Below are 72,089 nucleotides of genomic sequence, written 5' to 3' on the forward strand. Positions count from 1 at the left end.
TCTGATCTTTGCTCAATACTAAATTGTTCTGAGTTTAATACTTTTTAAAACATATGCCTTAATTTTAAAAATACACAATATGCTTTACAGTAGATATTTGCTTAGATATTTGCTACTCTTTTGCCCTCTGTTCTGTTCTTACACTAGTGATAACGACATCTCATATAGCAAATTTGAATGTGTAAACTGCTTTCATCCATAGTAACTCATTGGTTCTTCACAACCATATAAGCTACGTAGTATCATTCACCCAAACGGAAGCTTAATAAATTGAGTTCAGGCAAGTTTAGTGACTTGTCCTAGTTCACAGCCTTAGAAACGCAGAGTTAAAGGTTGTAACTTTAACTGGAGATCCCAGATCTTCCTACTCTCTGCCATCAGCAATTAAATGAAAAGTCTTTTAGACCTGGATGTGTGAGAAACCAGTAATATTTCAAGCCACTATTTTTATAAATCTGACTCACAAGGTGCTCATTCACAGCAATGGAGAGGAGAGAGAAGGAAATAAGAAAGAGTGTAAACTTAAGAGCCCGAATTGCTTTCTCATTCAACCAACCACCTAGAGAGAGTTGTCCTTATGTGTCTGAGTCAGGGTAGCCTAGAATAGAGACTGCACTGTAGTTACTAACAACACCAAAGTCTCAGTGGCTTAAAACAACCAAATTTAATTCTTATGTGACAGGGCATATAATCAGTGTAACCACACCACAGAAGCTGGAGAAAGGGGCCTTGGTGAACCATGACCTCTCTCCTCACCCCATTGGGCATGTCTCCGAGGACATGTGTCTGTCAATGCAATGGCACCATCTCATTTCCAGCATCACAGCTCCAAATCTAGGGTTCCTTTTTTTTTTAATGTTTATTTGAGAGAGAGAGAGAGAGAGAGAGAGCGTGCACTTGCATGTGTGTGTGCACATAGGGGAGGGGCAAAGAGAGGGAGAGAGAGAGAATCCCAAGCAGGCTCCACACTGTCAGCACAGAGTACCACATGGGGCTCGAGATCACAAACCATGCGATCATGACCTGAACCAAAATCAAGAGGGAGACGCTTAATCGACCGAGCCCCTCAAGCACCCCTGGGGCTCCTTTTCAACTCCATCGTTCCTTCATCCTCTCTAGCACCTTGCTAACCAGTTACCAAATCCTGTAGATTTTTCTTGTCTTATATCTCTGATTTCAATGTCTTCATTTGAAGAATGATCTCTGAAGGTCAATGTATATAACACATGAGCGCCTCTACAAACACCATTTGAGAAAACAGTTCTTGACTTCATATATGTTTTTCTTCAGAAGGAGCGCAAACTTTGGCATTAGAAGGCTTTATGTTTTTGTACCATGGTGTTTCCTGTAATATTTTCAGGTTACTTGATTTCCATAAGCATGACTCTCTATATCTGTGAAATGGGGATAAGAGAATTCTTATGCCAGCACACTGTAGTGAGGATTAAATGTTGTCATAGGTATTTAAGTACTTTGTAAGTTATAAAATCCTATACACATGGTAGGAATTACCATTATTAATATTAATGTGAGCCAGGCAGTAATAACCTTAAAGCAATTAGCAGCTGTTAATATACTGAACTGGATTTACTTGTCCTAATGAACTATGGAATGGCTTTATTTAAAGGGCAAAGGCAATCGTTAATTTATTCAAGCACCCATTAAGCACATATTATATGGTGGTTGCTATACTAGGTGCAAGAGACTATGCAAGCCAAAAAAAGATAGTCTCTATCCTCATAGATATTAGCAGTAATAATCTAAGACAAGACTGTGTCAATATGGCAGAACCAGAGAAAATCAAAGTACTATGAGATATTGTAACAAGAAAAGGCTACAAGCAACAGGGGCCAGCAGGAAAGATTTGATTGAGGTGTGAAATTGGAGTTGGACAAAGAAGGGCTAAGGTTTCAACAAGTAAAAGGTGTAACCGTATGTGGAAACACGACCAAATCTGAGTAAAGAAGACTTCACCTCTTATTAGTTTTGTGACCCTGCACATGGACTTAACTTCCCTGAACTTGCAGGGGTGTGGTGAGGAATTAGGAACAAAATGTGAAAGCAGCTTCTCAGACTGTAATGCATGTAATACGTGCATGTACATAAAAGAGCTTGTCACATGCAGATTCTGATGCTGAGGGTCTGGGGGGGGGCCCAGAGATTCAGCCTTTCTAATGATGCTGATGCACTCGGTCCATGGACCACACTTGAGAAGCAGGGTGCACATTCCTTTGTACGGTGCCTATTCCTATCCTACTGCCTATTCCATCCATGTTCCTATTCATGTAAGCATTTCCAAATCACTGAATGGCAAAGGTAAAATTCGAGGTATAAAAGTTTGGGGTCCGTTCACCAAAATTTGCCCCAAATTCCTACATATTTCTCATGTCAAATATATCTCTTAAACATGAACAAACCATAATTTTTCTTTCTCCTTGGCTATTTTTATTTCATTTATTTTTTTTTTCATTTTCATTCAAGTTAGTTATCATATAGTGCGACAAAATTTTAATAACTGACAAAGGTAAAAGAAATCAGTCTTTCATAAGGAGTGCATATTTTTTTATATAGCAATCAACATTCTTGCTTAAAATATCTACTTAAACAAATGCTTTGATCTTTAATTAATAGCCATAATAATCATTTGAAACTCTGGCTCATCAGGGTTTTTAAACAATTTGAGAACAAAAGTGTCAACAACAGCAAAACACATTACTTTGTCAGCCTCTAATTAATATCAGTTTTAATTAGGCCATAAAAATATTTTCATTCTCATATATAACATCTCTCATTATGACAACTCTCATGTAACAAATATACTCAAACATTGAGATGATCTTCTCTGAGCTATTTCTGAGCTTTCTAAGTATGCCCATTGCTGTTGTTGTATGACATTGATCTACACATAGCACTTTAGGTAGCTGGCACATAGGAAGAGTCACCTAACTGATGAGATGTCACCATCCTATCCAGGTGGCATCCCAGATAAACTTGGACAATTAGGCTGGCTTTATTTGCACACTCCGAGCTGAGATGTAATCACTTGCTTAAAAAGATCGAGGTACGTTTGGTATGTTTAATATTTTAAGAAAGAGAAAGTGATTTAGAAAAATCGAAGTTGTGTAAGAAATGAAATTCTATGTCCACAGTTTGAGCAGCAGAACGACTCCCCAAATCCTTGACACAATACCGTTTGGTCACATCAGTCAGCATGGCAGAGCCATCTACCACGATCCAGAAATAGCAGCCATGGCCGTGGCAATGCTTGCACACAGACTTTGCTGGTCCGCTTGATCCAATGCAACAGCCAGAGTAGAGCCATGTTGTGCAAACTCAGGCCGACATCACACACAATTCACTAGGCTGAACAACTCGTTACCGTTCTCAAGTCTTACCTTCCAAACACACACAGCACCTTTCCTAAGGCAGGCCCTAAATTAATTTTTTAAACACTGAAAATTACTTACAGAGGACCTACTGTGTGCAAATGATAATGATGATATAGATGATGATGATGATGATGATAAGAATAATTTGCCATGTGCCCGGAAGATAGAAAGGTCTATCATTTTTCCCTACCAGGAGTTTACAAACTTGATGACCAAGAAAGTCAACCCATAAATATACCCGGCACGAATGCCTATGACATTCATGATAGCACTAATAACAAAGAATCTGTTTGGGGTTTGAGAATATTTATATTGCAGTGTCTATATCTTTCCTTGTTTTAGGAAGTAAGCCTTCTAGAAATAAGGGCAATTTTAAAAGATAAAGATCCCTGCTCTTTGGTGCATGCTTTAGTAGTTTTCTTTATTTTCTTTCTGAAAAGCACAGTACAAGGATTCTTCTGGAATACAAATCACCATAAATTCTGGCCTACAAGTGCATGACTAATCTAATTGCAGGCAGAGAGGATCATTTGCTAATGCTCTCACTAGAGCTCTGTACTAAATGATTTGCTCAGAGAGCAATTGATGCCCCTAGAAAACTTTGAAAAATGTTCTAGTTAGAAACAACTTTGTCCGTGTCATATATTTTCTGTTTTTATCTCCATCATTTTTATTCTTTAGGACATTTGGATGAAAATTTCATCTCTTTTGCTTGAGGGTTCATGTGCTCCTGCTTTTCCTCACCTGAAATCATGAGCTCACTGTGACAGTATAAGATGCCAAATTGGGTGTCACGGAAATCACTGTGCAGAACCCCAACCCCCAGCCACTACTTATACAAGAAAAAAGAAAGAAAGAAAAGAAAGGCCAGTAATTTGTCTTCAGAACATGAAACCCATTACTTATAAATTACTGTTAATTATATATTGAGATAAATATAGAATCATCATTTCTACATGCCTTGGAAATAGACAAGCTCTTAAAAATTTATTGGTGTCCTTAAGATTCTGATGATATAAAACAATAAATCATTGTGCATGTATGCAGCCTTTTGAGGTCCTCAAAAAAAATTACTGTAGATACTGAACTGCTAGCCATGGATATAGCAGCAGCTCTATTCTACTCTCTCTTATATAGTCCGATGGCGGGGGCGGAAGGGGAACATTACTGCTAATGATATGGAAGAGCCAATAATTCGTCACAGTGCATTCCCCAAAGTGTATTGCTTTGCTTCACCCACCACTCACCAGAGAACTCAGCCTGCCCAGAAACTCCAAAGTTCAGTCCCTAACACTAGTAGATCTCAGAACATTATTACCCAACTCCAGTCTAGAAGGGCCAAAAATAACAAGTGGGGTTGAGGTGGAGGAGAAATTTCTATAAAGGGTGAACCAGAGGGAATCTACAGATCAGAAAGGCAACACAATGTGACTTGATTTAATGAGTATATTTGGAATACCTTATCATGAATGCCATGAAGATTATCATTGCCCGCTATATAAACATCTTAAAATACTTCCCAAAGGACTAAATAATAGTGGTTTAATACATATTGCCTCTTCACTATATAGTTTTATTTCATGTTGACTGGATTTTCTTGGGATCTCAATATATTATGAGATTTAAGCTACTTCAATTGTCAGTCAACATCAGTTTCTAGGCCTTTTATTTTAAATTGGAAATAGCAAAATACCTATAGCCTGGGTAAATATAATTGAGGCAAAACAGGATATTCGAAGGCTAAAGAGAATCTTTGTTGCAATTCAGCTTTAAAGACTTCCATCAAACATTCTATAAGTGCGTGTCAAAGGCTCTCTATCTGAAGAGCAATACACATGTATACACACACAAAGCACAGGGCAGTCCTGCCCACAAAAGTTGACAATCTGCTTGGATAGATGGCAGCAGGGTACTTTAAACAGTTGGAAAATAATTCACGATGATGTGAAACACCATAAGAATTATACTTAGGGCTGATGGATGGATGAGAATTGCTCTTACAAATAAATATCTAATATATGCAAAGTACATTGGAAAAACCAGGAGCCTTGGAGATTGACAGGACTAAGCTGGAATACCAACTCAATTACTTACTGGCTGTGTGATGTTGGATACTTTACCAAAACTCTCTGAGCCTTGGTTTCCTCATCTCTAAAATGGAGTTAATACATAATTCATAGGGTTGTGAGAATTAAACCAGCCAACATATATGAAGAATCTGTCATAGAGCCTGGCACAGATCATTTATGCAATAAATACTATCTTCCTTCCCCTTTACAGTGGTGGATTCCAGAATATCAAAACTATAGATTCTAAAGTCAATCTTACAGTCTAATTAGGAAGATGAGGCATTGCTTCTAGAGATGAAAATTATATAAGATGATAATGAAAAGTGGCAACTAAGTATGCAGTGGGGTTCAAGGGGCTAAGAAGGAGAAAGGATGTTTAACAGATATGATCAAAGGGGATTTTCCAAGAAGGAGATAGAATTGAGTGGTTATGGATGAGTAGGACAGAGAGTAAGCAAGAGGGCAGGGAAGCCCATAGTGAGTTTGGCATTTGGTGACTAGATGGGTTGACAGGAGCAGTCATGAGTGACAGAGTCGAGGACAATGAGGTGGGGGGCAACAAAACTAGATCCAGGGGTTCAGAGCTACAGGCAGTGGGAGACATTGGAATTTCATGAACAGGAGAATGACGTATCAAAGAAGCGATTTAGAAAATAATCCAACAATACAGAGTTCATGCAGGTTTGCTTCCTTCCAAGTCAACTGTAAGTTCAAATCAAAGGAACTATGCCTTTCTCCATCTGGGCTAGCACAAGTGATAACCTATTAAGCTGCAGCAATAGTTTATTATTATTATTATTATTATTATTATTATTATTATTCCTGTTTCACTGAATGGCAGAACGTGTTGCACTTATTTGTCTTTGGTTATTACAAAGTATTTTTCATTGATCACATAAACATTGATGTAGTTCAGTTAATATTTGGATATGAAAGACCTGGCCTGCCGATGAATGTTGTCAGAAGCTGTATCCTATGCATGAGTTTCAGTGATCTTCAACTCTTGCTGGATATCCTACTATTTCTAATCTTTGAAATTCTACTCTGAATTGTGGGAGCAAGAAGATTTCTAGTATATTCAAAACACCCCAGAACAATGCACTTGACTTTTCTGAATGCTCTTAAAATGCATGATCACTGTTCAAAGGTTTACTATGCACCTAGTACTCTCCACAGATATCAGAGGAACTTTATAAATATCTAGGGAAAACAAAAACTTTGTCTTAAAATAATTTTGCATGGAAGTTTCCAGGTTTCATATTATCCTATATATATTCATAAGACATGTAGTTTGGGAGTCAAGAAAGACCTTAGGAAATTCTCAAATAGTCTGTTACCTATGGAGCAAAATCAATCGTACCTTCCTCAATAGCTCCTGCAGGAAGCTACTTTTCTCACAGCTATTCTTTGTTCATAACCATGCACCAACTTAAGCTAATAAAGTAATGCAATACTCTAAAATGGAACAATGTTATCAACTTTGAAAAGTCACTGCACGAATTAAACAAGATGAAGCACATAAAATTTAGCACAGTGCCTAGCACATAACAATCACTCATTAAATGTAAATAATCGTCATTAGTATCAAAACAGGTCAGTCTTTATGATCATAGCTCTTGCAAGATGGGAAAGAGCTACCCATTCTTGTTGAGTCAGTGCCACAGCAGAAAATAAGGCCGGATTTTTCGTTGATAGTGAATTATATGATAGTTAAAAATATTCAACAAAGCTTTTTTGAGAACTTTCTTTGTTGCCATGCACCAAAATAGGCACAGCGTGCCCAGAGATAAAGAAGACTGGTTTCATCCTTTGGAGTCTCAGATCAGTTGGGAGGCACATACATACAGAGATGTAATTGAAATTCAAAGGAATAAACACTATAAGAGAATTATCTTCAAAGTGCCATGAGAGTACAAAGGACAAAGTAATTCACTCAGTATGGGAGATTGGAAAAAAGTGAAAAGAATTATTTAACTGGGCCTTGTTAAGGGAATGAAATCGTGTTGAATAGGAAATGGAAGAAAAGAGTATTATAGGCTGGGTAAATATATGCTGAGAACCAAAAGTGTGAAACATGTATTCTGTTATGGGGAAAGTGTACGTCTGGGGTGTTTTGCTTGTTGTTTGCTGCTTTTGGTCTTGTTCTATTGTTGTATTTATTCTTGCTTTGTTTGTTTCTAGTTTTTACAGCCTCGGTTGACATTAGAAATGTAGGTGAAAGACGGTTGGGGAATGGATGGCTGATGGCATGCTTTAAATGCTAAAGAAAGTGGTATTAATCTTGAATTTTAAAATTTTGGGTGCAAGAGCTATAGGATCAAATCTGTGTTTTTGAATGAAAAGTGGTGGCCAGCATGGAGGATAGATTAAAGGTAGGCAGGGGCCATTCGGGATGCTATGCTAACAGACCCAACGAGAAAGGCTAACAATGTGAATTAAAACAGTGAGAATAGGAACAAAAAGCAGGGCGTGTTGGCTGATAAGAAACAAGAAATGAGGGAAAATATTTGGAGGGAACTCACACCATTCTAACTAACAGATCAGGGATGCCACAGGAGACAGGATTTAAGGGAAAGCGTGTATCAGGTTTAGCCAACAGCTGTAACAAACAACCTTGAAACTTCAATAGCTTAACAAATAGAACTATGTCTCTTACTTGTATAAGCCCCATTAGAAGAGATAGTACGTCTCTGCGGCACACAGTCACTGAGGGATTGAGGCTCCTTCCATCCACGGTCTAGTCATGCCCTAGGGCCACACAGATCTCTGCTGGATCCTCAACAGCCAGCAGGCAGACAGGGAGGTGGAGAATAGCAAACGTCATGATTCAGGCCCAGAAACGTGCCCATAACTTTCATCCACACTCTATGAACCAACTTTATCACGTGGCTACACCTAATTGCAAAAGAGTCTAAGAAATGTGGTCTGGAGACATAACCATGAGAAAGAAGAAAATGAAATGATTTGGCGAAAAAGTAACCAGTCTGTACCACAGGACATCCAAATGAAAGTGTCCAGAAAGCAGGTAGATCTCTGGAATTCAAGAGAAGTCCCAATGGGAGATACAGATTCAGAAATCATAGCTATGCAGAGGAATAGATAGTGTGGTCAGGGGACAATGTGTAATAGAAAAGAAGGGGAAATTAGGTACACTTATTATATGGCATTTCTCTATCCTTGCTCTTTTGGAGAGGAGAGCAGCATGACCACATAAGAACATAGGTGTGTGAATGTGTGTGTCCCTGATTCATCATCATCATCATCTCTCTCTCTCTCTCTCTCTCTCTCTCTCTTTCTTTCATCTATCATCTATCTCTACACTTGCTTATCGAACACTTGCTGAGGACAGGACACTGTACTAGAGACTTGGGATCTGGCTGTGAAGCAGAAGCCCTTGTGGAACTCACATTCTTTCAAGGAAGCCGGCATTAAAAACAAATTATCCTATTATTTATATAATTTTAATTGTGTTAAAAGGACCAAATCAGAAGCACAGGACAGGATGAGAATACAGAGGAACCCTGGTCTAGAAAGTGTAAGACCCTCCTACAGACAAGGGTACAACAAACCAGAAAGCTAACAGCGCCCCTAAGAAAGATACACATGAAGTGCTTCTGAGTGTCTAGGAGGCAGAGATGCCTCTTCAGGGGAAGAAAGATGCTCAAGTGGAAAACACTGGTCTTTGCAATGTGCCTCCAACAACACAATGTGGAAATGTGGTGGGGCCAACCTTCCAGCGGGGAGATAGGGGCTGGGGTGATTACAACTGTGGGAGGTGTGACGACATGGAAAATATTCAGGAAATAATTTCACTGGAACCTACAGAGAGCGAGCGAGGTAGGCACCCTTCTGGAAAGATCATTTGGGAACAGATACTGGATTGGACTGGGGAGACTAAAGACTGAGAAAAGGCAATCCGGAGCCTATTTGAATCACCCTCAAAGAGGTAATGCATGAATTGCGTTATTGGCAGTGGCCATGAAGGAAAGGAGTGGGATGGATTTGAGTACACGAAGTTAGAAGCTTTTCAACAAATATTTATTGAGCACCTACTATGAACCAAATATCATTAGAACCTGGGGCCAGAGCTTTTTTTCATTTCCTCATTGATACTTCAGGCCACAAAAAGATGTCCAGTTAGACACCATGCAGTTCTTTCCTCCCTGCATAGCCTTCTGGAGAGTCATTATTATTGTCACTTTATTCCTTTGACCCCACATGTCTTATAGCTCTTGTCCTTTTACCAATCTGTCTGCAAATAGCAGGCTGCTCTAGTGAGAAGTGAAATAATGTCAAGCACTAGATACACTGTGGTCCACACGTACACAGCCAGGCACTGCCATGTCACCCTATATACATGTTATTTTGGCCTAACAGACTTTATATTTGCACAAACTGTGAACTGGCAGTTGGTATTTATAGACAGCCTGTCCCCCAGGGATGACCCATGGGCATGCAAGTCTTCCCGAGCTGGCAGCCCTCTATGAATGCTGATTGTGTAATGTGTTTTTATAGTAACATATCCTAATGTGTGTTTCAAACTTGGAGCTATCTGTCTATGTGCGCCTTCATTTACAATAAAACACAACAATGTTTAGCTGTGCAAATAGGAAAGGTGCTTCCAAATAGGTTTCAATTTGGGCTACTCTCCATAAATCTCTTCCGATATCTTTTCTTTCTGTGTTCAAAAGGGAAAAAAAGCCATTGGCGTGCTAGCATATTAGAGTTTTTGTTGGTTATTCACAGTGTGAAATGAGCATCACTAAATAAAGCAACTGCCAAATAAATACATTCTGGTTACAAAGAGAAACCACCGTAGGACTAAAATCTTAAATCTAATTAAGGAATTTCCAAATGCCATATCTTTGAAACCTTCCAACAACAACAAAAAATACATTTCAGCTGGGACCTGTGAATTGCTAGCTTTGTACATAAAAGAAACAGCTTGTTCTAAAGCTGAACTTCAGTAAATTACCGAGGCGGTGCCTTTCATATCCCCATTATGAAGGAGCATTTCTCTGCTAAAACCTTTGGGTAGTAGTGTCTGGGAGCATTTCTCACTGCCAATGGGTTCTTCGGTAAGGGGTTAAATAAATATCACGCATGTTCTGAAGTCATTGTGTTGCTTTCGGTAATCAACATCAGGAATTAAAATGGTTGCTGAAAGTGGTTTGTACATGTATAACTGGAGAATATAGGTTGAAAGAGTGTATTTTAACAATAGGTACTCTCCTATGGCCATGCAAATAGCTGCTTGCTGGATGTACACAGTCTCCAAATTTAAGATGGAAATCGAGCTGAAGCCAGAACAACAAAGAAAGCTTCTCTGTGCTATTGTAGAAAAGAAGAATCTTAATGTTTCTGCATATCCAAAGAACAGTTGTATCTTTTCTGATTCTTCTCTTTATTTATTTAAAAAGATATTTTTAAAAACATTTAAACACTTAAAATGAGAAAAGTGTGGAACATTTCCGAATAGTACAAAACATTCATGACTTTTCAAAAAATGAAGAAAATAAATCTATTTCCTGCCACACTCCTGAGGCTAATGTATCTCTAAATGCCTGGATGACAAACACTGAAATAACTACGTGCAAAAAAACATTCATCCAATTACTCGATATTTGATCTACAAAATGATATGACTATTTGACGTTCAGGAAGCAAACTATGCAAATACCGCTATTTCTCTTTTCAAGTGTATATGTTACCACAAAAGTATAATGTTTTTTAAATATAATAACCTAGGACTCGCTGCCCTACGATCAAGTTTTGCGACAACACTTTCCATGTTTTGTGGGGAAAATAGGTTTAGGTGGGCTTCTGTGAGGCAGATGGTAACTGAGGTCTGCATTTTATTTTGTGTAGCTGTGCATAAAATAAGGCTCAATGCTATTCAAGTTCATGATGAACTGTGCTCTGGAGGCTTAACATATTTTAGAATGATGTTTCTTGTCATATACATAACTTACAACTTATTTAAAGAAACATCACAACAAATTAGTTTATATTCACACATATTGTTATTAATACAGTGATTGTTATATTTTGCATATAGAGAAACATTTGTATGTGTACATTTTATATGTGTTTAGGTGCATGTGCTCATACACACATGTATGGGCATAATCTATATGCCCATACACACCCCTACAAATACACATAGGCTTACAGAAAAACTCACATTCATATGGGTGCCTGGTTGAGTTCATGTGATCAGCAACCAATATGTTGCTTGGCCTTTTTTCTCTTTTTAAACAAAGAGCCAGATTTGCCTCCGGCCACACTGTGCATTCTGTAGAACATACACCCAACTTCAAAAGGACCGTGTAAGCGATGAGCTTTTGAAGCCAGGCAGAAGGCATATGTCTCCATGCCTTCAGGCACAAGAAGGTCAACCAATGCCCTTATGGTCACACAGAAGGTGTATCTCTGTGATCAAACTAGCCTGGAAGAGTCTCAAACTACTCAGTCCTGTGTTACTTCTAGCCATACTCATGAAGGCTAATTTTTCTAAAAAGCATCATGATAGCCCTGTAAGTCATTACCTCCTTCAGGATCAGTTCATGGACCAAACAAATGGCTTATGGGGTTCATCCCTAATAATAGTTCATAGTCTTTATCCCTTAGCGGGTATTTACAATATGCCAGGCCGCTCATATATTGTATATCTATTTAACCCTTACAATCCTATCGTTATGGGATGTCGTTATGGGCATTATTATGCCCACTTATCGATTTTATATCTACTTAACCCTTGTCATATCTCTGTGAGACATGGACTAATATTATTCTCATGTTTTAGATTCTGAAACCAATGCTTAGAGAAGTAACTTGCCCCACTCTCACAACCGGTGAGTGGCAGGGCTGCGGTTGGAGCAGAGGTTTCTCTCTCCGGAACATATGCCTTCAATTTTAAAAATATTAAGTAGCTATCATTTATTGAACACTGAAAACGCACCAGGCATAATCTCTCTGATACTCCTAACACATTTTGAAGTGGAGATTTTTATTGTCCTCATCTCACAGATGAAGAAACCGACCCATGGAGAGCTTTTAAATCCCACGGAGTCTGCCTCTCCCGTGGAATTTGCATACGTCTCTGTCACCCGAGACAAGCAGAAAGCACATTACAGGGCAGAACCGGAACCCAATCCATAAATTCCTGTTGAATCACTTTTCCTCCTGGTCACTTTATTTTCCATGAGAGCCATTGGCAATCCACACCTAAATGATCTTAAACGAGAGACAAGCCCCTCAACAAGAATTGATGGTGGGATCCCAGCTGCAGGCCGTCTTTCATAATCAGCACAGGAGTGCACTCTGCAGTATAAATCTGTGTGGGTCACAGCACTGCTCACGTCAAGCCCACGCTTCGTGCCGGGTGTGAAAACTGAGGCTAGCCTTAGCCACGGCTGCTGCAGCTAGAGCCTGGGTAGACTGGTAGGCCCTCCCCCCCATGCTGGCCCTTAGAGCCTCTACTCTGGTGGGAAGGTGTACTTAGCCCAGCGCATTGGACAACTCTTTGCGTCTTTCTATTGTCTTCAAACACAGAGCTTCCGCCCTGAATATAAGCCCTCCCGTAAGAGAAAATATTGAGTGCTGTGGTGCTAACGAAGGAGGCAGTTTCCATGTCTGTGTGATTATGCTGTCAGCCCTCCAAACCCCACTCACCAGAGGTCCCCCCCATGCCAAGGCTGCTCAGCCCATCCTTCATGCAGCGTGTGGTGCCCACGGCTCACGCGACAACGGCTGCTCAGTGGTGTTCCAGTCACCTGCCGGCTTTGCAACAGACAGAGGAGAGGCACGGCCAGGTTGTTGGAGGCTGGCGCCCAGATGGCAGCAGGCTGAGTTCACACCCTTGGCCGTGGCTGAGGCCGGAGGCTGTCCCAGAGCCGAGTCCCACAGTCAAGTGCCACCGGCACGTCTCCCCGGGGCTCTGTAGCTGCAGCTGGAGCCTAGCGCGGCACATCGCGTGGCTCCAGACTGAGGAAGCCTTACTCTTAGCAAGAGGGGTGTCCCTGCCAGTACAGTCTGGCTCGGCTTCACCCATTCATCCACGAAATCAGGGTATATCAATTAGCCACATGATGTATCAAAGATGAAGTCCAGAAAAATGGCCACGTTCAGTGACTTCATTTATGCAGACGAATCAACTTGTTCTGATGCTTAAATTATGCATTGTCTTGTTGACTAGCATCCCAGATCTGGTCAGTTACTGCCTCCGAAGTACATGCCCCCCCCCCCACCTCTTGTTTCACACAGACATTCCCACCACACGAAATACAACTGATAATATGTGACTTTTCCCTCGATACGATGGTGACATGTTGACAATTCCTGAGATCATTTGTCTCACCTCAAAAAAGTGAGAAGGGAGCTGTCCGTGCACATGCATACACATGTGCAGGCATGCGTGGGCACGTGTATATCTTGCTTTCCCTGCATATCCATATATACACAGCCTCAGTGTCTGAAGTGACGTGCTACGGTAGACTCCTGTATCCCCCAGCCCAGCTTCACCTCTCTGAGATTGCCAGAAGATGATACAGAAGGGGAGGATTTTCTCCCGTTGCATCTACTTCCAAAAATCCTAAAAGATGAAGCCTCCACACAGCCCATTCTTTTCCTTGTTATGTATTTATACGTTTAACACAAAACAAGGCAAGCCCTAAAGCCCCATTCTGACACACACATCGTGTTGTTTAGGAGCTCGCAGTCTGTGAAAACTAACATGCCTTCCTTCTCATTCTGTGATTCAGCAGAAAGCAACAATAGTCCAAAATACACATTATGAGTATCTGCTTGCTCTTGCTCTAAAAACTCCCAAACAAACAAACAAACAGAAAAAAGCCACCATAGAATAAGCATCAAAAGCTCGGCATCTCGTGTATTCTTACCAATGACCTCTTGGTTGCCACTCTTCTGAGTAACTAACTCCATCTCTTGAATAAACACGTATTGGGAACCAGTTCTGTCCCTGACTTGCTAGACTCATGGGGACCAAAAACAAAGGCATACCATACATGGTCCCTGTGTTTGAGGAACTCAAAATCTATGAAGGAGATAGGCGACATAGAAAAATAATGGCCCCCATTTACTGACTGCTCACAGTGTAACAGATATTGAAACTAATATAGATTATCTGGTTTAACTTTCACAAATATCTGCAAAACAGATATTTTTGAAATACCCTCATTGAGACATAAATAAGGAAACCGAGGTTCAGAAAACTTATAGAACTCTTGCCCAAAAGTTGCAGTACTTAGGTTCATCCCCAGGTCTGTCCATCTCCAAGCTTGCACCTGTTCTGCTGTACCGGAAGGGCAATGATGGAGGTGAATGCGTATTTTGTGGGGGATAGGGCCTGGTGGTTAAGATGGTCTCTTCTTAGAACTGTTCTGCTCACCTCACGTCTTATGACTCCAGAGACCCTGAGTGGACCAAGTCTTCCCTCCAGCCCTTCCGGAGGGAAAATTCAAGTGAAAGTCCTTTGATGAATAGACTCAAGTGAATGATCAACAGCTCCACCAGACTTCTTATCTCAGCGAAAGAAAAACAGATTAAGCAAGCTGACCACAAAGAAGTTAAGAGAGTGTCCATTTAGCACCGTCTACCTGGCACGTAGGAAGTAAATAAACATTTGTTGTTACTGAAAAACAACATGATGGGGTGGGGTGGGGCATGCTGGGGAGGGCGTGGTGAAGGCATATGGAGAATTAGAAGTGCCCTTTCATTTCTGTGATAGGCTACCCAGGACGTCAAATAGCTCTGGACCCCAGAGCATCACCCCAGTAGTTGCATTTCAAAGATAAATAGTGGAAAAAGATCAACAGGTGACGACACAGATGTCCTAACATCCTAGCTCATGCACACATACAAGGCCAACCTGGCTATTCCAGAGAGTCAGCTCTCTTATCTGGGCTCTGCCAACTGTCAGGAAACTGTGGTTCCTTCTTCTGTTCTGTATATTCATAGAAAATATCTAGATTCTTTCAGCCTGACTGGCTACCCTTACTTTCTATGTAAATCTTTCCTATTTTTAGGACCCACAAATTAAGTTAATAAAGCGCAGAAGTCAACAATTTTGTTTTGTCCTTAAAAAGGCAAGTTTGTGACCCTAATCATCATTAGGACAACCAGAATATTTCCTTTGTATAGGGCCAAACCATGTTTATTTACTTATGAACTAGCGTCCAAAGATTGATTGTTTTAGCACTCTTTTTAACACCTGAATGACAAGGGGGTACAGGATCTCTGTCAACTTGGTCTCAGGTTTTCTATCTGTGAAAAGCAAAAAAGCGATTTCAGAAAAATACTAATATGGTCATATTTTTTAAAATGTATCTAGATAGCTACTTAAAAAGCAAAGGTAACAGATGGGCCATGGCATCCCACAATTGTGTTTAATTTAAATAAAATGAAGAATAACACGAAAGGAGGCTGGGTTTAATTTGTGGCCTGGAAGAAAAAAATGGACCGTGATCAAATTATCAATAGGCACCATTCTGTCTTCCTGTTCAGGTCATTTGAAATGGTCTTAAGTCATGAAATAAACTACTGGGGTTTTTTTTAAAGATGGAGCTTTTTTCTGGCTTAGAAAAGTATTAAGGAATCCAATGCAATTTCTATTTCATATACCGTCTTTTCAGGAATGATCATTTGGGAAGCAGAGTCACTCCAGTGAAAAAGCTTTTGTATCATCATTTAATCTAATTAAATAATTACCAATAGATGATAGTAAAACACATTGTAGACCCCCAACAACTGCACAATCTTAATAAATCTTAATGAAATGAAATTCCAGTGCTCCACAAAATGCCTTCCTGAAAACCAGCATGTTCTATCCCCTACAGAAATGGAGCACGTGGAAAAAGCAGACAATGAAAGGGAATGTTCTACTTAGTTTTATTCAAGTCTGAATGCCACTTTCCCTAAAATATAAAGTCCAAATACCAGTCTCACCCAGTATTGGGCAAACTAAGCCAAGGCATTTCTCTGTCTCTTAGTCACAGATGATATTTATAATGCACGCCAGTGAAACATCATGATTTTGTGTGCAGATGAACTAAAAACATTGAAGGTTTGAACTCAGGTTCCTTTGGGGGGGAGGAGGGAAAAGTGTTATCTAGGGGCTACGCCTGCTGAGGCTAATATGGACCTACAGGAACCAGAGGTCATTACTTGTAAAGAGACAACATTCTATTTTTATCAAGAATCCGTACCTAAGTTACTTCCACCTACTGTTAAAAAGAAGAGGCGGGGTGTTGTCTTTTCTTGGTTTGTATTTTGGCCAGCCAGGGCTAAAGTCAAATGCAAGAGCAGCGCAGTTAAGACTGTTCAGCTTCACTCCGGCGAGTACCAACTCAAGGGCATGTGGTTTTTACCAGGAATATGTGTGATTTGTATGGATTTATTTTTCAACAGCGCAGAAGAATAATGAAGGCTTCCTAGCGTCACATGGACGTCTCTGTTTCTATTTGTTTTACGTAGGCCTCAAATGTTCCACTATGTCTGGCAACATGTGTTGATGAGTTGATTTATCCACCTTGTTTTCCAATTTGTAATGACAGCTTGAAATTAAAAGACAGTTTTAAAAGGTGTAAATAAATGGGTAAGGAGGCCCCAGTGGACAGAAATGATGTGACTCAAGTTCCTCACGTGAAAAAGCCCTCCCTGAGCTCTGCAAAACCAATACGGATAAACTTTAAAGTACCCCCACATCCTATTTCACCCGGGCTGAATCTTACTTTACCCCATAAATGGGATGATCTGAATATCCCCATCTGGCATCCATGAAAAGTGGAAATCTCCATAGAGGTTCAACTAAAATGTCATTAGGTAATTAGATTGAATACTCAGTGGCTGCAAATCCACTCACTTACTAGAAGAAATTTAGTTCTGCCTAATTTTTTCCCCTATATTTTATTTTATAATGAAATCTTAGGAATTCATTTTTAGGGAAATACAAAAAAATAGTAAAAAATCTTAATTAGTGGATAAAGCAAAAAGTACTTCTACAAAATCTAGGCAGAAACCCCTGGCTACATTTTTGCGTCGTTTGGCGGGGTCCTGGTTTAGGCATTCAACGGGGATAAAGGCACTGCGATGCTTCTCCTTGTCCTTGCTTCTTTGCATCCCCCACTCACCTCCGTATTTCTAAAGCCTCTTTTGTGGCTGACGCAGATGGGTTTTTAACATTTGAACATTTTGGTTTAACAAATCTTTTTAACATTTTGGTTCAGCAGTCCAGCACCTTTCCCCTTTCTCTGTATCTATTGTCTTTGTAATACAGACCTGCTCAGTTGTTCATGTTTTGCATTAGGGGTTACCCCAATTTAGCAATATCTGCGGGATGCTCCCTGCCCCCACCCTTTTTCTGTTTTTGTTTTCGCCGTGTCTATTTCTTGGAGAGCTTTCTTTCCTACCCCAGAGCATAATCTACCACTTGTACTTCTTCTGACATATGAGGATTTTAAATCTTTCCTTATTATTTGTCTTCTTTTTACTTGTAGTTGGTCCCCATAGCCCTCGACCCATCTCTTGTGTTTTCAGTTATGCAGATGTCTGTAATGAAAGGGAACACTTGGGAGCATCACAGAGAAAACACAGCTATTCTACCATAACCAGAGGTACAGTGTTAAATGATTTTGAGGAAAAAAATAATAATAAAAATGCTAGAAAGCAAATTGAAAGAAGTCAAAGCCTGGTGTAGTAATTCAAAAGAATTAAGCCGATGAGACATTCACAAAGCCATATGTACACAAACATAAATACCGCAGGTCGTACCCAGAGCACTGTCTGGAGAGATTTGCACGTTGTTGCTCTTCGTGAATATACGTCAGCATATAATCTCTTAATACAAAGGGAATGAGGGCCCTAACAACCTTTTTATCTTGACATATTGGTGAGTGGGGCATTAACCAAGAAAAGTGTCCGTTTTTAGAGGAATGGATGAGGATACTACTATGGTGAAAAGTTATACAGAATCTCTGCAGTATTCCAGAGCCCAGCTGAAAGGGACTGATTCAGGGAATTATTTTCACAAATGCTTTCAAACTCATTGACTTCTCTTCTTTTGTAGATCAGACAAAAATGGCATTGATGTACAGACTCATTTTTAAGACAGCGATCTGGTGCTTTCACTGTGCAATGGCTCCAGTAAACTGGCCACCATCATCCTATATCTAAAAATTTCTCATCTTGGGCCCCTGGGTGTCTCAGGTGGTTAAGCGTCTGGCTCTTGGTTTTGGCTCAGGTCACGATCTCATGGTTTCATGAGTTTGAGCCCTGAGTCAGGCTCTGCACTGACAATGCAGGGCCTGCTTGGGATTCTCTCTCTCCCTCTCTCTCTGCCTCTCTGCTGCTCTTCTCATGCTGTCTCTGTCTCTCTCAAAATAAATAAATAAACTTAAGAAAATAAAAAAACTTCTCATCTAATATATTATTTCCTTTTTTATAGAGATCTTCAAATGTGAAATATACACAATTCTGTTATTTCAAGTCTAGACATTTGGACAATTTAGGTAAAGTTACTCTTGTATATACATACCTCTGAAAGTATTCATTAAGGGGATCTTGGCTCCCAAGAATTAGTTTTCTTAAGATTTCAGCGTTACAAACATTTTCACTGTTTCCTTTTGAGCTCCCTTTGTTCATTATCATGATAGCAATGCAAATTCTTTGAGAATCAAACAAGCAGTTAGCTAGAATGAATGTGGGCAGGTTAAACCAGTCACCGCCACTCAGTAGATGTACTGATCTATCAAGTAACAATCATCACATCACATTAAGTGATGACAATGCTTAGAACTTTAATAAGGAGTGAACTGTTTTCAGATATTTTGAAACCCACAAATAACCATGTAGAACGAAAGCTGGGGCAAATTGGAATTTAAAAGGCATGCTTAAAGATCTAAAAATACAAAATGAAAAACAGCACTTGAAAATATACACTCGGCAATGGCAATTGAAGTTATTTTAACTAATTAGTATCACTCATTTTATGCTCAGAAAAATTTGGGGACGGGGTATTATTCTAAGTGGTGATTTTGCTAATAATACATTAACATTATTGTTATGTATGTTTATCAAAAATCAAAAAAACCAACACCCATGTTGAATTTGAGGGATAAGAATATACTTCTAGGCATACTAATATAGCCTGAGGAAAAACTTTCCTATTCAGTTAAAAATTAGTTAAGGTCCTAAACCATGAAGCAAGTGTATAAATCTTGCCTACAGAAGGAAGAATCTTTACCATGCTGACAAGCAAAGAAATCCGTTTCCTGTTTGAGCTACATGGATGTGAGCCATTGACAATGATGCAATGAAATAAATGACTTTCTCCATTAGTAGTGGTTTATTTTGTGAGGAGGCAAAAATAACGGGTTAGTTAAAAGGATACCTAAGTGAAATGTGTGGACCTGATGTCATGCTCAAGGAGCCTGGTTTAACTTTAAGGAACTTTGTGAGTAAATGCACGTTTCCATTTGCCAGTGGTGATTCTTCCAAGATTTAGGAATAAGTGATTTTCTCTTACCAACAGATTAGAAACAAGCGAAACATACAGAAAATATTTGTCTCCACTGAAAAAACAACTTTCTATCTAGGTTTTTTTTTTTTATCTCATCCAAATGAATAGAACTTCACTTTGGTAAAGAGTATTATTCTTTCCTCCCTGCCCCCATCTTTACTGAGGTATTATTGACCAAGTTGTATATACTTAAAGTAATATAACTTGATATTTTGATGTGCTTATACATTGTGAGATAATTGCCATGAGCAAGTTACTCAACACATCCATCACTTCACATGGTTACCTTGTGTGTGTGTGTGTGTGTGTGTGTGTGTGTATGTGTGATGAGCAAACCCCAGCAAATTTCAAGTATACAATCCAGTATTGTTAACTAGAGTCACCACGCTGTACGTTAGGTCCCTAGAACTTATGCATCTTGCATAACTGAAACTTTGTATTCTCTGAATCGCATCTCCCCACTTCTCTCTCCACCAGTCCCTGGCAATTACCATTCTATGCTCTGCTTCCATGAATTTGACTATCGGAAAGAACTCCCAACTCTACACATCCCAATTTTGTAAGAGATATATAAGGTATTTTTATGTGTTTGATACATAGTAGCTGCTGAATTAATGCTGCTAAATTAGATAAAGGAATTACATGGTCAACCTGGTCATATGGAGTAGAATTTGGTTCATGTTCTTGAATGATAAATGAAAGAAAGTAAAAAATGGATAATATAGCAAGCTTTCTAGGTTAAGGAAATTCATTTAATCTTGAGCAATGAATAGAAACTTGTAAAATACGGATAAAAATGTGTGCAGCAGGTACACATGTAAGAAATTACAAAATGTGAACGCTTAGATTTGCAAAGCCATTTATTTATATTATGAAACAAGTCATGTGATTGAATCTGTTCCACTTCAAGTTATGCATATTTTTCCAGAAGCCAGCAGGATCTATGAGAAAGAGCACATTACCTGAGGTTTGTAATTGTGGCAATAATTATGGCAGCAGTTCTGCCAACCTCTCAGGCTAGTGTCTGGCATCCAGCCGACTTGTAAATCAGACCCTTTGTTTGCTGGCTGTTGGATGCAGGACAAGTCAATTAACAAAGCTCCCTACTCTGTAGGTGCAGCGGTAGAGACTTGACCTACATTAGCTCCGTTTTCATAACTCTGAGAATTTCACAAATTAAAAACCTGAGCCTCAGAGAGGTCCGACAGCCATATATAAAGTGCATAGCTCAATCCTTGGCATACAGAAAGCTCGTTTTAAAATACTGTCACCCCGTGATCAAATGCTAACAGGGAGGCACTGCAGACTAATGGTCAAGGGGGCCTGCTCTGGTCTGAAACTCATTGGGCTGGGGTCACATCCCAGCTCTGCCACTTATTTGTGAACTTGAGCAAGATACAGCGTCTCCATGCCTTGGTTTCCTCATTCATAAGGGCTTATAACTTGATCTCTTTCATTAAGCCGTCTGCAGCGTCAATGAAATGACACATGGAAAGCACTTCTCATATTACCAAAATAAGATTTTGTGAAAGCAATCATTTTGTAATGACGTATAATTCAATATAATAATAGCTCTTTTTCAAAAAGAATAACGCCACAACTCAAAATAAGGAAACTACAGAAGTGAGATGACACTATTTTGTAGTGAGTACAGGAAGGGCTTGCATTTTAATTCAAAAGTGTCTTAGCATTTTTCTTTTTTTCCATATTAAAAAAAAGTGTTTCGGAGGCCATGTAGGAAAGTCAATTTTTAAATGTGTGTTCCAGTAAATAACCAGACAAGCTAAAAATTTTATGATTGATTGAAATAATTGATTGCAGCCTGCCAATTTTTCCTTTCTTAATTATAAAATACAATTTCCGTTTTGTGCTTTCCAACCCAAGGTTTACAAAAGCTGAGAGAACTCTTCTGCTCAGCCTCTGATTATATCAGCAGTGCCACTTTTTCAGGTCCTATCAGATTGGGCTTGGATGATAATTACTTGGGAAGTGTTTGATCTCAATGATGAATACATGATTAGTTTTTCATGAAATCAGTCAACCACACCACACAGCACTACTCATGTGAAACCTTGTTGATTTAGCTGTTAGAAAGCACACATCTCCCTCAGTTCAGATATGGGACATCAGTCTTTGGGGAAAAGAGGGTGGAAAAAGGGCAAGTTTATGGGTAATGATATTGCAGAGGCAGATATTTAAGGTTTGCTAATTTTCTTCTCAATTATACTCCTCTCTTGCCTACCGCATGACCACAGATTCCATCTCAGCTGTGGAATATATTTTTCTTTAAAAAAAAACAAGGTTTCATGACACCTTTGCTATCTCTCAACCCCTTAGAGGGTTTTACCCTGATGAATAATATTTTATATGTGAAATGTTTATGTGATTTTTCACGGAGTGATAACCTCGCTACCGCTTAACTTTGATGCATTGCGAGCACTGGTGTTCTTCACTAAAGTGCTTTTACACACCCCTCCCATAAATATATGGCTACTTTTCCTAAAAGGCCTGGGTTGAGGGTATTTTGTTTCTTTGTTGATTTGTATCTCTGTGTGTGTGCGCTTTTCTATGATATAGGCTGTTTTTCTAAGAGTCAATGTTACTTGCATTTTCTTAAATTTCAAGTGATCTACTACTCAGAGATCAGATAAAAGGATTCAATTGTCAGTCTTTACACAGCATGCATTTGTTTAAAGAAGTAGAAGCATTGCACTTTGAAAGAAAAAGGAAATAGATTTTGTTTATTTTCTGTCTTTGCCTGACCTATTGACTTCAAAAAAAAAAGCCCTAAAATAAAGAATTCTCTAGATTATTTTTAAGGAAACGATGCTATATAAAAATAAGGTTTCAAATCTTTAGCTTCATTCTCATAATTAAAAACTCAGTTACAGGAAGAACATACAACATTTCTATTTCATTTGTGTCATCCTCTTTAAAACAAAATCTTCAACATGTCAATAATATTTCAGCAAGGTACCTGACTGGAAAAAGTATGTCTAGTTCTTTTTGGGTAAATGAAGGTGGAGATTTAGTAAGGTTGGCTAAATATTTCAAAATCCAAACCCTAGCTTTAAAGCAATAACTGAGACACTGGAGTATTTTAGACCAGGGTTTCTCAGCTTCAGCACTGTTGACATTTTGGACCAGATCACAATAATTCTTTGTTGTGGAGGCCATCCTGTGCATCGTGGGATTCTTGACCACTTTCCTGGGGTCTACCCACTAGATGCCAGTAATCGCCCCCCCCCCGGACCCCAGACTTGACAGTCACTAATGTCTCCAGACATTGCCAAATGACCTATGGGAACAAAATTGCCCCCAACTGAGAACTACTACTTTAGACAAGAAAATTTGAGGATGGGCATACGTTATCTGAATAATTGTCTTTACTTCCTCTTACAGATAAGTTTATTTTTCTTATGGAAGATGAAAAATGCTACAGACCTGTATCATTTCTTTAACAGAAAAGAAATCAAACATTAATGCATGCTAATGAGACATATTTTTCCAGTAGATAAAGAATAGACTGAATAATATGCAAATGCCAATGACTAGTTACTAGCCTCTCTTCATGTTTATAATCAGGTAGTTCTACAGCTGAAACTTAGTGTTTGGGATTTGAAAACAAAGTAGAAAGAATCCATTCAAAAAGTATAAAAGAGCAGAGAGTTCATTGTGGTGATAGGTTTTGAATAAATTTGATAAATTCAAACATCACAGTTAGGTCATTTTATGGATAGAAAGTGTCTAAACGTATCCCTATTATGCTAGGAAAAGGTATGCTGTCTTCACAACATCGTGAATATGAGCGAAATTGCAAATGAGCGAAAACCGTGGTGTGGTTACCGAAAGACCACCCCAGTGCTGTAAAATCTTCATGGGCTCCTCACATAGCCATGATCTCATTATTCTGTTCCAAAGGAAGAACAGGCAGGCTGACAATAAAAAATTTTTTTAAAAAATTTAAAGATTAAACTGTAGTATAATGCAATTTCTGTCATTTGGAGCTAATGAATGCATTTCAGTGTTGAGTAGCAACCACGGTAGTAACGACCCAAACACCACTGATTTGGAGTAATAAATTTTAGGACATGGCAGACTCATATTAGTATAATAAGCTCAAACATTCATTTCGCATTAAGAAAACATATAGCCACCACTAGACCATCAAGATACCTATTTTTTTTCTTCCAGCAGAGCCACTTGGCTTTAAAAAGGAATCCATAGCACTCATTGTATTTAAGTCTAAACTAACCCTGAAACGCAACTATGGCAAACTGGCTGTCGTCACCATGGCCAAAGGTGCGGCTTGATTATCAAAGCAATTGTTTATTACTATTGAATATGACGTCGTTATCATCGGTTTAATTTTTTCCCTGTAATTTACTCAAACAATTCATCAAGATCTCCAAATCCGTGTGTTGGCTGCTTCAAAGAACGCTCGCTTTGGCAGCACATGGGCTAAAATTGGAACAATCTGTAGAGGATTAGCATGGCCCCGAGCAAAGTCATGAAGCATCTCATATTTTTTTAAATGCCTTCATAACAGCTAAAATATCTAACATTCACTGAAGTTTTAAAATGAGAGTTTACAACGTGCCAAGAGGTATGATAAACTCTTTACATATGTCGGTTCTTGTACTTTTTAAAAAAAACCCTATGAGGCGGGTGCCATCATTACCCTGACCTGCAGATGAGGAACCTCTGAGGGAATGCAGCTGGGATTTGAACAAAACAGACTGTCTCTGGAATTTGCTATCTTAACCGTTAACCTATATATCTCTAAATGTGTTTTATTTTAATTTTTTGAATGTTTATTCATTTTGAGAGAGAGAGAGAGAGAGAGAGACTGAACACGAGTGGGGGAGGGTTAGAGAGAGAGGGAGACAGAATCCGAAGCAGGCTCCAGGCTCTGAGCTGTCAGCACAGAGCCTGACGTGGGACTTGAACTCACGAACTTCCAGACCATGACCGAGCCAAAGCTGGACATTTAACCAACTGAGCCACCCAGGCGCCCCTCCTAATGTGTTATATAACAGTAAACATGCATCACCTTATGCTTTTGTTCAATAAGTCTGTAAAATAAAGGGTTACAATGGTTACTTAAGTCATGCCTTTGGTGAACTGAGGCCCAGAAGGATTGAGGAATCAGCTTAAAATCACGTAACTAGAAAAAATTCAGTCATTTTGCATACAACTCACATTCCTTAATTCAGAGCCAGCCTGCCCTTCCCCACCATTTGCACCAGCATACGTGTGTGTGATTCTTCCGAATAGCTGTGATGATTTTGCCCCGATCCACACCTGGCCACTCTTTCTCCCTGGATCCTGTCTGTGACTGAGAGCACACATTTGTGAGCTACACGCATAAACTGGACCCTTGGCCTTGTCAGCCCCCTGAACCAACAGTCTGCAGAGAAAGTATTCCAAAACAGGAGACTAAAAAGAATCGTGTAGAAGCATAGTATGCCTTCTTTTTCTGATATTTCTATCTTGGCCGCTAATCACAAATTATAATACAACTCTAATTTCAACTAGATTCCTAGGAAACGACTCCAAGCCTTAATACATTGCCATTATTCCACTGCTATCACAGACAGACAAAAAGCCCACAAAGTCTTACAACACTGGTAGTGGTCCAGGAATGAATACTAGCAAAGCTGGCCGCATGGGCTCGGCCCACCCCTGTGTGACAAGGAGTCACCACTAAGCTAACGCTTCTTTGCATCACACGTGTTGAAAAAACTTATAGGCAAAATTGTATCTCTTTACTGCGGCTCACATTTACCATCAGGCGCACCGATGGATGGATTCATCGCTGAGGGTAAGGAGGCAGCAGCTTGGAGCACCGTGACTGGAGGGCTGGGGCTACAGCTACTTTTGCCACAAGACGCTTCTCCTTGGGCGTTGTAGATCATTTCCGCACGAGGAGCTGCCTTGGGTGGTAGGCTAATAGGACTAACGCCAGGGTGGCCGTGACCGTGTGCATGTAAGTAAGTGACTAGAGATGGATTTAGTAATAGAAACAATAAGGAGGGCCAATTCAGCCACAAAGGCCAGTTAGAAGAAGAAAAATTATGTTCACCATAATTTGGGGTCTCCAGATAGGCCCGGGTAAAGGAAGCCTTGTCCTTTGAATGCATGAAAACCAAGCCTTCTGTATCTAGGAGGCCATCCAGAGTAAAGTCACCTTTCTACAGAAATTGAAAATGTTTGTAGCCCTAGGGAATGAACACAGACCTCTGAATCGAGGAGAGGCAAGAGATTGGAAGAATTGCTTAAATAAGTGAAAAAATGATAAGGAATGTACATCAAGCCTCCTTCTGAGCAGGGGATGATTGCACTAAACGCTATTTCTGGCTGTTAAGAAAATAGAGCCTAAAATTACAGTCTATAAATAATAAATTTTCACAAAATAAAGAAAGGATAGGGAGGACTCTGTACAAGTTGTCTGAGGATGGTACAGATGGAATCCGCTGATCAAAAGGAAATCAGAATCAGAGAATCAGCTATTCTAGAACTATGAAGGATAGTCAGTGACTGAGATCAATGTTTCTCATTTCAAGTAAAATCTCCCTAATTTGAAACCCAAGGGACCACAACAACAGCTTTTGAATTAACGAAGTTTCAGTTTATCCTTTTTGTTTGAATTAAAGAACAGCAGAGAAATAGCCTTGAATTACATCTTGTTTTAAATAAGCCAATATTGAAGTAATGAAGTCTTTACATCTTATTTTAACAAGTAATTCAGATTCTCCAAAAGAACTTATGCAACTCCATTTATTCATCCATTTCCTACCTGCTGCCTAGTATGTGCCCAGGTCTTTGGCTGAGGTCACCTCACATGGTTAGCGGTTTTCATGGGACCAATTCACTTTCTGATAGAATGGGTGGACGTTTAAAGGATGGTGACTCAGTATAGCACTTGAAGCTGAAAAACATTTCTTTCTTTTTTGGACCTGAACAGCCATTGACCACAGCCATGGGAAAAGAGTTTATTCACAGGAATTAGGAACAGATTTGTGAAAAGAGTTCTGTGTTTCAGAAAGAAACGAGGTCCATTTCAGGGAACCGGTTATTTTCATTTCCTCACCATAGACTCAGTGTGGTCTGCTAACTGATAGAAGAGTCTTACCCAAAGTCCGGCTCTTAGACAGAGACGTGAACAGTGATTTTGGCAGATAAACTAAGGTAACTGTAGAGCTTCCTAAGAGAACCACCACTAAAAATTGCCAAGGCTGGTTCAGACTGCTTACACAGGGTTTAAAGACAGGATCATACTGCCTACAGAATGTCATTTGCAACGTATGTGCATACTTTAATTTTTTTTATTGTTTTTTTATTATTATTTATTTTTGGGACAGAGGGAGACAGAGCATGAGCAGGGGAGGGGCAGAGAGAGAGAGGGAGACACAGAATCTGAAGCAGGATCCAGGCTCTGAGCTGTCAGCACAGAGCCTGACGTGGGACTTGAACTCACGAACTTCCAGACCATGACCGAGCCAAAGCTGGACATTTAACCAACTGAGCCACCCAGGCGCCCCTCCTAATGTGTTATATAACAGTAAACATGCATCACCTTATGCTTTTGTTCAATAAGTCTGTAAAATAAAGGGTTACAATGGTTACTTAAGTCATGCCTTTGGTGAACTGAGGCCCAGAAGGATTGAGGAATCAGCTTAAAATCACGTAACTAGAAAAAATTCAGTCATTTTGCATACAACTCACATTCCTTAATTCAGAGCCAGCCTGCCCTTCCCCACCATTTGCACCAGCATACGTGTGTGTGATTCTTCCGAATAGCTGTGATGATTTTGCCCCGATCCACACCTGGCCACTCTTTCTCCCTGGATCCTGTCTGTGACTGAGAGCACACATTTGTGAGCTACACGCATAAACTGGACCCTTGGCCTTGTCAGCCCCCTGAACCAACAGTCTGCAGAGAAAGTATTCCAAAACAGGAGACTAAAAAGAATCGTGTAGAAGCATAGTATGCCTTCTTTTTCTGATATTTCTATCTTGGCCGCTAATCACAAATTATAATACAACTCTAATTTCAACTAGATTCCTAGGAAACGACTCCAAGCCTTAATACATTGCCATTATTCCACTGCTATCACAGACAGACAAAAAGCCCACAAAGTCTTACAACACTGGTAGTGGTCCAGGAATGAATACTAGCAAAGCTGGCCGCATGGGCTCGGCCCACCCCTGTGTGACAAGGAGTCACCACTAAGCTAACGCTTCTTTGCATCACACGTGTTGAAAAAACTTATAGGCAAAATTGTATCTCTTTACTGCGGCTCACATTTACCATCAGGCGCACCGATGGATGGATTCATCGCTGAGGGTAAGGAGGCAGCAGCTTGGAGCACCGTGACTGGAGGGCTGGGGCTACAGCTACTTTTGCCACAAGACGCTTCTCCTTGGGCGTTGTAGATCATTTCCGCACGAGGAGCTGCCTTGGGTGGTAGGCTAATAGGACTAACGCCAGGGTGGCCGTGACCGTGTGCATGTAAGTAAGTGACTAGAGATGGATTTAGTAATAGAAACAATAAGGAGGGCCAATTCAGCCACAAAGGCCAGTTAGAAGAAGAAAAATTATGTTCACCATAATTTGGGGTCTCCAGATAGGCCCGGGTAAAGGAAGCCTTGTCCTTTGAATGCATGAAAACCAAGCCTTCTGTATCTAGGAGGCCATCCAGAGTAAAGTCACCTTTCTACAGAAATTGAAAATGTTTGTAGCCCTAGGGAATGAACACAGACCTCTGAATCGAGGAGAGGCAAGAGATTGGAAGAATTGCTTAAATAAGTGAAAAAATGATAAGGAATGTACATCAAGCCTCCTTCTGAGCAGGGGATGATTGCACTAAACGCTATTTCTGGCTGTTAAGAAAATAGAGCCTAAAATTACAGTCTATAAATAATAAATTTTCACAAAATAAAGAAAGGATAGGGAGGACTCTGTACAAGTTGTCTGAGGATGGTACAGATGGAATCCGCTGATCAAAAGGAAATCAGAATCAGAGAATCAGCTATTCTAGAACTATGAAGGATAGTCAGTGACTGAGATCAATGTTTCTCATTTCAAGTAAAATCTCCCTAATTTGAAACCCAAGGGACCACAACAACAGCTTTTGAATTAACGAAGTTTCAGTTTATCCTTTTTGTTTGAATTAAAGAACAGCAGAGAAATAGCCTTGAATTACATCTTGTTTTAAATAAGCCAATATTGAAGTAATGAAGTCTTTACATCTTATTTTAACAAGTAATTCAGATTCTCCAAAAGAACTTATGCAACTCCATTTATTCATCCATTTCCTACCTGCTGCCTAGTATGTGCCCAGGTCTTTGGCTGAGGTCACCTCACATGGTTAGCGGTTTTCATGGGACCAATTCACTTTCTGATAGAATGGGTGGACGTTTAAAGGATGGTGACTCAGTATAGCACTTGAAGCTGAAAAACATTTCTTTCTTTTTTGGACCTGAACAGCCATTGACCACAGCCATGGGAAAAGAGTTTATTCACAGGAATTAGGAACAGATTTGTGAAAAGAGTTCTGTGTTTCAGAAAGAAACGAGGTCCATTTCAGGGAACCGGTTATTTTCATTTCCTCACCATAGACTCAGTGTGGTCTGCTAACTGATAGAAGAGTCTTACCCAAAGTCCGGCTCTTAGACAGAGACGTGAACAGTGATTTTGGCAGATAAACTAAGGTAACTGTAGAGCTTCCTAAGAGAACCACCACTAAAAATTGCCAAGGCTGGTTCAGACTGCTTACACAGGGTTTAAAGACAGGATCATACTGCCTACAGAATGTCATTTGCAACGTATGTGCATACTTTAATTTTTTTTATTGTTTTTTTATTATTATTTATTTTTGGGACAGAGGGAGACAGAGCATGAGCAGGGGAGGGGCAGAGAGAGAGAGGGAGACACAGAATCTGAAGCAGGATCCAGGCTCTGAGCTGTCAGCACAGAGCCCAACACGGGGTTCGAACTCACAGGCCGTGAGATCATGACCTGAGCTGAAGTCGAACGCTTAACTGACTGAGCCACCCAGGTGCCCCATACGTGCATACTTTAATCATCATTCTGGCTTAGGAGTAAAGCATTTGGAGAGTCCTAAGTGGGTTAATTAGAAGATAAACAATAAAAACCTAGGTATCTCCAAGCCCTTTGCAGTCCAATGTGATAGCCACTAGCCCCATGTGGCATTGATCACTTGAAATGTGGCTACTCTAAAATGATAAAATACACATCAATTTCAAAGACTTAGCATAAAAAAAGAATCTATACTATCTCAATAATTTTTATATTGTTTACAGATTGAAGTGATAACATTTTGGATATGTTAGGTTAAATAAACTATTTTATTAAAATTAATTTTACTTGGTACCTTTTACATATTGCTAATGTGGCTACTAAAAAATTTTAAATTACATGTGGTTCACATACACAGCATTCTATGGGACATGTTACCCTGGAAAATCCATGAAATATATATAGGGCACTGTTTTTTTTCTACTCGAAAGGATTCATTTTCTTGTTGCATCCACATTACAACCCAAGGACTTGGCCATTATCATTCTTCTTTTTATAGATGTGAAAACTTAAGGGTTATGAAGTATGCCCTAAGTCATACAAGTAGTAGTTGGTGGAACTAGTTCTGCCTCACACCCGAATCTATGCTTTGTGTCAACGCTGTTCAAGCATCTGTCTTTAATATTCTTCTGGAGTGATCTTTTAATGAGACATGTGTGAGATGTGCCTAGGACCACTGAACAGAACTGAAACACACAATTTGTTAAACATACTTGAAACAAGTACAAACAGCACACTGGGTAGCCAGAGTGGTATGCCAGTGTTTTCTGCAAATTGTTCCTCATAGGTATTAAGGATGGACAGGAGTGGATGGAAACGTGACAAAGTAAGACAGTAAGACAGAAAGTAAGACAACTCTGTGTCCAGGCATTCCAGGCATTCCCCCTGGTTACTTCATTTATTCCTCAAAGCAACTCTTAGAGATAGGATAGCCTCGGAGTGGTTAAGGGATTTGCTTAGTATCTCAAGGCTAGCTGGTCAGTAACAAAGCCAAGACAGAACTCATTTCTGATTTCTTTCCCTAGACCACAATGCTTTGGGTCCTCCTTTTGATCCATGCCCAACTTTCGGGCAGCTTGTCTACACACTGTGTTACCAGCTACTCTGTTTCCATAACACATTGTAGTCCGTGACCCAAATTGACCGAGGGTAGGGTCTGCCTGAGAGAGAGAGAGAGGACACAGCCACAGCTTTCCTCAGAATGGGGCAAGATACAAGCATTAAATTTCCCTTGCCAACACCTGTGGTGTTTAGAGTTGGAAGAAAATAATAAATCTTGATGGAACACGAAGATGTGAAACAAGGTAAATAGCTCACAATGGAATTTAAGTTTCAGGGACGAGCTTGAAAATAAGAGCTGGGGCGCCTGGGTGGCGCAGTCGGTTAAGCGTCCGACTTCAGCCAGGTCACGATCTCACTGTCCGTGAGTTCGAGCCCCGCGTCGGGCTCTGGGCTGATGGCTCAGAGCCTGGAGCCTGTTTCCAATTCTGTGTTTCCCTCTCTCTCTGCCCCTCCCCCGTTCATGCTCTGTCTCTCTCTGTCCCAAAAATAAATAAAAAACGTTGAAAAAAAATTAAAAAAAAAAAGAAAATAAGAGCTAAGATGTAAGGTCAAAATAGAAGAAATCAGAGGAGACAATGATATCTAGAAGTGGAGGCCTGAGAAATTCTTCAGGCAGTGGGCAGAAATCTGGTACCATATTTAATGAGGTTCCCCGGCTGACCTGAATGGACGTTCAGGATACACCTAATGAAAGGTGGGTCTAAAATGAAATGGACATTGGTTCATGCTGATCCATACCATCTGTGATGGGCCAATCAGTTCTTGTAGCTGAAGTAAAACACCAGAAAGAAAGAATTTTCTATCTATGTATATAATTGTGTAACTCTGTGTTGACTATTCAGTTTTGCTATTTCATAGAGTTCCTTAACTCTGGTCACTCCAGTTCCCATTAGCAGCTTCACAGATTTCAGAAGTTCTAGAAAGTTCATTGTGCCTTCATTGCTGCCCACGTTCCAAGTGCCAGTGGCTAGGCCCCACGGTTCGTGTGACTTGGAGAGTCTTCCTTCCAGCCTTCTGAATCTCTGCTTGACTTCCAAGGCCACGCTGTTGATCACTCTGCTGTCACATGGGGTTTGTATATAGGAGAAGGAAATAAAGCTTTGAAGATCAGTTGAGATCAAGGTGAAGAACAATGTATTTTCCAAGATAAGGAGTTTGCCATTTATCCTCAAGGCAATGGGGGGACATCAAAATTGTGTGAACAGTGAAGTGGCATCTCAAAGTGTGTTTTACAATGATTCATTTCTGTTTTAGTGGATTTAGAGTTAAATGTGCCCAAACTGGAGTGCTATTAGCTATAGTGTGTTCCTTTATTAAAATTTAATCCACACTGCAGTTATCATTCATGTATAACCAAACACATGGCAATTTCATTGAAAGAACAAGTTTTACTCCTCTTTTGGAGGAATTTCTAAACACATGAAAGCTTTTTCTAAACACGTGATAGCTTTTAAAGCTACCCTGTTATTGCAGGGTATTAAACTAAAACTATGTGTCCTGTATTTTATTTAAAAAAAAGGACTCTATTTTAGAGTTGTTTTGGGGTCACATGAAAACTGAGAGGAAAGTACCGAGTGTTCCCGTGCTTCTCCTACCCCCACACGTGCACAGCCTTCTCCTTGATCAACATCTCCCACCACAATGGTACATTTGTTACAATTCCTGAACCTACATTGATATGTCCTATATTTTCTATCAGTTGATCAAAGCACACGCTATTTGCTTCCCAAGTCGAAAAGATAATTGAAATGAGCCAATTCTAGTTTTTAAAACTTTAGCATATTCTATGTATGTAACTTTGTCTTAGACTGTGTTATTCTATACCATGTTCAAACAGTAATAAATAGGGTGGTAAGTGAAATAGAAAGTTCTAAGATTTTATGGCAGACTTTTCCCTATAAAATTTTAAAGAAATGTCAAGCACATTAAACCAGATAACCACTGAAATGTGTACATGCAAGTCTTCCAGACTTCAAAAATATAATGCTTTTAGACAGGCTTTGTTGTGTGGTTGTTCTGAATCTTCCTGGCATTTATAACAAATACCAGGCTCAAAAAAATGTCAGTTTCATTATAATAAGAGCCAACATTGACTGAGACTCTATTATGATCTAGGCATTGTTTATTCACTCATTCACTCATTCATTCATTTCACAAATATTTGCTGAGGACCTAATAGATGTTAGACCACTCTTAGGAATTTAGCACTCTAAATGCCGGTTAGGTAGCACTGAATAAGACAGACAAATATCTTGACATAATGAAACTTTCACCTAGCAGAGATGGTATATTTGTGTTTGGGACTTTTTAACATATGAGGTAGTATTATATATTTTCTGCTGATGAGAATGATAGAACTAACGATGAGGAAGGAGAGAGGATAATTGTAGATGTGGGCACAATGAGTCAGTGAGAAGGGAAGGAAACAGAGCAGATATACATTTTTCTGGCCCTAAAATTTATGCTCTTTCCATTCCACCATATTGTTTGCAAAAAATTATAGATGTATTTAGATATATATGTGTAACATGTATATGTAATATATATAATTTATATACGTAATACACACACACACACACACACACACAAACACACGTCTGTGTGTCTTCATCCTCCTTGGCATTTTACACGTATATTCATATACATGTTCTCATATATGTATATGAGTAAAGTGCTATGCAGGATAAAAACGGAATTGTTTAGCATCTTTTTCACGAGAGATGCTTAGTAAATTAAGCATAAATGTTTTAATGGATAAATTTAAGGGATTTATGGATTTATTAATGGATAAATATATACTACGCATTACAGACATTTATACATAACACATGCATTGTATATAACATATACACATTTGAGTTTATACATAACTATACGAATATATTTGCTCTTTGAAAGTCATCAAAATTTTATAGTTGTTTATGCTACCTAGAGGTGAAGATTTAGGAAAATTTCTCATTTTCTGAGTAATAAATGGCAGTACTGATCTGGATCCCTCGATACCCAGAAAGCTTTTTTGCAAGACTAAATGGGATTACCATCAATAGGCCCACAGGGTGTCCGGTTTTGAATTAAAATATAGAAACCTTATTTCCAAGATTTACATTACTGCCTTAACCGTAATCTAATTTTGCTGATATCATGGCCTCTAACAGACAGAAGTACTATAGAATGGCACATGCCGTGTACCCTATCTTTGTCATCCCAATCAGAAACCCCTGATCACTCCGGAGGAAAAATTGACGCATGAATTCTAAACTGCTCATCACATTCACATTTTTTCAAATGTATCACAAATCAATATTTTATTCATGAAAACATTAAACATTACATTTTTACCAAAACATTTTGTAGAACCTTGAAATTTATTCTCAAGCGGGGAGTTTCCTCTTGCTCTTTGCCTAAATACTGCTCTGCAACTGATGTATTTCCCGAGACCGGTGAGAGCAGCTTCGTTCTCCAACAGAAACAATTTACCTGGGCCGTCTGCAGACAAGGCCTGAACCCCAAGGAACTGCATTAATTGGGAACAGGCTTTGTGAGCAGACAGAGGGGCCTTGGTTTTTCACCTTCTCCCACAGGGAATGACTTTCACTGTCATTTACAGGAGCCTGGACAGAAAGGGTGGGGCTTCAAAGTGAAATACAGAGATAAATTATTTTGATACATTCTCAATATTCCCTTCTTAAATAGTCCCTGAAAACTCTTCACTCATATATAAATGATCAAACAAATGAAACAACTGAAGCCAGAGAGGAAGGCCATGTTACTGAGTCCAACTTGCTTACCCACATGTGTTTAAATACTGCAAGAACAGTGTGTTGACGGTTATGGCCTCAAAGCGAAGGACAATATATTCAGTTTGCAAGCAAATCACATTGCTATAGATTCTGATTCAGAAAATGTTCTCATAAAGAATATTCGTTCAGCTTCACAAATTTACCCACCTGAAATTTTCTCTAGTAGTACACTAACTTAGCTTTTAGATCCAGGAAAAAATACGATGGAAGACAGTATCCTCGGCTTATTTATTCTCTAGGAAAGAGGATAGTTTTATATACTTTACTCTCAATTTATGGAAGACAGACAATTCAACATGTTTATTTTTTTTTCAAGTATGAAACACTGGAGGTGTATTTTACTTAGTGTGTGCACTAAGAAAGAAGCGACTCTTCCTAAAACGTGAGTACCACGTGACCAGATCCTTGGAGGTAATATATCATGCCTGGATCTGAGTGGAAAATTTGGAAGATAATTATTAAGGTTAAAAGATCTAAAAATTGAGAGGTGAAGGATTCTGCCAACTTCGGGGCTGTCACAAATAGACTTTCCCTGTCGCTGACACAGAGAGAGAGTATTAGGTTACAGAAAAATTTGCTCTGAAAAGCTGTTAAGGCAACTTTAGCTTATTGTGGCATTACAGTATAATGCTGTGCAAGAGAAATACAATGCAAATCATAAATGTGAGTCACACATATAATTGTAAGTGTTCAAGAAACCGTTTCTAAAAGAAAGAGACAATTAATTTTTAGTAAGATCTTTTAACCTGGGCCCCTGGGTGGCTCAATCGATTAAGCCGCCGACTTCAGCTCTGGTCCTGGCCACACGTTTCATGAGTTTAAGCCCTGTGTCAGGCTCTGTGCTGATCCACTTTGGATCCTCTGTCCCCACTCTCTGTGTGCCCCCGTCAACCCCCCTCTCTGTGTGCTCTCTCTCTCTGCCTCTCAAATATTAATAAACATTTATATAAATAAATAAATAAAATCTTTTAACCCAATATATCTAAAATATATTTTTTATTGTTTATTTTTGTGAGAGAGACAGAGCACAAGCAGGGGAGGGGCAGAGAGAGATGGAGACACAGAATCCCAAGCAGGCTCCAGGCTCGGAGCTGTCGGCACAGAGCCCTCCGAGGGGCTCAAACTCATAAGCCATGAGATCATGACCTGAGCTGAAGTTGGACGCTTAACCTACTGAGCCCCCAATATATCTAAAATATTATCATTTGAACATATAATCAATAAGACATTATTGAAATATTTGCATACATTTTTTCATATTAAGTCTTCAAAATACATTAGGTACTTACACTAACGTCTCCATTGGACTAACAACCTTTCAAGGGCTTAGTAGCCACACGTGGCCAGTGGCTGTCAGTACAGACAGCGACTTGAGAGCAGGAACACACACGAAGACTTTCTTATTTTGTTCTTAGCTCTTTCTTCTTTCCTTCTTTTCTTTCTTTCCTTTCCTTTTTCTCTTGCCCCCTGTTTCTCTTCCTTTCTCTCTCTCTCCTTCCGAGTCTGTGCATGCTATGTACTGAGAATACAATAGAGCAATATAGGCCCGAGCCTTAAATTCTGAAAACGTTGCCTCCTTTCAAAAAAAAAAAAAAATTAAAAGCACTATTTAAAGATACATAAAATAGGGGCGCCTGGGTGGCTCAATGGGTTGAGTGTCCCACTTCGGCTCAGGTCACGATCTCACGGTTTGTGAGTTCAAGCCCCGCATCAGGCTCTCTGCTGACAGCTCAGAGCTCAGAACCTGGATCCTGCTTCAGATTCTGTGTCTTCCTCCCCTCCCCCCACTCCTGCTCTGTCTCTTTCTCTCTCAAAAATAAACATTAAAAAACATAAAAAAATAAAGATACATAAAATAGTATATACTAGTTTAAATTCAGCCACAAATATGGCTACAAGTTTTCTGGCAGCTGAAAGTGACAAGCATTACCAGTTACACAATTCACAGTGTATATGATCCAGAGTCACTAAGATAAACTCAAACCAGTTTCTGCAGAGGAGAATTACTCTCCTCTGACTTTATAAATCTAAAGTCTTATAAATAAGCAAAACTATGAACATAACATGGTAGACTGTTCTATAAAGGGTGCATGCAATGCTTTTCCAGAGTCACTTGAAGATCTCCAGCTCTATAACATGCAAGAAAACAGAAGTCTAGGGGCGCCTGGGTGGCGCAGTCGGTTAAGCGTCCGACTTCAGCCAGGTTACGATCTCGCGGTCCGTGAGTTCGAGCCCCGCGTCAGGCTCTGGGCTGATGGCTCAGAGCCTGGAGCCTGTTTCCGATTCTGTGTCTCCCTCTCTCTCTCTGCCCCTCCCCCGTTCATGCTCTGTCTCTCTCTGTCCCAAAAATAAATAAACGTTGAAAAAAAAATTAAAAAAAAATTAAAAAGAAAAAAAGAAAACAGAAGTCTATCATTCAGTACTCCCTGGTGACCTCATACAATACCCCGGAAAACACCTGATCTTTGTAAACTGACTTGGATCCTGGAAAAAAATTGTTTAATGAAACTGTTAGTATTGTCTTATTATGACATACATTTTATTCCATTCAAATTCCTGAACAGTTGGCTGGCCTTCTTTTTTATAGATACAAAAGCAATGAGACTCTAACCCAGAAAGACAACAGCAATATCACAGAGCTAAAACCAAGACTTGTGAACAGAAGATCATGAAAATCCATTAAAAACTTAATACAAAAGATACATGCTGTATTTTTTATCATAAATAAATACATATAGAGAACAAATTTCACTTACGTGTCACTATGCCCATCAAGTATGAAGAGCTCACAAAAAGGGAAGTGCCTTGGATTGAGGTTCTTTAAGAACTGAAATTCATTTATTTTTTTACGTGACACAAAGGGGGAGATTCATGTGGACTTACCTATAAAAAGCACCGAAAATATTTTTTTGCCACATCATTTATTTCTGCTAGAGGAGTAGCATTTAAATAGAATATTTAAATTTCCAAACAAATCGTGTTAGCATTTACACCTCTAATCAGCTAGCTGGGGCTAATATGCAACTGCCTCAAGATGCAGAGCTACCTGGGATCAGGACTGTGCTTCCCTTTGATATGGAAGGGTCTCAAATAGGTAATCCCCTCATTCTCTCAAGAGGCACAACTTTAAGATTTCAATAAATCCTAAGGTCCACGAAATGGGGCCAGTCACAGCAAGCTCCCTGCCATCCTTTCTTCCTTCAAACACACACACTAGATAATGGTTTACTCTACATTGACTCTAGTTCCATCTGAAGGCAAGAGGGCCAAGAGCAAAGAATTCGGTGCATTTATATGGTTTTTTAAGAAGGATATTGATATCATGCTACCATTATGTTCACCAGAGGACGCAACTAAAATATCAAGGGTCCCTCAAGGCTAAATGAAATGGTTAAAGATGTATTTATTGATTTCTAAAGAAATATTACCAAGGCACTGGATAATAACTCACCACTCTCATGACTGAAAGGGTCTTGGCTCTCTCTAAAGAGGAGACAGAACTCCAGAATACACAATGATGTTAAAACTATTGCATGTTGTGTTGTGAAACAATACCCGAATCGGGGAGGGCAGAGAAAAATCATTCGTGCAGACATTTAACTTGAACCGATTCTATTCTTTATCTTTTCTTTTATTGTTGTTCTCTTATTTATTTCTTGTAAAGCAAAAATTGTAATGAATTACTTTGAACTCCAGTGTGGGGCTGTAATCACAACCCATCAACTTAGCTTGACATACAATGCGTTTACGCACTGAAAGCTTTCTAAAAATACATGCAGGATGGGGATATAGAAACTTGTATACATAGGAAAAACCACCACGCCCCCGTTGGGGAATTTGAATTTTTTTCTCAAATAAGAGGAACATGTGCAATGACACATGTTTTTTTCTTTTTAGTTGACAATTGTCTCCCTTTTCTGTAGATCCTAATGGTGAAATAATGGATCCTGCCAACCATTATGGGCTTCAACCCATCTGGGGACCCATAACTTTTATTGTGGTCCATTATCTGGCCATTAGAGGCCACAAGTGTCCTCAGCACAATTGTGTAACATTTTCCTGAGGAAAAGGTGTGGAAACTGTGGAGGCAGCAGGTTTTTCTAGTATCTAAACCATGGAAACTCCAAAACCTCCTATATTGAGACCATTCATTTTCCTTATGCTGAAATTTTTATAGTGTATGCCTCTTGGATAAAGTTTCCTTATCTAGCCCTGCCAGGAAACCAAATATTCCACCCAGTACTGGTGTGAAACATCCTTGCTTTCTTTTCCTAGGAGCGAGCAGTCCTGATTCTAAGACGGTGTGTTACAGCTATTTAGCTTAGAAAACCAATATGCTCTGACCGTAGAGAATATTTACTCCACCTATCATACTATAGGTGAAGAAGTGACAAAGGGGATGCCTGGGGATTCTCAAGAGCGGCACCAACTTCACATGGTCTGCGTAAAATAGTCTGCCTACCGCAACGGTAAGAGAAACACAAGCCACACGAAGTGAAGCCTCCTGTCTGTGTGAGTTTCCTTACCGAAAGAAAACAAGTACATCATTTTCGCTACTGCTCCCTTTGTTAGCTACTGGCCAGCTCTTTGGTACACCCACTGATCACCAACGTCATCATTACTTTCTATTTGTGTCACCCTTTTGATCACAGACCGCACACTCCGATGAACTTACAAACAAGCGTAGTTCAAGATGTTGCGTGCGTTTGTTGCCAAGTGTGGCCCATCTTTCATCCAGAGGGCAGGGAGGCCAGACGTTGTCTTTCCTGGGCCTAATATAGAGTGTGTGGAGCTCAGGATGGGGCCAGGGCTTCATAAGGAATGTAATAAATGCTTCCCACTTGCCTCAGCGGCCACCTCTCGACCCGCTCATGATTTTGAAAAGCTTTATGGCTGGGTATCTCCACCTCCATTCTTACATCAGACTCCACATCTTACATTAGCAGAAGCATAGGTGGGAAATCTTTAGGTTAGGCCCATCCCCACAACATCCCGACCTGAGGGCAAAGAGACCATTACTGAGACTACTCTAATGGTTTTCTCCTGATGTCTGTGAGTCTAAAAGTCAGGAACCTTAATTAGGAAAGGCCAACGGATCACTTCACAGTATTCCCCAAAGTGGGTAATTTGTGTGTTTATTGCCAAACACCGTCCAGACAGCAATGGCTGCTCAACAATATTTAATCAACAGTGTTTATTAGGCACTTATTATGTGCTATACACTGTGTTAAATAAGACATTTGAAAACTCCTACTCTCAACGTGTCTTCTTCTCGTGAAGAAAAGCAGAAAAAAGTACAAATAATCAGACAAGAAAATATCAAACAATCGCTGTGAAGAGACTAGAAATAGTGCAGTCATGGACGGCCAACATATATTTGGTGGTTAGGAGATGCTAACATTTATCCTAAGAAGCAAGTTGTCATGAAAGATCTGGGAGTGAACATTTCCTGGAAGGAAGTTGGAGCGAAGAATCCAGGACTGCACAAGTTTAGTGCCTCACGGGATGGAGAGAAAAGCAGTGTGAGCAGAAAGGAAGGACCAGCCACAGAGACTCAGGAGGAGCAAGTAGTGAAGTGGGAAGACAAGCAGGTGGGGTGGTGCCAGAAGAGGTCAGCCGGGGGGGGGGGGGGGGCAAAATGGTTTGTGTTTTTATTACAACTGAGTATAACCCAAAGCATTAAAAGTTTTCAAGCAAGGTTGAGATTTTTTTGTAATTATTTGATAAAAAGAGTAGTCGAGCCATCTCATGGGGGATGACTTATGTGGCGGGGGGTGGAGGTAAGAGGGGCATGAGGAGGATGAAGAAGATGTGGTATACATATATACAATGGAATATTACTTGGCCATAAAAGAATGGAATCTTGCCATTTGCAACAACTTGGACGGACCTAGAGAGTATTGTGCTAAGTGAGATAAGTTAGTCAGAGAAAGACATATTCCATATAATTTCACTCATATGTGAAATTTAAGAAACAGAACAACAAACAAAGGAAAAAAAAACAAAAAAAATCAGACTCTTAAATACAGAGAACAGACTGGTGGTTAGCAGAGGGGAGGGAGGTGGGGGATGGGGAAATAAGAGAAGGGGGTTAAGAGTTCACGTATTGTGATGAGCATCGAGTAATGTACAGAACTGTTGAATCACTATATTGTAAACACGAACCTAATATAACACCCTATGTTCATTATACTTGAATTAAAAATAATGATCTACAAAAAAAATAAAATGAGTGGCATAAGAAGCCAGTTAGGGGAACATTGCAATATTCCAGACACTACTAAACTCATACTGGTTTGAACTGGGGCAGAAATGATAAAGATGCAAAGAAGTGTAGGGATTCAGGACATACTTTAGCTGCAGAACTGAAAGGACTTGCCAAAGTTTTAGAAGTGGGTGTGGCAAAAGAAACAATAAATTAAGTATGATGCGTCTCTAATGACTTGGTAAGCAGTTCACTGAATGAGGGGAAGCTTGGGGGTGTAAATCACGTGCTCTTTAGGGCCATGTGAAGTCTGAGTTGCCTCTTAGACATTCTTGTGAATATGTCAAGTAATAATATGGATATATTATATGGATATATATATATGGAGGGAGAATAGGACTTAAAAAAGATTTGGGTTTAAAAATATATATATATACAGAGAGAGAGAGAGAGAGAGAGAGAGAGAGATTCCAGGGACAAATCCTTGCTCTTTCCAACTTTTAGAGTAGAAGGGACCAGAAAAGGAAGCTTAGAAGGAGGAACTGATGGAGTAGGAAGAGAACTAGGCATGTGTGGTATCATGGTAGATGAGAAACAGGAGGTCTCCACATGGGTTTCATGCACATTTTTCTTTAATTTTTAAATTTTAAAAAAAATTTTTTTTAATTTTTAAAAAAATTTTTTAATGTTTATTTATTTTTGAGAGAGAGAGAGAGCAAGCAGGGGAGGGACAGAGAGGGAGACAGAATCTAAAGCAGGCTCCAGGCTCTGAGCCATCATCACAGAGCCCAACGCCGGGCTCGAACCCCCAAATTATGAGATCACGACCTGAGCCAAAGTTGGACGCTTAACCAACTAAGCCACCCAGGTGCCCCTAAAGCACATTTGCCTGCAAATAAGACAGATCATTTATGTGCCCTGCTGACCTACGCATAGAATTCTATGATTTTGTATATTATTCCTAGATGCTTTGGTAAACACATTGAAAAATCCATTCATTTTTAAAAATTATTTATATTCAGGATAGTTAGCATATAATGTAGTCTGGGCTTCAGGAGTAGAACCCAGTGATTCATCTCTTAATGTATGACATCCAGTGCTCATCCCTGAAAGTGCCCTCCTCAATGTCCGTCACCTATTTCACACATCCACCCACCCACCCACCCACCCACCACACTTCCAGCAACTCCCAGTTTGTTCTCTGCATTTAAGGGTCTCTTGGGTCACCTGGGTGGCTCAGTCAGTTAAGCATCTGGCTTCGGCTCAGGTCATGATCTTGCAGTCTGTGAGTTGAAGGACCACATCAGGCTCTGTGCTGAAAACTCAGAGCCTGGAGCCTGCTTTGGATTCTGTGTCTCCCTCTCTCTCTGTCCCTCCCCCGCTCATGCTCTGTCTCTCTCCCTCTCAAAAATAAATAAACATTAAAAAAACATTTTTCAGAGTCTCTTATGGTTTGCCTCCCTCTCTGTTTTTATTTTTCCTTCCCTTCCCCTATGTTCATCTTTTGAGTTTCTCAAATTCCGCATATGAGTGAAATCATATATCTTTCGTTTTCTGATTGACTCATTTCTCTTAGCATAATACCCTCCAGTTCCATCCATGTTGTTGCGAATGGCAAGACTTCTTTCTTTTTCCTCACCAAGTAGTATTCCATTGTGTATGTAAACCACATCTTCTTTATCCATTCATCAGTTGATGGATATTTGGGCTCTTCCCATAATTTGGCTATTGTTGAAAGTACTGCTATAAACATTGGGGTGCATGTGCTCCTTTGAATCAGCATTTTTGTATCCTTTGGATAAATTCATAATAGTGCAATTGCTGGGTCATAAGATAGTTCTATTTTTAATTTTTGTAAAGGAACCTCCATACAAACTCATTCATTTTAAGTAGCACACACTTGGGCTGGCTACCTTTTCTTCTTCAGTAAATGTTGAATTAAAAAGCCTTTTGAATAACAGCCTTCCAAAACAGCATGTTTCCTTTATCACAAGCCATTGAAGTCTGGGGGTAGAGGCACATGTGTTGTAGCTATGAGCCATTTCTTCACTTTGGACTCAGTTGTCCTAACACCACTCACAAGCCATGCCTTCAAATCTGTTACATAAATGCATGTGCCACCTAGTAGAATTCCAACACCATTACAGCAATTATGTTTGGTGAGAGCATTATTAAGAAAAGGAATGCCTTGATGCCTTGGGTTCTACATAACTACACATACAAAAAGTTTTACTCGCATATTTGGTGATCCCTTTCTACGGTTCTGTGCAATTCTTGCCTGTGCTGTTTATTATTACCACTTAATGCTAAACAGTAATTATTACCACTTAATGCTAAACGGTACGCTGGAACATCAAGTCCTCTCATATTTTAATGTCATATGTATTAAACTGGATTACTCACAACCACCACGGTGACTTTTCTAAAGCACAAACTCCATTATGATTATGTTCTCATAATTTAAAGCTCCTCACTGTCTTTTCACGGCCTATGGGACCAAGCCCAACCCTCCTATGTGTTTTATAAAGTCCTTCCCTACTTGGCCTTTGGCTAGTTTTCTAGTCTTTTCTAGGACCAGAAAACCTAATATCCTATGTCCTAGTTCTGCATATGCTATGTTGCTACTTGTGACTACTTAAAGATGCAGGTGCTTCACTTTGTTTCGTACCAGAACCCCTTTGCTCCACTCCACCCCATCCACTTGGAACGTCTTTCACTTTCCTTCAGCATCCCCTACCCCAGACAATCCCCAATTTTGTACTTTTTACTCTGTGAGCTATTACTTCTACCTTATTTCTGTCTTCTCAGAATCTTGAATGGTTTTCTGGCCCATGATACACATTTCAATATATACATGATATTAAATGAACTGAAAGGGCACCTGGCTGGCTCAGTTGGTAGAGCACACGACTTTTGATCTCGGGGTTGTGAGGTTCGAGCCTCACATTGGGTGGAGAGATTACTTAAAAATAAAATGTTTCATGGGTGCCTGGGTTAAGTGTCTTACTTCGGTTCAGGTCACGATCTCACCATTGGTGAATCTGAGCCCTGCATCAGGTTCTCTGCACTGATGTTACAGACCCTGCTTGGGATTCTCTCTCTCTCCCTCTCTCTCTCTGCCTCTTCTGTTCTCTCTCTCTCTCACTCAAAATAAATAAACTTAAAATTTTTTTAATTAAAAAAAATCTTTCAAAAAACTTTTTTTAATTTATAAAAATAAAATAAAATGAACTGAATCTCAGTGTCACGTCCTCCGTGAAGCTTTGGCTAACCCTCTTTTCTACTGAAATGAAATCAACCGGCTCATCTCTGTGTCTTTACCATACCCCATTCATTAGCCAGCAGGCTATCTCTAATAATCACACTGCTGTCTTCTCTATCAGTCTATAAATTCTTTTAAGGATTCTGTTTTATGCTGTATCTCCCGTGTCTAGGTTAGTGTCTGGAATAAAGTATCATGACACAAGGTTAGAATCTGGCAGTGGCATTGGTATCAGATATAAGGATTGTAAAAGAGAACTTCCAACTGCCCATAACAATATGACTTAAAATATGCCATCAAGGACCACCTTTATATTATCTTTTCTACTTGGTGTAACAGCATAAAATAAAAAAAAAAAAAAAAGAGGCGATAGCAATAATGTATTCACTCAGCCAAGTTTATTGATCACTTTTTCTGTATAAGATCTGACCTCTGAATCCAAAGAGATTACAGTTCAAAGAGTAGGACGTGTACACAAACCATCACTATACAAGGAATCCTATAAATACTCTATAAGGGCTAGAAAAGTTCAGAAGAAGTAAATAAAAAGGGTTTCGCCCGGGTTGGACCACAGAAAGCTCAGAACAAAGGTGGCTTCTGAGCGTGATTTAGAAAGGACAGTGAAAGTTTTAAAGACGATAACAAAATGTGGAAAGCATTTCAGAAGGAAAAACACAATCACTAGCAATGACGTGGGGGAGGAAATTGGAACTTGAAAAGGAGAAAACAGTCACCAATAGCACTGGCATGGTTTTGAAACAGGGATCAAGCATAAATCACTTACGTTTAAACATAAACCCCAACTCCATGTGTGCAGGTTTTAGGTCAATAAGTCTCGATAGAGCTAATAATACATCTCTTGAAAAGGTTCCCTGGTGATTCTGAGGCCAATCACTGGCAAAGGGCGTGAACGTCCAGTAGGGGCTACAATTTTGGAGAGGGAGTGGCCAGTGGGGATAGGAGTCAACTCTTAAAGATTTAGAATTTTAAACTGGGAACCATCATTCCTCCAGAAAGTTAAAATCTAAGTAGATTTAGAGAGATTGGACACTCAAGACAAACATTGGGTTAAGTACCAATGAGACACTTTGGGTTAAGTACCAATGAGAGATACAGACTAGGAATGTTAAAGAATTCAGACACGAACTGATTTCGTTAGGGAAGACCTGACGAGCAGGTCATGACTGAGCCTTGAAACATTAAATCTGGGATGGCACGTGTCTGAGCATGACTGACAGCTCCTTCTCAGCCTATACTGGACATATTTAGGCAGGACAGTCTTTCCCACTGAACTCAGACTGAACTTCAGAATCATTCTCAACACAGCACTAACCCACTCCTTTTGATCGGAGTGGACCTGCAAGCTGAAATTCTTTGCCATTCCTGATATTAGTCAGCAGGAAAAAAAAGTCAAATGCATTTCAGGCCGCGGTAAAAAACCGTGAGACAGAGTAGAGGCAATCAAGTTCACAGCATGTTTTTAGGCTCAAAAATAGCAATCACGTAGGAGAGAAATAAGAGAAAAAATTAGAATGGTAGACACAGGCCAGATTCTTAAGGGCTCAAATATTTTTATGCTGATTTCTGATTACTAGAGTGCCAGTATCCAATTGCATTTTAGTATAATGTTCTATTTGCACACTCATGTCTATTCTTTATTTACTAGACTATACTTGAAGTTGCATGTGAAAAAGAAATGTACTGTCTTCTTTAGCCTTCAGCCTCTTATTTCTGTGTTCTGTCTCTTCCTACAATGATGCCACTCACCCATGCAATGTCTCTAGATATTTTTTCCCTTCCCTGAAGCCCTATTCCCACACGGTTGAAAACTTCTCTGGCCAAAGGTAAGAGCAAACTCTCACTAAAATGTAAATGACTGATATGATTGAAAGCATGAGCATTCTCCCTGTTTCAAGGGCACTGGACTTTTTCGGCAAAGAACCAGAGACTTTAAACAGAGTTTCTCAACCATGGTGCTATTACATTTTGAACCAGGTCAGTCTTTGGAAGGTTGTCCCACACATTGGAGGACATTTATCAGCATCCTTGGCCCCCTCTGCCCATCAGATTTCAGTAGCAACCCTCAGTCATGACAATCAAAAATGGCTCCAGGCATTATCAGATATCCCCAGGGGGGAAAAAATTATTGCTAGTTGAGAGTCTCTGAGCTAAATAAATAAATCTCATAATATGAAATTTCTTCCAGATGAATACTCCTGAAAGCTCTTTACTAGGCAACTAATAAAGGTGACCCTGACTAGATAGACCAACAAGTCTTACTGGCTGTCAAACTAGCAACGGCCACGGAAGCTTTAAAAACCCAATGGTTTCTTTTTGAAAGGGTTTCTTGGTATCAATTCAAATAGAAACAAACGTATATCGACATTTATACTGACATCCCATGCATTATCATTGGGTTAACGTCTGGGAAGACAAGTTTTGCAAAACATTTTGGTAAAAGACACTTTGTATAAATAAAGACAAATAGAGGGTTTCAGGCAAAACATGAGGATCTTGTCAGTATCTCCCGTGAGCCATAAGTGGTCTGACATTCTGATTTGACAAAGATGAGGCTAATACCAAATATATTTCAACGTGTGTTGGGAAGTATTTCCCATGCTTTTGAACATCAGACAATCAATATATTGGCTGCCTCTCAAGAAGTGCAAATATATATACTAAAAATTTGGGTTTTTTTTCTAATTCCTACTATTCTCTTTTTATATTTTTAACATCATAATGCACATTCCCAATGGTTAATTAGTAGAGTGAGACATATGTCAGAGAAAATCACGATTTCTCTGGTGGCACTAGGATTGCATGTTGGTGAATGCCAAGACTGCTTTACATCAGAAATCTCTGAAAAGTAACTACCTCAACCAGCCTAAAGTAGTTTTCGCCTCTTAGCTACACTTACTTAGCAGTTATCTTAATTCTACCTCATGCTATAATAGAACTATTCAACAGCCTTTGATGAACGTATACAAGTCATTTTTTTTATAAGTTAGTCTATATAATAATGAGTGTTCCATAACATCTCTTGACTAGTGGATGTAATGTACCTTAAACTCACACCAAACTAATAAGAATCACACCAAACTAATCACACCAAACTAATAAGAATTATAACAGATTTCAACTCTTAAGCTAAGGATTTGGATTTTAAAGTGACAGCCATTGTTCCTCCAGAAGCTTAAAATCTAGTTAAAGATGTCAGACTATCAGAAAAACATTGGCACACTTTGGGGTAAGTACTAAATGAAATACATATAGACTATGTATGCTAAAGAAATTTTAGGGGCGCCTGGGTGGCGCAGTCGGTTAAGCGTCCGACTTCAGCCAGGTCACGATCTCGCGGTTCGGGAGTTCGAGCCCCGCGTCAGGCTCTGGGCTGATGGCTCGGAGCCTGGAGCCTGTTTCCGATTCTGTGTCTCCCTCTCTCTCTGCCCCTCCCCCGTTCATGCTCTGTCTCTCTCTGTCCCAAAAATAAATAAACGTTGAAAAAAAAAAATTAAAAATAAAGAAATTTTAATTATGCCTTAGAAAGGACTAAGTATTATGGATTAAGTATTCTTAGTAAGGGCTAAGATTATAGATTAAAGAAAAACTTGACTACTATGCAAACTTCATCAACAAACGGCATTCCATAGTGGTTGAAAGTCTTAACTCTACGGCTATAGAGCCTGGGTTCAAATCCTACATCCACCCTTACTAGCTGTGTGATTTGAGGCATATTGCTTAAACTCTCTGGGCCTCCATTTTCTTTTCGGCACAATAAGTATAAAAAGATTTTTTTTTGAAGGCTTATGAAGAGGATACAAGGGTTAAATAAATCAGTCCATGCAATGTGCTTAGAACAATGGCTGGCACGTAGTAAGTAGTACGTGAGTGTTTGCTGCTTTCATTAAAAAGAAAACAGTGCAAGGTGCCTGAGAGGCAGACTAGTAGAATGGTTAGGAATGCTCATCTTGGATGTGATCTGAGTCAGAACACTTGCCCGCTGTGCGGCTTTGGACAAGTCATATGACCTTCCTGAGCCTCAGTTTCCTCATCTACATAATGGGGATAATGATTGTTCCTCCTTCTTCCGGTTATTTGAGAAATAAACTTCCTAGTGCACATTAAGTGCGTGGCCTTCTGCCTGTCACAGTACTGAATAAATGTTACAAATGAGTGTTTGCATGTGTATTAGAAATAGGAGGGGAAGAAAGAGTACAAACATTTGTCACTTGGACAAACAGTTACGTAGTGGTAGTGCCTCCTTTGTGCTAGGCAGTTGCAGATACAAAGGTGAACGAGACATTGTCGCTGGCCTCAGGGGGCCTAGGCTCTGATGGGAGGTCCCAAAGTTCTAATCAAGTTGTCTGAAATTTGAGACAGACCATAATTTTCACAAGTGTATTCTGTTAATTTATAAAGAGCTCTATAATATCTAATCTCACGATACTATATAATCTGTCTAGGGTTGTCCTTTGACTTCTGGAGCTACTTTTCACTCATCTGTTCATTTATTCCTGCGAGTGATATTTATCGAATATCTGCTCTGGGCCAGTGATGGTGCTGGATTGGGACATAAAACAGTGACTAGAACAAGCATAGCCTTGAAACAGGGAAATTAAGATCCTGGGGAATCGTGATGGAATGAATGCATGCAGGCATACTAAGAGAGTATTGGAAGGAAAGGAGAACATTCGCAGTAGGAATGAGTTTGATTCGCATCCATTCACAGTAATATATTAAAGAAGGGAGAATGCGGAAAACACTGTGTACATCCTTGATAACTTTAGAAACAACACAGTCATTGTTGGGATGCTTTGTTAAAGTATGGCAATTCTAGAATGAAGCTACGTAAAGAGCATTCAGTCATGACTGCAAATGTATCATGTGGGAGTCTGAATGGTTGAATTCTTGTCCTCTGATAAGAAAACCAGACCAGGAGTCATGATATCTGACTTCTGATCCCGACTCTACCATTAATTATCTGTGTGACCTTGGACAGGCTCACAGCCTCTGTATATATCTTTGTTTCTGCATTCTTGCAGAATGGGGACAATGTCTTGCATGGGGACAATGACACTGGTACATACTGTTTCACAGGGCTGTAATAAAGGCTCAAGGTAGGGGATATATAGAACTGTCTTTAAAACATAGCACAAATGAAAGGCACCAAGACATTTTAATTAAAAAGAAAAATCATAATAAGGGATCCGCTAAGAGAAGGCAGAGATATTATTACTTTAAAGACAAATAATTTTTCTAAATTCCGCTAAAAGCCACGTGTTGGTTCTTCATGGTCTAAATAATACTTTACTTGGTGATTGTTCTGTGCACTGTGGGGAGGTCAGCACTGACGAGCACCTTGCAGGCCAGGTAGGGCTTGCGTTCTCTTTAATGCAGACAGCAGCCGTGGAGGTGCGAGGCCGGCTTTCATGGCGCCCGGCAATACGAGCCATCTCCTTTTTCCTCTCTTCTCTGAATGTTGAATGATCTGCAATGAAAAACTAACAAGCGCCTGTCAAATCTGAAGCCTCAGCTTTTCTGACAGAAGGTCCACTGGACTTTCTTATCAAGAGAGCCTTTATAAGGAAACTGGAACTCTCTCTCTCAGAAAGGAAACAGAGCTCATCAGAATCTCTGGACCCTTGACTTAGAGGGCATGCTGTCTCCGATGAAGGTCTTTTGATCATGGGGCTTTTTTATTCAGATTTGACTTCACATTATGGCTAATCAATACCTCGCAACTGTCCAAGCCCCCAGTCAGACGCACGTCTCTCCATCAGGCGGGGAGGCCTCCTAATTGAGGAAAAGTCAGAGACCTAGGTACCAAGCCCTCGGGCCATAGTCCGGAGCCCGCTCTCTCCTTTCATAGCATTCTAGGGATGGTGGAAATAAAACTTAGAGACATGACAGGCACAGCTAAGAAGGATCAATTCCTGTCACTTGCCACCAGTGTTTACTGCTTCCCCAGGTCTTCAGAGGGTGTTTTCCTTTCATAGCTTAGGGGAACTTAACCTTTTAAAAATGGGAAGGTGGTTTCTTCATGAATTTTAAATTATTTTTTCTCATATGTCTACCATTGTTGATTAGATTAAAATGATGATTTGCTTTCTTCCCCCCAAATATCGAATTTTGTTGAGTCATAGTTGGGGGAAATATAAATTGGAGTTCCAGTGTTCGCAGTGACGCATTGAAGGGGCCATAATAGTGACAGCTTGGGTAATAACGCATCTAAGACAATTAGCACGTTCTCATGACCCCAGTGTTGAACAGGAAGTGGAGATAAATTTCTATTCTCACATTTGTCACTGATATTAGGCAAGCTCCTTACTTACCTAAAATTTATTAACGGAGGTAAAATATCTTGGTGCAAATGTAAAATATATGGCCATTATCTCCACTTATTTCTTCCTATATAAATACTATATACATAAATATCTACAGAAGTAAAGATTATTTTTCATTTCTCAATTGCTCGAGTATCCTTCAAACGTGACCAATTTCTCTGTAATTAAACCATAAGACAATACACTTTTGAGAACATTATAAGACATTTACATAAAAATTCCTAGATCATCAATAAAAAGTCTACGATTTTATTGCATTTGTTCATGACCAGTAAACATGTTTTTTAATACTAAACTTCTTGGTTTATGACAGCCTTAGACATACCTAAAGGTGTCTTCCCTTCAACCCCAAAACTACCACTGCCAAGGAGTGAAACATTTAGTCATTCAGCCAACCAGTATGTGGTAAAGTTTCACCTGACCCGGGTTAGCTATTTCCCATTCCCTCTGCCATAAGCTTGCATCCATATGAAATTGACTAAATTGGGAGGGGGGAGTATTGGATAGATACGGGTCTCATTCCTTAATATTATCCTGAAACGAAATTTTTACTCAAACTAACAACTTGCCTTTTAAAAGACAGAAGTTGAGGCTGAATGAAATTAACTAGAATGTTTAAGGAATTAAATATGTATACTTGGGGGTTCAGTGATTAAATAAAGTTATGCTTCCCCCTCAAGATTTTTACCTATGAGATCTCTCTAAACTATGCCACATATTCTTGCCTTACTTAGGACAGTTTGCTGAATGGACTCTATTTTTCTTTGATGAATGATGAAAGACTTCAAAGTCCTTTGGGCTTGGGAATCATTATTTTTAACCTCAGCTCTTCCTGAACAAAAATGTGCGCATAAAGTTCTGGAAAATCTAGTAGTATGGATATCAATCCCCAGGACATAGTCTGGAAGTTGTTTTGTTGTTTTATTAAACCTCCGTTACTCATTTAATTTCTTTCCACTTGCCTCTTTTCTCCTAGGCTGAATGCAAAAAAAAAAAAAAAAAAAAAAGTGAGTTGAGTGAAGTCTCTGGTTAACTAGGTACTCATCAATCTAGATTTTTCTTATGCTGTGTCGACATTTTAAACAACATTGGTATGAGCTGAGCAATTTTTATAAGTTGAAAAAATATATAGAACCAAACTAACTTCAAAGAAACCTGACTGTATGTTGAACAAAACACCTTCTGGGGAATGAAAAGCTCAGCAGCATAAGAGAGCTGACCCGTGTGCCCCGGTCCAATGATTCATAGAATATACCCATACTTAATAAAAACCCTTCTTCTTCAAGTCCTGGAATAGGTCATTGCCTTCTCTGGGCTTACAAAAAAATCTGTATATTTTAACTCAGGTACCCATCATTACTCTGTTACAGAACCATCTACGTGTTCCTTCTGAAATTGTTGTATTGCTGAAAAGAGTTCAAGGCTTTTGGTAATGAAGTATTATCTCAATATGGTAATGTGATTTTGATATCTAGTCTGTAGTGTGATTTTGATATTTCGTCTCCCACTTAGCTCTAGAATTTGGAAGACTGCATTGTATTTGGGGGCTCTAATTATACCTGTCTATCTTTCCAATAAGATTCCATTAATTACATTCCATTCTTTCCACTTTGATATCTCATTAAAATCTTATAAATGATCATGCAGTGACCTTGAAGGCTATGCATAATACATGAAAGTAAACCTGCAGTAAAATGTATTCTTTCACTCCTGACTGCCTACATCCCATGCTTCTTTTCTTCTCCCAAGCGACTCCAGTTGGGAGAGTTTTGCTAACTGAGCCAAGGTATGCAGGGATGCGCACATCTCCCAGCTCCAGTATCTTTCTTAGTCATGACAGCTGCAATATGTTAATGGCTTCTGTTTGGATGTGATGGCCCGGTTACTACTTAGGGCACTATGCTAATTAACATAGGATGGCAACAACAGGTGCAAATGTCATTTTACATCAACATCATGCACATGCAAAGCTAGCTAGCAGCCCAGAAGCAAGCCAAGCAAATGTTAACTTGAGTCAGCAGCCTTGCAATCTCTGAACAGATCTTCTTTAATGCCCGTGATTAAAGGATTCACTGTTGCTTTTTTTCCCTGCAAGAATGGTATTTCTGAATATGAGGATGTCTTTATAAGCTTTTAAAAGTTATGATTCAACAAAACGCACTTCTACAGCAGATCAAGTAAAATGCATAAGGTCTGTATTTATGGCTTCCTTACTGAATAAAAGTTCTACTGAGCCACGTTTATTGCACTAAGCTCCTTACGAAAGGGACACTGTTTTGCACAGAGTAAAATCCTATCATTTGGCATGGGGTGATTTTCCCAGTGGAATGAATGCATTTTATTTTATTTATTTGCATATTTATTTGGAGATTGGTTCTTTTAGATCATATTTTTCTTACATTTTAATGTAATGAAATTGAAGAAAAGTAGAAACAGAAATTTCTCTTAGTTAAGGCACTGTAATTTGAGATCTTTTGTAATGTAATTTGTAACGTGAGCTCTTTTGTTACCCCACAAAAGGGGAAACTCATAGACACTGACATCTTAAATAAGTAACAAATAATCATTCATTCTCTAAGACATAATTTATCATAATTTATACCAAATGATTAATTTAATTTTAATAAGGATATTTAAGGATCATTAAGTAACTGTACAAATTATCCCCAAAAAGGAGTTTTGCTAGTTTAGTTTTAACAATTTGAGTTCTGTGACATTTATATTTATGAAACAATCCAAGAACATTGGAGATAAAAAAAAAAAAAAGAAAAAAAGGATGAAGAAATCCTGATGAAAACACACACACACCTTATGGATTGAATTCACTACTTTGGTCCACTACTCACTCTGCTTGGCCACGTCGCTTTCTCTCTGAGCCTCAGTTTCCTTATCTGTAAATTGGGGATGTTAAAGACATTTCAGGTGCTAGGGGATGGCAATTTGGATTCTGAATTGAATTCAATTCAGAAAAATGTGCATTTTGTTTGCATCCCTGCCATAGTGTTACTGAGTATCCTGTAATTATCTTTACATGTCAATGGCACATACGCTTTAGAGCTCTCCAAAGCTGTACCTATGTCAGATTTACCTTTTATTTCCAATACCTCACACAGTGCTGGACCATAATAGGTTTCAAAAAATACACGATGCATGGATTTGTAAATAATCTATCAGTAGTTCTCAAATCTTTTTATCCCAGAACCCAAAGGGCTTTTGTTTATATTGATATTTATAGTATTGGAAATTAAAACTGAGAATTTTTTCAAACATTACTTTATTAAGCCATTTAAAACAATAATAAACCCATTATATGGTAACGTAAGTGAATATTTTTATTTTTAAAGACTGTATTTTCTAAAGCAAAAGAAAAATTATGTGAGAGGGTAGCATTTTAAAATTTTTTCAAATCTTCTTAACATCTGTCTTAATGGAAGAAAGCTAGATTCTCATGTCTGCTTCCTCAGACATATTGCCTTGGTTACATCACAAATATTTGGGGAAATTTATAAAGCAGAACCCAGAAAACTTAGCCATGTACTGGGAATTTATATAAATGTGTTCTTGAGTATCTCAGATGCATTTTGAGGAGCCCAAAAGGACAAATAAAAGCATGTGATATAAATCATGAGCTATATCATAGAGCAGAGAGCATTAAATCCCAGAGCCTTCATGACTCCAGAAATGTCTTATAAAAAAAATTATCAATTAAAATCTCCAGAAGCACCATTACACAGTACTTGAGAATATGGAGCTTGTCTTTGAATGCAAAGGGGTTCAAATCCTTTATTTGTCACTGTGTGACTCAGATAACATCTCTCAGCTTTGTTTCTGTCTTTGGGATAACAGAGAGGGTAATTTCTGCCTCAAAGCATTACCATGATAATTAAATAAGATCACACAAGTGAAGTATTTAGCACAGCGCCTGGGATAGAATAGACCTCGATGAATGTTAGTGATTGGCAGCTGGAGGAGCAGAAGGTGGGACCAAAGAGGATATCCGTTCATTGATAAACCTTCGTAACACATTATAACCCTGTGAAGCCCCGATCGCTCCTCTGAAAAAGTTCAGTCCAAACACACAAAGAATATCTAAACACACATGGAGTCCCATTGTTCACTTGTGTCTTTCAAAAGCCATTGAAGACAATTCCCTTCATAATCACCCAACTAAACTCACAACTCTTATTTTTCCTAGCCAGGTTTTTGCCCTTCAAACCTTTGTAAACCTGTAATATCCCAACTACCACTGTAACACAACGCCGCCACCCACCCAGCCTCGGACTCCCTCACCACTGTTTCTGATCCACTAACTTTTCTCTTCCTCTAGGTTCTTTCCCTCAACCTCCAACCTCTCATATCTGCTCCTTTCCCGCCCATGGTCTGCTTTGGCTTCCAACCTCCAGAAGCCACTCTGGCCAAGACAGAGCTCTGTGGAAGGGGGCATGAGGAGAGGGCCAAGAGGGGGAGACAAACAGGGAGTGGGATTGGAATGAATGGAGAAGAGACAATGGATCTGTGAACACTCTTATGTTTATCATTTTATAGTGTCCCAACTTCACTCCACAAATATCTAATGCGTGGCCCCTATATGTCCATTGCTCTGTTCAATGCTGGAACAAAATGGACACAGTCCCGTTACTCAAGGAACTGAGTGTCGTGGGAGACAAACTGGAAATGTGAGAACCCAGTGAGCCCTCTCTGCCATGTATGTAAATGCTGTTCTGAGCTCTTTGTCTGTTTGCTTTATTTCAAGTTCCTGGATTAAAGAAAAGTTTATGGACACTAATATTTTCAATTATCCCTTTTTTTAAGTTTATTTATTTATTCTGAGAGACAGAGACAGCGTGAATAGGGGAGGGGCACAGAGAGAAAGAGAGAGAGAGAGAGAGAGAGAGAGAGGCAGAGAGAGAATCCCAGGCAGGCTCTGTGTCATCAGCGCAGAGCCAGATGTGGAGCTCAAACCCATGAACCGTGAGATCATGATGGGAGCTGCAATCAAGAGTTGGATGCTTAACTGACTGGACCACCCAGGCACCCAATTATCCCTTTATTTGACACCCTGAAGATATTTATACCTTAAGGCACCGCACTACCTAAGATTTGGGTTGATAGAGAAGTATGTCTTCCTTTCGTCAAGTGGGAGAAAGTTGATGGTGAACAGAGAAGTGAATGAGAACTGGTGTGACCTTGGAGCACGGAGCTAATTCTAACGGGAATAGGTGAGGCGAAGAACCCGGAATCAGGTGAGTTTTATTTTTATAGTAAATGTGGGACTAGCAGACGAGACTGATGAACGGTAAGCAGACTGGAGAATGCCAATGGAACACACTTGGTGAAGAGTTTACGAATGAATTATTTGGCCCAAAACTCAGACTAAATTATCCCTTCACATTGCTACTTTAAACAACACAGGAGAGGGGTGCCCGGGTGGCTCGGTTGGTTACTCGTGGGACTCTTGGTTTCAGCTCAGGTCATGATCTCACAGTTCCATGTGTTCAGCCCAGCATGGGAGCCTGCTTAGGGTTCTCTCTCCTTCTCTCTTTGCCCTCCCACATGCACACTGTCTCTGTCTTCTCAAAATAAATAAATAAACTTAAAAATAAAATAAAATAAAATAAAATAAAATAAAATAAAATAAAATAAAAGGGGTGCCTGGGTGGCTCACTCAGTTAAGTGTCTGACTTCAGCTCAGGTCATGATCTCCTGGTTTGTGGGTTCAAGCCCCACGTCGGGCTCTGTGCTGACAGCTCAGAGCCTGGAGCCTGCTTCGGATTCTGAGGCTCCCTCTCTCTCTTCCCCTCCCCTGCTTGCTCTCTCTCTCTCTCTCTCTCTCTCTCTTAAAAATAAATAAACATGAAAGAAAATAGTGAGTCAAGTAGGCACTGAGGATATTGAAGGAAGAAGATAAATTTTAAGCCTTTAAAAAAAAAGGACTTTACATTACAAGCGGAAATCATCCAAGATTGGTTCTAAAAATTACCATTTGGAAGCAGAAGCTTTAACATACAGAGCTGGATCGGTGCCTTGATACACCTTTTACTGATTCCCCCCTTGTGTGATTCTTAAGTCCATGTGCTTGAAAAGTTGCAGTAACTCTTACTACTGTTGCAGTTTTACTGGTTCGCATAATTTTACCTAATCCATTTCTCACTTGAGCATCATATAAATAATATGCATAAGGTCTCAGAACCCTGCACTCATCCCTGTGCTCATTCCTTCTACCCTTTCAGGATCAAGTATGGTGCCAGCCACGCACCAGGGATACCCCTTAAATAAGAGACTCTACCCCACTCCTGCTGTAGTTTCTGATCTTACAGTGGGGGGTGGGGGGAGGTTTGGGTCCAAAGCTGTACTCTGGAGCAGGGGCCAATGAAGGGCTGGGTCAGGAAGACTTACAAGAAGTGACATTTTAAGCAGAGACCCTAAAATGGAAAAGACATCATTAAGTTTTACCTCTCCCCATTTTAAAAAGGAAGAAGTTAGGGTTGTGTCTTACCCAAGATCTTTTGGCTAGTATATCTGGCTAGAATCTTTACGCACAATTTATTCTGCATTTGACTTTAATTTTTTTATGGGAGCGTGATCCCGCCAAGTGACAGAAACATAATCTGAATTCATTCCGATCCTGCCCCTTCCGCTCCCCACCACTGTCCCTCTGCCTCCCACCCCTACCTCCCACCCACACATCGCTCATCCCCCCTTGCTTTCCCCAGAACTGTGTAAGTTCTAAGAAGCTTCAGTAATGTCATAATGCTGAGAAGTATGGTGGGGGGACAGGGGAGGAGAGGCTCGTTCTGTCCTGACATGCTTGTCTAGACGTGCAGACAGATCTCCCTTCTGCTTTTACATTGTGCTGTGCGTGAAGGATTCTGGGGCCGTGAAATCTCTTTGCTCTCCAGACGTAGGAGCTAAAGTCTCATCTGATCTCAGATTCTCCAAACCTATTCTGGGATTTCCAACACCTCCTGTTTCCCTTAGTGAACTTGCCAGGGACATAGCATGGATAGGAAATGACCCTAGCCTCTGAGCTTTCTGAAGTTCCCCTCTAACTAGCTGACCTGCTGGAGTCCCAAGGGAGTTTTCCTGTTCTCCTCAAACCAAAAACTTATCACTTAACACATATTTCTTGCCTTTTTGTTTTCTGTTCTCCTACCCTTTGACTGTAGGATGCCTACTTGTCTAAATGGGACTAAGCATAGGACTAATTTTCAGGAGGAAAAGTTTATGAATATTTCAAACTACAATAGCCCCTCTACTGATTATCAAATTGAAAGATATATTTCAGGATTTTCTTTCTGTATCATGAAGGTGCAATGTTAATCACAGGAGCAGTGCCAGAGCTCAGAGGATAAGTTTGTGCCCTCCTTCCACTGCAGATATTGCCTCTTAAACAAGAAGAACTGTAGAAACTTAGGACCAGATATCCGGTGACCCATACGGGAGGATGTGTAATTAAATTCGCCAAGTCGGGGATGCTTCTGTAAACAGCGGTGTGGCAATCGTGACAGAAGTGATGCTTTCGATGCAGAATGCAAGATGTGCTTGTAGCAAACAGTCACCTGTGCTCTTGTCTCTGCCATGTGATCTCTCCCACACCTGCCCAATTTAAAAACAAAAGGGGGGGTTGATTGGAACTAACACAGGAGGCAATAATTCTCTGCTCATATAATAGAAATATATCACGGGCTTTTATTTTTAGTAGTTATAAAAGTAACTATAGAAATGGTTGTGCAAATTTATTTTTTTTTGACTATCATTTAGATTGTGAACAATCAAGAAAGGGACTCACTCATTTCAGACCATGTTATATAGTAACCAAGAATCCACCTGTTCCCAGTACCATTGTCTACAGTGTCCACTCACTTCTACAGCTTTCCCCCCAGAGGTGAAATTCAATGTGTAATATAAAAATTCGTATAGTGCTGAGACAGCACAGAATCTACCTGAGATCCGCTACAAATGTTTCAGTACAAAAGGACAGGCCACATGAGGCCAGAACCTACCATAACTGTCCTGTGTTCGGCCTCCAGGTGAAACAAGCCACGTGTCTACCTATAAACACATTGGAATTAGCAGGAATGGAGGGGCTAATGTTGAGAAATGTTTTCTAAATGCACTTTCTTTACCTTACACTTTAAAAAAAATTTTTTTTTCAACGTTTATTTATTTTTGGGACAGAGAGAGACAGAGCATGAACGGGCGAGAGGCAGAGAGGGAGGGAGACACAGAATCGGAAACAGGCTCCAGGCTCTGAGCCATCAGCCCAGAGCCTGACGTGGGGCTCGAACTCACGGACCGCGAGATCGTGACCTGGCTGAAGTCGGACGCTTAACTGACTGCGCCACCCAGGCGCCCCTGTTTACCTTACACTTTAGTTTTGCACTCCAAACTATTCCTCTTAGAATTTATTTTTTTTCCCACTAAATATATGTACAATATCCTGGACAGTTATTACTACATTTTTCTGTTGAGTTTCTCTAGCCGTGGATCATCATTACCATCATCATTGGGAGCTGTCACTTCCAAAATAATTTGTGAAGAGATCCTTTTGGCTCTTTGTCACTTATGGCTCGTGGGGAGAAATAGAAAGTTGGTGTTTGTTGCACGTAAAAGTAACTTTTCCCATCATCAGGCATGTGCATGATAAGGGGCAAAACGTAAACCACTTTGACTTCACACGATCACGGACCACGTGACTTCGCATAAGCACACCAGCCCGTCTTGTAAGGGGCTGCGGGCTAGGATGAGAGAAAAGAAGGGGAAGAGAAAGGCAGAGAATGAAAACAGAATGGGGGTGGCACCACCCATGCCCACGTGGACTGACAAAACGTCTTCTGGCCGACTTGGCTCTCTGTGCAACTTGTCCCCCGGTGTGATCGATTTACTAATGCTATCATTTCAAAACAGACTTTTGCGTATACTTTTTCTAGCTACAGCTAATTTGTAAACTGAGAATATTGTCCTTGAAATAATTAACCAGTGACTTTCTCTCTGAAAAAGTATTTGGTATCACTGGGTTTTAGAACTAGATAGCCCAATGTCTCATCCCAAATGGACCTTGCAATATCTCAAGTACCTTGTTAATTCTTCTGGGTGCTATTTCTGTTGAATTAACCCTAAGTTCAGGAGCTTAACGCAAACACTTTATTATGCTAACGGATTCCCTGGGTTAGTAATTTAGACAAGGCACCATGGGAATGGCTTCTCTCTGCTCTTTGAAGACTTGGTTCCCAGCTAGAAGTTTCAAAGGCTGGGGCTGAATCCATAGCGAGGACTGATGTCATATGGAGGTATGTTTATTCGCATGACCGGTGATTGATGCTGGTTGTCAGCTTTGGCCCCATCAGGGGCTGTTGGTGGCAGCACCAACACCTGACCTCTCCCGGTGGCCTAGGCTTCTTCATAGTGTGGAGCTTCAGGGTGTTGGCTGCTACCTGATGGATCAGCGGTCCAAAAGTGAGTGTCCCAGCCAGCAAGGTAGAGTTGTGCTGTCTTTGATTACTGAGCCTCAGAAATCGCAGTGTTGCTTGAACCACATTCTACAGGTTATAAGCAAATCACAAGCTTGCCCAGAGCCGAGAAAGGGAGAATGTGATTCCGTGTTTTGGGAAGGTAAGAGAAAGGTTCTAGAAGAGCATGCAGGACAGGAGGTCATGTTGCAGCTGTGCAGCGGCACACCCCTGCCAAGCCCCAGACACCTGCCTCAACCGCAGCATCCTCAGCTATAGGGAAATCGTGTAGCCACGGGCGTGCGTGCAGATAGCTGGGGCCCCTGCAGCTGCCTGTGGGTCCAGAACTTTGGGAAATGCAGTTTGCCCCATAGATTCAAACAACAACTGACCATGAGGGGGAACTTCATTTGAATTATTATTCATCATGATATATAAGAATTCCAGTTGAGGGGCGCCTGGGTGGCGCAGTCGGTTAAGCGTCCGACTTCAGCCAGGTCACGATCTCGCGGTCCGTGAGTTCGAGCCCCGCGTCAGGCTCTGGGCTGATGGCTCAGAGCCTGGAGCCTGTTTCCGATTCTGTGTCTCCCTCTCTCTCTGCCCCTCCCCCGTTCATGCTCTGTCTCTCTCTGTCCCAAAAATAAACGTTGAAAAAAAAATTTTTTTTTTAAAAAAAGAATTCCAGTTGATCAATTTAGATTTTCACTTCTCAGTTGGTTATTTGGCCTCCCAAAGATCCAGGAAAACATCCCTTTTCCCCTTGGTGCGATGTGAATATTCTTTTTCCTTAAAAGAATTCACAAGCTGAACAGTGACGAGAGGCCATGTAATAAGTAGAAATTCCTAAATGATGCTCCAGAATAGCTTGACTAAGAAAATTATGTTGTGGAAATAAAAACTAAAAAAAGTATTTTAGGATTTTTGTGTCTGTGTCATGAAAAAGAGAGCTGGACTTGAGAGTCTGTAAACAGGGCAGCTTTAAGAGATTCTAGAATAGTGAGGAGCATCCAAAGTCATCTCTTCAGCCACGGCTGGAAGATTTCAGACTGAAAGAAACCATTAGATTTCTCAAGGTATAGATACAGGTCAGCACAGCTATGAGACTTACACATCAGTATATTGCATTAGTAAAATGGTAAATCGATTCCTTAAAATATTAGGATATACAGGTCCTCTGAGAGGAAGCCTGGTTGTGTGTGATTACCAACCTTGCTCGTTTTTGTAATCTTTTGCTTTTCAGACATTATTTGGCAATATAGCCCTGAATGTGTAAGCTCCCCCTCTTGTTTCTCATAATAATACAACCTTTTAAGCAATCGCTTAAAAGAAAATTGAAAGATTTATCCTACAATTCAAACCCTAACCTATCAGTGAATATGTTCACAGCCAAGAGTTAGCTTCTATCAGATCCTAGTAAAATGTCCTTGGAAGGGTTTTACAACTCCAGACCCTAACTATATGGTTTTGCACGAAGACATATTTAGCTAATGGAATTATAGCCTCAGCTTACGTATTGTGCTTGCTAAGTGAGCTTTCTCAGAAATTCACGCAGCATGTACAGGGCTCTTAACTCCAAAAAGTCAAACCCTGGCTGGCTGGGCCCACTAATACTGAGCGCATATTATTTTCATGCACTTCCATTTGCGTGTGCAAATACCCATATTTGCTCATGGAAATTGCACAGGCAAGCAGATGATAATTTAGAAAAAGGACAACCCTATTCAGCATGCACCAATGCACGAAGGAACACATGCTTTCAGTGTCTGAAGATTGCCCAATCCTTGGGCAGTTCATGAAGAAAAAAAATTAATATTCTTGTATGCATGGCAGGTGAACTGACAAATAATGAGGATGCACTTAAAGGAGACTGCTAGAAGTTAGCATTATTTCACAGTAATTTTATTCTCGCTTTGTTTATATAATCCACTATCATTTTTCAGCCTTGGGAAAAAACAAAAAATGAGGCTGAGTACAAGAAGTAACTGGTCTATTTCCTCCTCTATAATTCCCAGTGTCAGTTTTCACAGTTATCTTTGCTGTTTCTGCCTCCTGTAAATACATGGATGTGAATAGCTCTCTTTTTTGCTCAATTAAAATGTATTTTGTAACGTGAAAATCAGCTTATCTCGCTTTGGCTACCTTAATTACCTTTGTTAATTCTCCTGGCTTCCCCCCCCCCCACCCTCATATTTCACAATCGCCTTCCTTATCAAAATGGCGACCCATTTTCTCATCGTAGCACTCATTATCCTAACTTCTTACAGAGTACAATGAATGGAAATGGGCTTCAAGACTAAAATATTGAGTCATGGCAATATTATTGCATGCTGCCTTTGAGAGCGTGTGTTTCCTCAGGAGCCACACTTGTAGCACGTAGAGCCAATTTGGAGACATAACCCAAGTATCACTGCTTTCTTCCTCCAGTGGCTCAGACCTCTGCAAAGTCCTCCTCCTCCTCGTATTTCAGGGGGCCAATAGTTGGTTCACACAAGTGTAGTTACCCACCATGCGGTACCTGCTGGCTTGGCCATCATGCCACTGCCTCTACCGTGCTCCGCTCTCCATTTGCCCGGCATCATGCCTCCCGCACACCACCCCTCTCTGGACACGGCTGACCCCACACACCCCACAGCCTCCTACCACTGCTAACGCACCCGATTCTGTGAGGACCCAATGTTGTTGGCAGTTAGCTTTTGAAGTGGATGAGAATGTGTCTCTCTCTTTGTGTATCACCGTATGTCAGATGGCCGCAGCCAAAACAGTATGCTTGTGCCCCAGGAGTCTTCACATGGCCGAACGGCTCTTTCAGTTTGCACTTACAGACACTGCTCACAGGTCACTGGAAGCCTCAGACATGAGTCCAACTGGGGGAGGGGGGAAGAATGTGCTGGGCTGATAGACACCACCACCCGAGAAATCCCCAGAATCTCCCTTCCACTCATAAGTCTGAGGTGTTGTTATTGAATGAAGTGTCTCATGCTTGGCTCCCTCTCTGCCTTGGATGGATTGTCCAGTAATCCCTCCCACAAAACAACTTTCAGTGGGCCTCCCCATCAATCCACCTGACAGGCTCACACATCTTTGGATCTCACAATCGACACAACTTGGGCTAAGACCCCTGCCACATTTCACATTCATTTCTATCTGTTCTTCTGTCTGAATTGATTACTTAGCCCCTTGGTTCTCAGAAAGGTGAGGTCAATATTGGCATGAAAATTCCTGGTGCGAGGGGGTTGTCATTTAGTGAGTCATTAAAGATCACTCTTTAGTCAAAAGGAAAAGAGTGAGGAAGAAAGAAAGGGGGAGCAACAGAGAGAGAGAAAGAAACTGGGGGCCAGAATAAGTGACTATAACAACCGACTGCTAGAGCCAGTGTTACCTGTCATCCCCCTGGGAGGGGAGTTACTGCATCAGATCCACGAGTTACTTCAGAGGAAGGGGCAAAGAGATAACCCGTCTGAACATCAACTGAGCTTGGAAAGGGCTTTAGATTACCCTGTTGTCAAAATATAATTTCGTAATCTGAGTCACTGTTTTTAATCTGATTAGATAAGGCTAAGGGGACATCACTTATTTAAAGGGAAATGGATACGAGAAGGAGGAACATACTTAAAAAGTTGGAGAAAGAAAGGGAGGGAAAGAGAAAGAGCATGATTCCCCTAAGTAAGTTTGTAGATCAAAGAATAGTAGTAAAAAGTGTCACAGTTTTGATTTGTTACCAAGGCACAAAAATTGTACCGTGAATCGGGCAACCATTAGACTGGGCAAATTATCATAGATCATAAGAGAGAATGGAAATAAAAGATGGAGTCCATGAGGTATTTCTGAAACCACCCTAAGTTGCTTGATGCAAATTTTTGGTTTCTTCATGGAGGTAACTCATGTGAAAAATAAATCATAATTTTTACTATGAGAACAACTATAAATCCTAACTTACTAATATGTTAATGAATCCTTTCTTAATTTTTCCTCACGTTTATTTTTTGAGAAAGAGAGAGAGAGAGAGCATGAATAGGGGAGGGGCAGAGAGAGAGGGGGACACAGAATCTGAAGCAGGCTCCAGGCTCCGAGCTTTCAGCACAGAGCTTGACGCGGGGCTTGAACTCATGGACCCTGAGATCATGACCTGAGCCGAAGTCGGATGCTTAACCGACTGAGCCACCCAGGCGCCCCAATTAATGAGCCATTTCGAAGTGATGTCCAGGTTCTTTCTATTTTTCCAAAATGAAGGTTTATTAAAACAAGGGAGAAACTGAAGATTACCTCTTTAAAATATGTTTAACTAGTCTATGGATACCTATCTGGGTATCAGCCATTTCAAATTTCTACTAATTGAATCCATGGTTATTTTCATGGCTGAGAGTAATTTGTGTGAATTTGTGTGTGTGTGTGTGTGTGGTTTTATAAAGTCTTTATCTTATTTCTAATATTAAGACTTGAGCTAAAACAAGAAACACATGGCTAATGAATATCCATGCACAACTGGAAAGCTTATTTCATATATAAGAATGTTTTCTAACTAGACTGTCTTTTCTTTTAAAAGTTGCTATGGGGGGGGGGAGGCTGTATCATTTCCTAATCGTACATCCATCAAATTCATGATAACATAGCATTTTAAATACTTATTATAAATTTTACATCCTAACATACATTACACCTGGGCAATCATAAATGTGGGTGTTCCACTTCTGATAAGAAAATTTTAAAAAACTGTCACATTTTTAACCATGCTGGATCATGTTAATACGTTGAAGGATAGTGAATAACTGTTTTCAGATTTCTCACTCTTCACAACTTCGTGTGGCTCCTCACCTTGCAGATTTATCTTGTTCATTCTTTGTTAATTAAAAATGTTAAAAATCAATCTCTCGTCAAAGCTGTTCTGTAGTTAATAGGCTACCATATAGCAGCTTAATGTCCAATTACTGTGTGTGAGTAACCCCGGCCTCTGTCAACTAGTAAACATTTACAAATTTAACAGGTTAATTTGTTCATATTACAATATAATCTTTATTTCAATTCACCTGAAGCATGTTCGGCATGGGCCAGAGGTTGACAGTCTAGATGAGCATCAGTGACGAGACTAACTTTGGCCAAGCTGTGGAACCTGAGGTTAGGACTGTGTCCCTTTTGCAGTTTATTTTCCCTACCTGCGTAGTGGGGTCGCAGAGAATCACAGTCTTGATTCATTATAAAATTGAGTAGGATAAGGACCTGTCCCACTTTTAGTTCACCTTCTAAAAACCCACAAAATGCTAGACTGTCTGTACTTGAAGTGGGCCACTTCCCGTGCGTTGGCCAGAGCAGCCAATAGCCTGTGTTCCTTAACACAGCACTAACATATAACAGCTGCTAACTTAGGGGTGCTTGGGTGGCTCAGTGAGTCAAGCGGTGGACTCTTCATTCCGCCTCAGGTCATGATCTCACGCTTCTGGGTTCGTGAGGTCAGGCTGTATGCGGACAGCGCAGAGCCTGCTTGAGATTCTCTCTCTCTCTCTCTCTCTCTCTCTCTCTCTCTCTCTCTTTCTCTTTCTTCCTCTCTGCCCCTCCTCTATGAGTTCTCTCTCTCTTTCTCTCGCAAAAATAAACATTTAAAAATAAATAAATAAATAAAATAAGAGATAGCAGCTGCTAACCTAATATTGAATGCGAAAATGAATGAAAGTGTTCTGTGCCAAGGCCAAACCACTTATTCATGAAATCTAGTCCAGATTCATCTAATCAACCCCCCCCCCACCTTCTTTTTCCTGAATGACTTGTTTGTTTTGTTTTTCTGGTGTTTTGTTTTTTGTTTTTTGTGGGGTTTTTTTTTTTTGTTTTTTTGTTTTGGAAGGGATCTGGGCACATGCTAATATTGACTCTGAAAATAACATGTTATTACTTTATTAACTTTATTATTTTTCCAGACAGCTTTCTAAAGCAATTTCTTCTCCTCATTATGTTTTTTCCAACAGCCCCCTTTCCAGGGCCCTTGGCTAAGCTGTCAATTCTCTCCGTACTACCTTTAACCAGAAGACCAAACACTGTGCTATTTCCTCCCACATGCTAACGAAATCCTTCTTCAAAAGGAACATGCTCTGCCTTTCCATGTATCCCCCGAGTTTCATGTGTGTAACAATCTCATGTTCAAAATACCGGTTACTTAAATTCTCTTTGAACAGGGAAATACTTAAAAATATAATTAAATCATTTTAGTAATCCACTTAGCACTCTCTGAACCTTTTCTTGTAATATAAGAAAAATCACATGAAAAACATTTTAAAATTATAAAACATTACATTTAATCTTCTTTACTGATCTATAAGTGTCATCAATCAGAATATTTCATTTTTAATTATTTTTGAATATTTTGTCATGTAAGTTAGATTATCTCTCTTTCAAAGTGAATGTGAAAATAACACACCTTTTTTTTTCTCCCCAAGAATTCTCCAGCAATCATTACAAATCCAGAAGAAAAAGCATGGTTCTGACTAGAAAGGGTTCTTTGCTCCCCATAATATTGCTTGCCTTACAATTACCCAACGCTCCTTAATCAGCTTAGTATCTATTTTAAAGTCAAGAACATCACACCTAGTTCACCAGTCACATTAAAAGAATGATTCTTAACATATCTGCTTTAGCATAATTTATGCTAAATTATTTTTGAGAGTAAAAAAAAAAAATAAAAAGATGAAACAAATGAGTTTCCATAAGCACGAGGAAACTTCTCCTTTTCTCCACCCACTCCCCAAAAGACACACTCTCACGTGTACCCCAGACTTGGCCTATAAGCTTATCACACACCCTCTGAAGCTCATCCTTGAACCATAAATTTAAAAGTCTTGCTTTAATTCAGAGGGTGATAACACACAAAACAATAGTACAAAACTTGTGACAAGTGAGCTATGATATGGGGATTTCTAGAAACTTCTGTTGCTTGACTGAATTGACTCATGCTTTCAATAAAAACTGACTAAGCCACTCCAATAGACCAGGAATATGTAATACTGAATAGTGAATAGAGCGGGAAATGTAATACTGAACAAAATAATCCACTACTTTCAAGGAGTTTACACTCTAAGTAAAAAAAGATAAGGAATAAGATACCTGAGACAGAGATACTTAAGTAATTAAAAAAAAAATGCTAAGAAGCACTGGTGACACGGTTGGCAAAGAAATAGACTGAGAAATTTGATTGGGCAGAGTCATGGTGACCTTCCTGGTGAAGGAGCTGAAGTTGAAATGTCCCTGTGGATACTCACTAACAATCCAGCATGTTAGGAAATGGCTTCTTTGATGGAGGAACAGAAGGATATTAAAGAGATGCTGCCTTTACCCAGTTTCCTTCTTTACCCAGTTGGGGCTGAAAACCCCAACTTTACAGCTGGTCCTTAGAACTTAGAGACACCTGGGTGGCTCTGTCAGTTAAGCAATTGACTCTTGATTTCAGCTCAGGTCATGATCTCACAATTCATGGGATAGAGCCCCATGTCGGGCTCTGCACTGACAGTGTGAGCCTGCTTGGGATTCTCTCTCCTTTTCTCTCTGCCCCTCCCTCCCCCTCAATAAATAAATAAACATTTAAAAAAAGGAACTTAAATATTGTCCCTAAAGCTTTTTTGTAAAAAAATAAATAAATAAATAAATAAAGTGGGGGGGAGGGGGTGAAGGGAGGGCTATGTTCTTTTTCTCCCCATAATAACGTAAATGTATTCTTCAATAAAGGACAGTTTGGGGATATGTATCAAAAGCCTTAAAACTGTACTTGCAAGAATTTGTCAAGGTTCCTATATGTACAAAAACCCAGACGTATGAGAGTGTTGTTGCTGTATTTGTCTTAACAAAGGAGAGAAAACAGCCTAATTCCATGAACAGAACAACGATCGTATCCAAATTGATACATTCAAACCATCATTATTATGTGGCCAGCACAAATCATGAGTTGGATCCATGTGTTCTAAACTGGAAGAAGCTCCAAATACATTTTCTTTTGATTATACAAAATAAAGGTACAGAATAAAGCATGTACATCCATTTGTAAAAAGAAAAATATATACTACATGTATATGCTTACACAGACTATTTCCAGAAGGTACCAGAAGAAATGTTTAACGGTAGTTGCCTATGGGAGAACCAAGAGTCTCTGGTGGAAGAAGAAGTTACTTTTCACTATATATGACTCGAGATTTTACAATGGGCATACATTCGTTTTTTTAAATAATAAAGATAAGCTAGCTGAGAAAGTGACCAGGTGTTTCTTATGCACCCATTTGACCTGGAGATTCTAGGTCGAAGATGTTTTCTAAGAACATTATTATTCAGAAATATAGATGATTTACCAGGATTCACAATTTAGTTAATAGAGAAAAAATGCACAGTAGTTGCATATCCAAGAGCAAGTGACTATTAAATAAATAGTCATTTATTTTAAAAATAAAATACAGCCACAGAGAACGATGTCCTGGAAACATATTTACTGACTTGGAAATGCTTTTAGTTAAATATTGTTTAAATGAAAAAGGCAAAAAGTTATATACATGTGTATATGCATGTGCACAAATATGCATATGTTAACAGTAGTTACTCGGTGAAAAGATCCTGAATCTTTTCATTCTCTTAAGCATGATTACTGTGTTCTCTCATTTTTTTGCAACAAAACATTTTAATGTCATTTGATTAATGAAAGTAAAACGAGGGCATCATGGTACAATAACATCTCCCATTAGCAGAACTGCATCAATAAACACATTTGCACAATTTGGTTCTGGAATCAACAAGTAACCTTTAGATGACAGAGGTCAGGATCCCGAGGACCAGGATCCCTTGGTCAGGACCAAAGATAGACAAGGTGTGAGCATTCCTGAAGCCCAAGGTGAGGACCCATATCGGGTGGTCTTGGACCACAGAGCCATTGTGAGGTGACTGGCAGTCCTGGTGTGAAGAAGAGAGAATTGGGAACCGAGGCCATCAGAGGAAGGACAGCTCTAGAAGAAGGAGTTTTCGTGGCGGTGGCGGTTGTGGTTTGGTTTGATTTGTGTTTTTTCATTGAGTGATGTTTGCATAACATTACACAACATTGTGGAGGTTTAAGATGCCCAACATATTGAGTTAATATATTTGTACTGCAATAGGATTGCAACGGTATTGTTAGCTAATACCTCTATCACTTTACATAATTATCATTTCTTCCAGTGCTGGGAACACTTAAAATCTGGCCTCTTAAAACAAGTTTAACATTTACAGTACAGGTCTGTTGAAGGGTTTTTCAAGTATTCAATGAGGCTTGCCTTAGCAAGCCTCAAACATCACCCTGTCTGAGCAACATGAAAGGAATCCAGGCTTAGTTTTCTAACCCTCACGTGGAGCTTCATCTGACCCGTGAATTGCCTTACCTGGGATTAGATTTCTCATTCAAGGTATTCTACAATCACTAAATAAATGGCCTGTTTTCTTCTCTTTTTCATCTGATATTTTCCAAGAGCAAAAGCTAAGCTACAAACTTGATTTTTGACCTGAGAAAATGCAAAGAACTCCATTCTTTAAAAAGTTAGCTTGCTTGGCAGACACATATACCTAAGCTCTGGCAAACCTACTTAAACCTGCTATTTGGAGATTCATAAAACTTGAATAAGTCAAATTTGTTCTGTGGGTGTTTTATCCCTCAATCAACTTTCAAGATTGTTTTATTTCTTCTCCTCTTTTAATCTGTTCCAAGGGTTGGGAAGAAATAAGATCCCCTAAGTATACTATTTAGGTCTTTCCCTTCTCTTTTCTAAGAAGCTCATAAATCAAAATAGAAACAAACATTTTCTGGATTTTTCCACACTCATCTCGTCTCGGCAAAATTTATAGAGTACATAACAGCATACATAGCTCACTCTCCCAGATACAATAAGAGAAGTAGTAGAATTATCCCCTTCCGCAATGCACCCAAAGAGAGAAACAAAAACACGTGTTTCAGAGCTCCTGGGTGGCTCAGTCAGTTAAGCGTCCAGCTTTGGCTCAAGTCATGATCTATAGTTCGTGAGTTCGAGCTCCGCATCAGGCTCCGTGCTAACAGTTGAGAGCCTGGAGCCTGCTTCAGATTGTGTCTCCCTCTCTCTCTGCCCCTCCCCTGCTTGCTCTCTGTCTCTCTATCTCTCTCAAAAATAAATAAACATTAAAAAAAAAATTTAATGGAAAAAAAACCATGTGTTCCACAGCTGTATGCCACAGAAGCCTCTAAAACACTATCAAATGAATTGTACCCTGTGTATGGGTTCATATATTCTCAGTCTAAGACTGTGGAGATTCCTTAACAGAGGACAAGTAGGAGCCCAGGACAAAATCAACCTTTTGAATGGCATATGTAATCTGAAAAGGTTTCCAAAAAGATTCTCCTACAAAAAATAAGCAGAGAATGAAAAATAAAAGTCAACATAACCACAAAAAAAAACCGAGAATATACCTGGTGCCAAACACAAATTGTGTCATATGAAAAGTAATGTGATAGGAATGGCATGAGTGTTATCATGTCACCTAGGCTGGGAGGTTTATCTCTTGCTTCATTGAGCTCTAGCTCAATGTATGGTGAAATGCATGGCTCTAACAAGCATATAGCTCAATAGAATTTTCCATGTGTATACACGCATGCAACCAACACCCAGATCAAGATCTAGAACATTCCAGCACTCCAGAAGTCTCCCTCTTATTTCTACCCAGTCAATGAGCACCTCCACTCCCAAAGTTGGTCACTCTTCTGCCTTCTGTCAGGCAAGGGAGTTTGGTGAAGAAAATACCCTCTAGTGTGTCAAGAAAGAGGGAGAAAGCTTAATTCCAAAAAGGTCTGAAAGAGATTGTAACAAGATGCCAGCTCCAGGATAGTATTAGTGAAAATCTTTGCACATTGTCTTCCCGCTGCCTGCTCCTTCCATATCAATGCTGGCTATTTCCCTCTCCTTCCAGAGCCAGCTGGGAGGGCCTCTCTAGAAGCCTTTCTATCCCTTCCAGGGCATGTAACTGAACCTACTATGTACTCCATAGATCCCTGTGTTGAGATTTATCAGAACCATGATCACGCCATTTGTTTGTAACTGGCTAGCTGGCTTCAAATCTGTTTCTTAAGACCTGCAATCCTACTTTACGTTTGTACCCCCAACTCTTAGCAGTCACGTGTAAACTAACACATTTATTCAAAATATTTGCTTTCAGAACTGAAGTCGTTGAGGGGCCATCAAGCTAGTGATTAAAAGACTTGGTCCTTGTTCTTCTTCCACCACTACTGGAAGACTTCAGAAAGAAAGTACACATGCCTTTTCTGTTTCTGTGTTTTACTACTCCAGTTTTCTACAAATTAAATTTTACGATAATGCTCACTGATGTACTTCCAGGGCTCAGACTACTTCTGGCACTTAATAAGCCCTTAATAGATATTTGCTGAATGAATGAATGATGAATGAATGAATGAATGAATGAATGAATAGAGCAAAAGAATGAATAGATGCAAACCTCTCTTTTCATAGGTACTATGAGATCATGCCTCTTTGGTCTCTCAACTCTTGTTTACTTAAGCTGCAGTGGGATATAAATATCCAGATAGTTACACAATATATCAAACATAAAATCAAATGGAACAGGAAGTCTATGTGTTACTTATTTTGAAAAGAAGACATGAGTGTTTTCTTATATCACTCATTGTATCCCTCCATTTTCTAGACTCCCAGATATTATGAGGGAGCAACACTGGATAATTCTCACAGGGCCAAGTCAGGCATCCATAAGTGCTTTCAGTTTGGGGAAGAATCTGGATTAACAGAAATATTCACTTATTGTTTAACTCCCTGATTTAGTTCTCTCTCTCTCTCTCTCTCCACACCCCTCCCCCAATTCCCTGTCATATCTTTCCATTCT

The 72,089-nt window shown here is 39.8% G+C and overlaps 1 long non-coding RNA gene across 1 annotated transcript; it reads left to right on the forward strand.

Moving 5' to 3' along the window:
- Positions 1-32,159: 32,159 nt before the first annotated feature.
- Positions 32,160-37,741, forward strand: LOC123383838. Its single transcript, XR_006594114.1, has 3 exons — positions 32,160-32,283; positions 35,278-35,343; positions 37,549-37,741. It is a non-coding gene; the product is annotated as an uncharacterized LOC123383838 (long non-coding RNA).
- Positions 37,742-72,089: the final 34,348 nt, after the last annotated feature.

Source organism: Felis catus, chromosome A1 (assembly GCF_018350175.1).
Source record: "Felis catus isolate Fca126 chromosome A1, F.catus_Fca126_mat1.0, whole genome shotgun sequence".
Lineage (NCBI taxonomy): Eukaryota > Metazoa > Chordata > Mammalia > Carnivora > Felidae > Felis > Felis catus.